The sequence below is a fragment of the Petromyzon marinus genome, chromosome 27 (genome assembly GCF_048934315.1).
Source record: "Petromyzon marinus isolate PM22_M1 ecotype Great Lakes invasive population chromosome 27, UKy_Petmar_22M1.pri1.0, whole genome shotgun sequence".
Classification (NCBI taxonomy): Eukaryota; Metazoa; Chordata; class Hyperoartia; order Petromyzontiformes; family Petromyzontidae; genus Petromyzon; species Petromyzon marinus.
The window spans coordinates 13,394,637-13,466,536 of NC_133693.1; the positions used below are offsets into that span (position 1 = coordinate 13,394,637).

General features: G+C 50.5%; 3 protein-coding genes across 14 annotated transcripts in view; 1 reads left to right on the forward strand and 2 right to left on the reverse strand.

The window, feature by feature from the left end:
* Window positions 1-1,851: 1,851 nt before the first annotated feature.
* Window positions 1,852-35,154, reverse strand: ARHGAP39 (Rho GTPase activating protein 39). Of its 4 annotated transcripts, XM_076070136.1 has the most exons (12): window positions 34,799-35,154; window positions 32,278-32,397; window positions 27,040-27,669; window positions 26,186-26,843; window positions 23,850-25,529; window positions 17,897-18,449; window positions 17,152-17,244; window positions 14,985-15,058; window positions 14,278-14,477; window positions 13,595-13,686; window positions 12,606-12,775; window positions 1,852-10,259 (listed from the first exon to the last, which is right to left on the reverse strand). In XM_076070136.1, the coding sequence occupies exons 3-12, from the start codon at window positions 27,624-27,626 to the stop codon at window positions 10,065-10,067; spliced, it is 4,302 nt and encodes a 1,433-aa protein (XP_075926251.1). In that variant the 5' UTR covers window positions 27,627-27,669; window positions 32,278-32,397; window positions 34,799-35,154; the 3' UTR covers window positions 1,852-10,064. The 4 variants fall into 4 exon arrangements, with proteins under 4 accessions (XP_075926251.1, XP_032817815.1, XP_075926252.1 ...); XM_032961924.2 differs by lacking the exon at window positions 32,278-32,397; XM_076070137.1 differs by lacking the exons at window positions 32,278-32,397; window positions 34,799-35,154 and adding an exon at window positions 31,521-31,925.
* A 2,795-nt stretch (window positions 35,155-37,949) lies between these two features.
* Window positions 37,950-67,016, reverse strand: ENO4 (enolase 4). 9 transcript variants are annotated; one of them, XM_032961494.2, is made up of 14 exons: window positions 66,140-66,776; window positions 63,783-63,952; window positions 62,619-62,747; window positions 52,265-52,455; window positions 49,578-49,711; window positions 48,360-48,529; window positions 47,110-47,238; window positions 44,125-44,193; window positions 43,484-43,645; window positions 42,630-42,755; window positions 41,857-42,052; window positions 41,094-41,161; window positions 40,137-40,254; window positions 37,950-39,518 (listed from the first exon to the last, which is right to left on the reverse strand). In XM_032961494.2, the coding sequence occupies exons 1-14, from the start codon at window positions 66,243-66,245 to the stop codon at window positions 39,460-39,462; spliced, it is 1,827 nt and encodes a 608-aa protein (XP_032817385.1). In that variant the 5' UTR covers window positions 66,246-66,776; the 3' UTR covers window positions 37,950-39,459. The 9 variants fall into 9 exon arrangements, with proteins under 9 accessions (XP_032817385.1, XP_032817386.1, XP_075926258.1 ...); XM_032961495.2 differs by lacking the exon at window positions 41,094-41,161; XM_076070143.1 differs by lacking the exons at window positions 37,950-39,518; window positions 40,137-40,254; window positions 66,140-66,776 and adding exons at window positions 65,017-65,140; window positions 66,880-66,986 and having other exon boundaries at window positions 40,277-41,161.
* Window positions 67,017-67,040: 24 nt separating this feature from the next.
* Window positions 67,041-71,900, forward strand: part of TTI2 (TELO2 interacting protein 2) — a 16,710-nt gene continuing 11,850 nt past the window's right edge. The window contains exons 1-2 of the mRNA XM_032961923.2: window positions 67,041-67,342; window positions 69,383-69,575. Of these exons, the coding sequence (XP_032817814.1) occupies window positions 67,041-67,342; window positions 69,383-69,575 (495 nt within the window). The remainder of the gene's footprint in view (window positions 67,343-69,382; window positions 69,576-71,900) is intronic.

Genomic DNA, 71,900 nt, shown 5'->3' on the forward strand with positions numbered 1-71,900 from the left:
CACACACATGCACGGGCACACACACACACACACTCAGGCAGACACGTGCACACACACACTCATGCAGACACGTGCACGGGCACACACACACTCATACAGACACATGCACGGGCACAGACACACATACAGACACATGCACGGGCACACACACACAACACTCATGCAGACACATGCACGGGCACACACACTCATGCAGACACATGTACGGGCACACACACACTCATGCAGACACATGCACGAGCACACACACACTCATGCAGACACATGCACGGGCACACACACACACACTCATGCAGACACATGCACGGGCACACACACTCATGCAGACATGCACGGGCACAGACACACTCATGCAGACACATGCACGGGCGCACACACACTCACTCATGCAGACACTTGCACGGGCACACACACACACATGCAGACACATGCACGGGCACACACACACTCAGGCAGACACGTGCACACACACACACACTCATGCAGACACGTGCACGGCACACACACACTCATGCAGACACATGCACGGGCACACACACACTCATGCAGACACATGCACGGGCGCACACACACTCACTCATGCAGACACTTGCACGGGCACACACACACACATGCAGACACATGCACGGACACACACACACATGCACGGGCACACACACACTCAGGCAGACACGTGCACACACACACACTCATGCAGACACGTGCACGGGCACACACACACTCATGCAGACACATGCACGGGCACACACACACACTCATGCAGACACATGCACGGGCGCACACACACTCACTCATGCAGACACTTGCACGGGCACACACACAGACACATGCAGACACATGCACGGACATACACACATGCACGGGCACACACACACACTCAGGCAGACACGTGCACACACACACACTCATGCAGACACGTGCACGGGCACACACACACTCATGCAGACACATGCACGGGCGCACACACACTCACTCATGCAGACACTTGCACGGGCACACACACACACATGCAGACACATGCACGGACACACACACACACATGCAGACACATGCACGGACACACACACATGCACGGGCACACACACACACTCAGGCAGACACGTGCACACACACACTCATGCAGACACGTGCACGGGCACACACACACTCATGCAGACACATGCACGGACACACACACTCTCATGCAGACACATGCACGGGCACACACACACACACTCATGCAGACACATGCACGGGCGCACACACACTCACTCATGCAGACACATGCACGGGCGCACACACACTCACTCATGCAGACACTTGCACGGGCACACACACACACATGCAGACACATGCACGGACACACACACATGCACGGACACACACACATGCACGGGCACACACACTCAGGCAGACACGTGCACGGGCACACACACACTCATACAGACACATGCACGGACACACACACACTCATGCAGACACGTGCACGGGCACACACACACTCATACAGACACATGCACGGACACACACACTCTCATGCAGACACGTGCACGGGCACACACACACACTCATGCAGACACGTGCACGGACACACATACACACTCATACAGACACATGCACGGACACACACACACACTCATGCAGACACGTGCACGGGTACACACACACACACACTCATGCAGACACATGCACGGGCACACACACACACTCATGCAGACACATGCACAGGCACACACACACTCATGCAGACAAATGCACGGGCACACACACACTCATGCAGACACGTGCACGGGCACACACACACGCGCGCGCTACGATGTGAATATTAAGTTGCATTACTCTCCCAGAAAAAGAGGGGGGGAGAATAACAGGTTTCACAAGCTCACATTTAATTAGTAGTCAGTAACAGTGCTTCCTTCCTCAATTAAATACTGTATGTATAAACACACCGACACAATATACACGTACCGCAATATACATTGGTGTGTAGGCGTGTGACCTCGGGTCAAAACCTGCGCGGCGTCCACTGTTGCGTTCAACCGTGGCGAGTGCGAGCGAGTGATGCGGGTTGACGACTTGCCCAGTGCCGTGTTCACGAGACCATCCTCCTTCAGTTCCTTCACTCCAAATAATCAAGTTGCAAGCTCAAGCCAAGCAGGGATAAAAACAATCGTAACGCTACGTCACTATTATTATTTTGCTTAAGCAAATCACTAACCCTACACAATACTATATTTTTTACACAGTTATAAAATGTACAGCGCCCTGTGTATTTGCGCGACTTCACTTATCTTAGTTACATAATTTTAGTTTTTACAAAGGTTAAAAGATACCGGTGAACATTTATCTGGTGACATATAGAGCTTCATATTCTTGGTTCTTTCGGTAAAGTCACGTTGAAGGGAAACAATAAATACTAAAATGTATATAAAAAACAATAAAATTATCACGACGTTTCGACTGCAACACAAGCAATCATCATCAGGTGTGAAAACCACAACAAGAACATTTGAAGTGGCGGTTTTTTAACGTTAGCACCACGGATAGCGATTTGACAGTTTGTTCAGATGGACGAGTCCATCTATGTTCGGAAAAGAGGGGGGAGACGAAATGTCGTGAGAATTTTATTGTTTTATATTTTTTTATTGTTTCCCTTCTACGCGACTTTACCGAAAGAACCAAGAATATTTAGAGAACTCTTAACGCGGTAAGATCCAGAGGGGGGTGTGGGGGGTTGCGTAAAAACCACGACGCCACGCGGCTCGCATTCATCGTCACCCACCACCTCGATTCTGAAGCGTCGAGGTCTCCTTCCCAGCTACCGAAATTAATAACCCTGCTTTTTCTTTTAGATTCACTCCTCGTTATTCTCGGGAAAGTTCACCGAAGCAGCCTCCTTGTAATACCGTACACACACGCGCGCACAATTCATACTTGGGGAAAAACCCAGATGAGCGAGAGATTGCACTCACAATGTGACGTGACCACGACGAGTCGTCTCGGTTTCCGTCCCTTACGGCAGCCACAACAGCGGCAGCAGTAGTAGCTGCTGCAGCACCCGTAGCAACAGCAGCCGCCACAGCAGCTGCTGCAGTAGCAGCTGCTGCAGCACCCGTAACAGCAGCTACCACAGCGGCTGCAGCAACAGCACCCGTAGCAACAGCAGCCGCTATAGCGGCTGCTGCAGCACCTGTAACAACAGCAGCCACCACAGCGGCTGCAGCAACAGAAGCCGTAGCAACAGCAGCCGCCACATCAGCTGCTGCAGTAGCAGTTGCTGTGGCACCCGTAGCAACAGCAGCCGCAACAGCAGCTGCAGCAACTGCTGCAGCTGCTATCGCGTCTCCCCCTGCAGGGTGCCGCCACTGCTCTGCCGGGTGAACTGTGACAAAAAAGAGCTTTATAGCTCAACGGATTCCTTCAGCATAAATACGCTGGGCATCGGGGGGTGTCCAAGACACCCTGGCGACGTGGCCACGACGTGGGGGTCGTTGTTTTTTTGTACAACACTCAAGATTCGTTTTCTTTTTTTCGAGTCCGCGTTCTTCTCCGCTCAACTGCCGACGGGAAGCTTCGCGGAGCGGCGCCCAGCGAAGGTCGCTTGCTCCGAGCCCAGGGGCCGGCGACCCTGCGGCTTCGGAGCCACGTGCGGCTCTTTCAACGACTGCTTTGTGACGTTGTTTATGACGGGCCACCGATTGCGGCTCTTGTTGTTATTCTTTTGGCTCTCCAAGCCCTCAGCAAGTGTGGGATGGAAGGAGGTAGGGAACTTTGTGGACTTCACCTATGATCGAACCGACAGGACAACCCCACAACATCCAGTGTGGCTTCTCTCCCCCATCTCTCTCCACCCCAAGCCTCTCGCACTCCATCCCTCTCGCACTCCATCCCTCTCGCACTGCAAGTCTCTCGCACTCCAAGTCTCTCGCACTCCAAGTCTCTCGCACTCCATCCCTCTCGCACTCCATCCCTCTCGCACTCCATCCCTCTCGCACTCCATCCCTCTCGCACTCCATCCCTCTCGCACTCCATCCCTCTCGCACTCCAAGTCTCTCACACTCCAAGTCTCTCACACTCCATCCCTCTCGCACTCCACGTCTCTCGCACTCCAAGTCTCTCGCACTCCAAGTCTCTCGCACTCCAAGTCTCTCGCACTCCAAGTCTCTCGCACTCCATCCCTCTCGCACTCCAAGTCTTTCGCACTCCATCCCTCTCGCACTCCAATTCTCTCGCACTCCATCCCTCTCGCACTCCATCCCTCTCGCACTCCATCCCTCTCACACTCCAAGTCTCTCGCACTCCAAGTCTCTCGCACTCCAAGTCTCTCGCACTCCAAGTTTCTCGCACTTCATCCCTCTCACACTCCAAGTCTCTCGCACTCCAAGTCTCTCGCACTCCAAGTCTCTCGCACTCCAAGTTTCTCACACTCCATCCCTCTCACACTCCAAGTCTCTCGCACTCCAAGTCTCTCGCACTCCAAGTCTCTCGCACTCCAAGTTTCTCACACTCCATCCCTCTCGCACTCCAAGTCTCTCGCACTCCAAGTCTCTCACACTCCAAGTCTCTCACACTCCATCCCTCTCACACTCCAAGTCTCTCGCACTCCAAGTCTCTCGCACTCCAAGTCTCTCGCACTCCAAGTTTCTCGCACTCCATCCCTCTCGCACTCCAAGTCTCTCGCACTCCAAGTCTCTCGCACTCCAATTCTCTCGCACTCCAAGTCTCTCGCACTCCAAGACTCTCACACTCCAAGTCACTCGCACTCCATCCCTCTCGCACTCCAAGCCTCTCGCACTCCAAGCCTCACACTCAAAGCCTCTCGCACTCCATCCCTCTCGCACTCCATCCCTCTCGCACTCCAAGCCTCTTGCACTCCATCCCTCTCGCACTCCATCCCTCTCGCACTCCATCCCTCTCGCACTCCATCCCTCTCGCACTCCATCCCTCTCGCACTCCATCCCTCTCGCACTCCATCCCTCTCGCACTCCATCCCTCTCGCACTCCAAGCCTCTCGCACTCCAAGCCTCTCGCACTCCATCCCTCTCGCACTCCATCCCTCTCGCACTCCATCCCTCTCGCACTCCATCCCTCTCGCACTCCATCCCTCTCGCACTCCATCCCTCTTGCACTCCAAGTCTCTCGCATTCCAGTCTCTTGCACTCCAGTTGATCACAAAAGACGGCATTGAACCGCAGTGGCATTGCAGCATCGAAGTATTCGGGCACTACCGATCTCAGCCCTCACCGCCGAGGCTGGCCACCACACATGATGGTCTCTCTCTCTAGACACACCCCTTGTGTTCCATCCTCACAATGGCCCCTCGTCAACAAGCACAACGGCCCCGCATGTCTCTGGCGCAGTCCCCAACGGCCAGGTGCACATATTTGAAATACAATTGTGGTACAATAACAACGATGACGACCACGACGACCATGACTGCTACATGGCCCCATGCAAGAGCTGCACCTTTGAATTAAGAAAGTGAGGCTCGGCGCGGGTTAATAACATAAATAACTCGATCATCATCATCATGGATACATCGGTTGGTGAGTTTGCATAAATCACCTTAAGTGCCTTTTCATGTTAGAAACCTTAATTATACTTAAGTTTAAGGGTGTGAGCAGAAACTGAATAGGAAACCTGTAAGGAAAGTTAATGGATGTTCCGTTGTTTGTTTTTACCCAAACGAATTGCACTGCAAGGTGCATCATGAAGCCAATTTAACAGAAACACAGCGGGAATATGAAGTGGGAATACTTTAGGAATCAAGTAAAGAGATCCCATTAAATCTGCTTCATGCCACTGAGGTATGAGGACACACAGAGACACCGGGTGTGTGCAGTACACGTGGTGGTAATGGCTTTCCAGACAGAACATTTAGAAACATCACAAAAGCATGAAAATATTGTACAGTTACAATAATTATAACAAAAAATGTCAAACTACTTCTGGGAAATACTGTTTACATGTGAAACAGTAAGAGACATTCTCATTATTGTCAATGGAGGATTCTTCCTGCCAGGGTAAGCAGGCAATGAGCCGTTCCTCTCTCCGTGTCTCCACAGGACACCACTGAGGATATGTCACGCCACCACTTTAGGTTTGCTGCATTTGTCCACATTAACTCAACACAGATTACCGGACATTTGTGGGTTATTGAATTGTTCATCGTGGTTACCCTACGGGTGTGTGGGTGTATTAAATGCGATATCGTGGATTGGTTCATGTTAACAAGTCTAACGCGTGGGCTTTCGTGACCAATAATATAAATAATAAACGCTTTTGGGGTTAGATCACGTAGATATAAATGTGTCATAAACACATCACCATCCGACACAGCCAATTAGTAAAGGTTTTGTGTTTAGTTGTCCTTCCCCTGCACCTCCGATTAGCACAGTTGGCTACATACGGTTCTAAAGAAGTTCATCATACATACATAACATGCCAATTGGTTACTACTTCAGCACACCGGTGTGTTGGAGAGTAAACGCACATTTACAATTTGGAGTACGACGCTTCACTGGTGATCACAACTAGCTTCACCAGGCGATTTGCCTCAATTCTAGCAAATCGCCTGATTTGAGGAATAACAGTTGATGGCACCTCTGTGTTGCCATAGGAACCAGGTCCTGGCTTTCCCTTCCAGGAGTGCAGGGGACACACTTAAGCTGTTTTATGCAAATAGACAGTCCCATGCAAGCAGAAACTTGGATATTAAACTCCGTTTACAATTCGAAAGATGAGCTATTTCATGTAAACCCCCGCTCAGGAGAATGTATTGGCAAAATAACGTGGCAGGTGACTGGATAATGAACGCTAGAGCCCAGGTTTGAGAGAGTAATGACTGTGCTGAAGTGGGCCGTTTTGAATCTTGGACAGCAGCCACACAAAACAAAACTGGGTTTTTGTCAGCCACAAACGAATTAACGCAAACCCACAAAGGTCGGTCGAGCAAGCGTCGTTACCGAGCGTGCTATTGGGGCTGGCATGGTTAGAGGTGGCTCACGGTGTTGCTGTAAACTGGGCTTGTCCACTGTCTCCCAGTGACGACGCTTTAATCGCTCTCGCAGACACCCGAGACGAGCGGCGGGAATGCGATCGGAGGTGCTCCCCGCAACTCCGATGAGCGCGGTTGGCACCATGCGGAGCTAACAGAAGTTCAACAAACACCCGTAGAAACATTGCCACACATGCGCAAGTACAACGTGCAAAGAGGCCTGCGGCGTGAAAGCGATCCGTCCGTTCGTTCTGCAGCCCCCACTGCCCGCTGCCGTTTCCGCTGTGCGGGAGTAGTGGTACCAGAGGAATAGGAAGCGTCGTGGACTGCGCCGCAGCGTTACGCAGTCGCACCGCCGCCCACGAGGATGGGCTCAGTCGCCGCCCACCACCCGTGTTCACTGTGCATGTGCGCACGATCGGAAATCACATCCGCCGGGACTGCAGCGCTCTGCACTGACCACGTCGCCGCCGCTCCACACACACACATGCACCATTTTGATCTCACGCTCAATTCTCCTTTGCCCCAAAGTCCTAAGACGTAACGCGGCGGCAAAGTACGGATCCGGCAACATACATTCTAATGGCTGAAGCAAGGCGAGAGCTTCGGCGGACGTGGAGAAGCCTTGGGCATCGTTCAGGATGCGATCCCGAAGCTAAAACGATTCACCAGGTCCCTGTGTTGACAACACATTCACGTGCATGGTGAAAGGAATAGCACAGAGACTGATCAGTTCGACTGTTTGAGAATAAATGGATGCGTGCTGCGTTGTAATTGAAGGTTCTGCCACAAGCCATGATATAATTACATTCCTATCCAGCTTGCGACTTGGAGCTTACTGCACACGTTTCCTTAGGAACACTTCAATCAGTAACAACATTAAGGTAACACATTCTCAGTTGTGGTACACGATTGGGTCGATGTTAAAACACATTAAAGGGCACGTGATGACGCCGTTATTAGAACACATTGCATCACTGGAAGAATACGTAACATTTTTCGAGCTCCATCTATCCTGCTGTGCAACAGCAGTGAAATACACCCAGCACTCAGATACAGCCACTACGCAAGAAGACGTGGCCAGACCCCGCCGTGGACGTGGCCGCTGTGGGGATGGCATGATTCGGTGCAGCCTGTGGTGCGCTACGCACCTCCGATTATCACGGTTGGCTACGTGCGGCGCGAAAGAAGATCAACGTACATACAGACAGTTCACCACGGCGCACAGCGACACCCCTAGTACCTTCTTGGGAGCTCACAGACTCTTAAAAACTATTTTGGATTATTGCCATCCAGGTAATGGTGTTAATTTGATTGGGTTGTTGAATGGCAACTCGGTTTCACCGTGGACACCTGCACATCTCACGCAAAATACCCTGTTTCCCTTAACAAATAGCAGCGCCTTCACCTTTCAGATTTCCAGCTCCTTCAAGTGCACGTGCAAATGAGACTCTCACCCTTCTCTCATGAGTTGCTCACCTGGTGGCGTGAAAGTCAACTTGAATCTCCTTCACTCGGTAGAGTTGGACCTATTTGACTTTCAGATTTTACAAAGACAATGCTGTCCGGTAACCTCAGAGTGGGCCAGCCAAGTGAAGTCCATTAACTAAACGATTTTTATTTTACCAGGTAAGGCCCACTGAGCTATAGAGCTCTTTTTCAGAAGCGACCTGGTCACAAATGATAGCTCAACGAAGTGATCTATCATGTGGAAATTTATAGCAGCCAAATACTCTAAACGCATGTTGCTTCTAAATGTGGAGGGAAAAACTGGAGGATCTGGAGAAAAATCCACGTGACCACGAGGAGAACATTGAAACTCCAAATATACAGGTGTCAGAGTCGAGATTGAGCCCAAAACGTCCTGTACACCAGGCGAGGTAGTAAACATCTCACCACCGAGGCATGTCAAACCAATGAGAAGTACAGCGATGCCCTGAGCCAGTGGTGGAATTTCAATATTTCTCTGGCGGGGGTGAATTTATCCATATGACAACCAATACTGATTTCTCCACAAAATGGTACCTATTTTATCAACCCCCAGAGGGATGATGGGCTGAGACAACCCCCGATCGAGATTGCGAGCAGCTTGCTCTACCGCTGAGCCACCAGCTACGTCCACTATCGATATAATTCATGTAAATTATTGTTGTCATCTAAATTAGAATGAGGAATTTCATTTACTTCACACTTGAATGTCAAACTGAGCTGTGATGCGTATCAGACGAGGAATTAAAACTGTCACGTACAGCAATGTAAGACACATATTCTTGGTTCTTTTGGTAAAGTCACGTTGAAGGGAAACAATAAAATAATAATATATAAAACAATATATTATTATATAAAACAATATATTATTATTTTATTGTTTCCCTTCAACGTGACTTTACCGAAAGAACCAAGAATATGAATCACTGCAGTCACGAAAGCTTTAAATCAAAATGTAAGACACGTTCATGAAACACACAAAGCAGGTAAAAACCCATTACCTTAAGGACTATTTTGATATTTAAATAAACGAACGCTTTAACTTCCAAACACTGAATCTGGCGGATAACATTCGTACCTGCCGAGCACACCTGCGCCGGGACGGTGCCTCTCACATTCACCAGCAGAGCTTTGAGAGGAGGGCAGGGCGCAGTCAAGATGAAGACAGATTAAGGCTTTTGCAAGAGTTTGGATGTCCCACAGAACATCTCTTATAGAGTATTTGGGACGTTGGACCTGAAATAACGTGCGCCACTATAAACATAAGTTGATTTAAAAATAAAGTGCTCCGTTCCATTAAAATGCCATTTGGTCACGTGCGATCCATCACACACAAACTCGGGGCCGCTCCTCGCCCGAACGACCGCCCCCGAACATTCGACCCATTCCTTCTCTCGACGCGTTGATCCATTCGCGCGATCACGTGGGACGCTATCATGCGGGACGTGACCACGCGATCACGCGGGACGCGACCACACCGCAAAACGCGATCACGCAGGATGCAATCACGCCGCGAGACGTGAGCACCCAAGTCACGATCACGCGAGATGCGACCACGCGAGCGAACGATCCTGCCAGGGCAGCGCAGAGCCCTCTGCCGCTACTGCAAACCCTCAATGAAGCTGGTGTCCAGGTGCAGGATGAGTGTGCGGAGGAAGGACATCTCCTTGCGGGTGTTTTCAAAGATGACACGGGGTTCTTCCGACTCGCAGCGGAGGCAGTTGGGCGCCATCACCATCGCCAGGTTGCTCACGTCCATCTTGGTGAGAGCGACGTTGGCCGGGGAAGCAAACACCTGGCGACAAACACCAATACCGTCGACTCATGGGGAGAGCCCCTCCAACGGGGGATTTGGCTTACTCTTAGGAGGAGCACTCGCATTTGAGGGATCGAGGGAACAAGGGGTGAGGGAGGGGGTGAGGGGCGAGGGGGCGAGTTAGCAAGGGGGCGAGAGGGCGAGGAAGCAAGGGAGGAAGGAGGTGAAGGGGCGAGGGAGCGAGGGGGCGAGAAAGGTAGGGAGCGAGGGGAGGAGGGGGCGAGAAAGGTAGGGAGCGAGGGGAGGAGGGGGCAATGGAGGAGGGGGCGATGGAGGGGGCGATGGAGGAGGGGGCGATGGAGGAGGGGGCGATGGAGGAGGGGGCGATGGAGGAAGGGGCGATGGAGGAAGGGGCGAGGGAGGGGGCGAGGGAATGAGGGGCAGAAGAGACGAGGCGGCGAGGGAGGTAGGGAGCGAGGGGGCGAGGGAGCAAGGGGGGGGATGGTGGGGGCGAGGCGGCGAGGGGGCGAGGCGGAGTGGGAGGGGGAGAGGGCGAGGGAATCAAGGAGGTGAAGTGCCGAGGGGTCGGAGGGGTGAGGGCGGGGGAGGGGGGGGGCGAGAAAGGTGGCGAGGGCGTGAGGGAGGGGCCGAGGGATTGGGCGAGGGGGTGAGGGCACGAGGGAGAGGGTGAGGGCAAGGGAATCAGGGAGGCGAAGTGCCGAGGGGCCGAGGGGGAGATGGAGGAAGGAGGTGAAGGGGCAAGGGGGCGTGGGGGCGAGGGAGAGAGGGTGCGAGGTAAGGAGCGAGGGGGGGAGGGGTCGAGGCGGCGAGGGGGCGAGAGAGGTGAAGTGCCGAGGGGCCGAGGGGGCGAGGGGGCGAGGGAGGGGGAGAGGAAGGGGGCGAGGAAGGCGGCGAGGGCGCCAGGAATCGAGGGAGCGCGGGAGGTAAGGACGGAGCGAGAGGGGGAGTGAGGAAGCGAGGGGGTGAGGGAGGAAGGAGGTGAAGGGGCGAGGGGCCAAAGGGGCGAGGGAGGGGGTGAGGGAGGAGGCAAGGGAGATGGAGGAGGCATGGGAGAGGGAGAAGGAGGGGATGAGGGAGCGAGGGAGGGGGCGAGGGGGCAGGGGAGTGAGCGTGCGAGGGGGCGAGGGGCTGTGGGAGGAAGGGAGAAAGAGAGCGAGGGGGTGAGGAAGCGGAGGGGTGAGGGAGGAAGGAGGTGAAGGGGTGAGGCAGCGAGGGGGCGAGGGAGGGGCCGAGGGAGGAGCAGAGGAGACTAGGGGGCGAGGCGGCAAGGGAGGGGTCGAGGGAAGGAGTGGGCGAGGGAGGGGGCGAGGGGGCAGGGGAGTGAGTGGGCGAGGGGGCGAGGGGCTGTGGAGGGAAAAGAGAGAGGCAGCGAGGGGCGTGGGAGGGAGTGGGCGAGGGAGGGGGCGAGGGAGGTGAGCGAGCAAGGGGCCGTGGGAAGAAGGGAGGTGGCGAGGGGGTGAGGTGGCAAGGGGGCGAGAGAGGGAGTGGGTGAGTGGGTGAGTGGGCGAGTGGGCGAGGGAGGGGGCGAGGGCGCCAGAAATCGAGGGAGGGAGGGAGCGTGGGAGGTAAGGATGGAGCGAGAGGGGGAGTGAGGGAGCCAGGGGGTGAGGGAGCCAGGGGGCGAGGGAGGTGAGTGGGTGAGGGGGAAAGGGGGCAAGGGGGTGAGGGAGGAAGGAGGTGAAGGGGCAAGGTGCCGAAGGGGCGAGAAAGGAGGCAAGGGAGGGGAAGAGGGCGGGGCTGAGGGAGGGGCAGAGGGGACGAGGGAGCGAGGGAGGGGGCGAGGGAGGGGGCGAGGGAGGGGGCGAGGGAGGGGGCGAGGGAGGGGGCGAGGGAGGGGGCGAGGGAGGTGAGCGGGCAAGGGGCCGTGGGAAGAAGGGAGGCGGTGAGGGGGCGAGGTGGCGAGGTGGCGAGGGGGCGAGGTGGCGAGGGGGCAAGTGGGCGGGCGAGTGGGTGAGGGAGGGGGCGAGGGAGGGGTCGAGGGAGGGGGGCGAGGGAGGTGAGTGGGCAAAAGGCCGTGGGCGGAAGGGAGTGAGGCGGCGAGGCGGCGAAGAAGGGAGGGAGTGAGGGAAATAGGAATGGAGCGAGGGAGTAAGTGGGCGAGGGAGTCAATTAGGGAGAGAGAGAGGTAGGGAAGGAGGAAGAGAGAACAGGAGGAAGCGCAGGAGGTAAGGATGGAGCGAGAGGGGGAGTGAGGGGGCGAGGAAGAAAGGCAGCGAGGGGGCGAGGGAGGTGAGCGGGTAAGGGGGAAAGGGGGCAAGGGGGCGAGAGGGAGGGGGCGAGGAAGGGAGCGACGGGGGAAGGAGGTGAAGGGGTGAGGCGGCGAGGGGGCGAGGGAGGTGGAGAGGGGGCAAGGGAGTGAGGTACCTGCAGGAAGTGGATGAGATAGCAGAGCACCAGGCGGTTGATGTCAGGCAGCGCATGCACCACGCCGACGGCGGCCGCGGCGTTGTCGTAGCTCACGATGCACCGCTCGTAGAACTGGCGCGGGATGAGCGGCTCCTCCAGCTCGCGGTACCACAGCTTCAACAGCGATGCTGCCAACGGCAACCGCGTGTCACCGAGCAGAACGTGCGCATCACCCCCTCGTACGTTCCAAAATGGGATCGTTGGCAACAGACTCCTCCCGGCGCGACAACGCTCGTCACCAGGAGTGGAAATGGCCCCGGAACGTGGCCTTGCGACGCCGTGCCGACAACACCCATGATGCAAACGGTGCGCGCCACCGGCCCTTCCCGGAATAGTTCCCATTCCTACACCGTGATGCCTTGACGGCTTCAATATCGGCAGCTCCTCACTCAGTGGCCAGACGGTGGCCCCACGTGACGCAAACACATCGGCGAGCGATAGCGATTCGTCACGGACGCCGCATCCCACCAGGCCACCCCTCCTCCCCCTAATTGCCCTGTGTCATCTCCGAGCTTACTGTACGCACCATACAGGAACACTAAATAAATAATCAAACACCCGGCAGGTCGAAATGGCCCGGAGCACGGCTGCGGGTGGCGTGCACTCGGAAAGTCACGAGTTCAAATCCTGACTCAGGGCTGACTCGGCTCATCATCTCTCCGGGGTTGATAAAACACGTATCATTCTGTGAGGAAGTCAACAAGTGGTCGTCCTCTGGATAGGCTCGCCTCGTACGTAAAAATGTGGAATTGCCACCACTTGCGCCAGGGCTGTAAATTGGATTTCAGCACCTATGCCTCCACAATGCCCATTTGAGCAGGAGATAACTATGAACGCTGAGCGGGGCAACAAACAGGTCACACAAGTCTCCGGTGTCGTCCCGGTGGGGTTGCCGTGTGAGGGTGGTGAGGGGGGAAGGGGGGGGGTGAGCGAGCAGGTGGCCCCACCTGGGACGTGTGGATCGGTGAGGTCCGACGGGATGGTCCACTGGTCGACCTTCAGCTTTAGCGCGTTCACTTCGTCGATGTCGCCCGGCACCCTGCAAGGACACACGGGGCCTCTTTACGGAGTGCGTGCCTTTTAAACGTGCCTTCCATCGATCATTTCACTTGAACGTGCAATTAATTTTTAAAAACATACCAGGGCTTTGACAAATTTGCCCACTATTGAGTCATAACATAACCAACACGGTGGCGTGTAGCCTAGTATCGACAAGGCAAGAGATTACTGCAACTTACAAATCTACGGAACGTCTAAAAAAACATTAGCCGGCTGCAGCGTCTACAAAACTATTTGGCACGTGTCATTCCAGGTACTGCAAGATCCGACCATGTCTGTCCGGTGCTCGCCGAGCTGCATTGGTTTCTAGTCGTCGAACTAATACTTTATAAGGTCGCACTCATTCCACACAAAGCGCTTCCCACAAATGAACCACAATACCTTGCTGATCTCAAGGTGCATAAACCATCACGTAAACTGGAGTCATCCTTGCAGCAGTGACTTTTGGCTAACGATCAAAGAAAGACAGTCACCTCCGATGAGCACGGTTGGCTACGTACGGTACAAAATAAGTTCAACATAATTGCAAGATAAATGACAAAAATGAAAGAAAACAATGTTTGCTTCTCACCTGAAGATACCCTCTGTCTGAGTGCCCTGCAATTCTAGGACTTTCAGAGAGAGGCCACTCTGAACCCAAGGCAGCCTCTGCTCCGGAAAACGCTGACGTTGCAAGGCCATGATTTCCTCCAGGGAACTGCCGAATAGCGACGGAGTGAAGATGGCGTTCCGGGCTTGCTGCACTTCCTCCAGATTCGGCTTTTTCAGTCCCTGCACACAACACCGAATCTCACGGTTTCACTTCACACGCGCAACGCACGACACTGCGGATCTGAAACAAGAAAATGGGTCAAATGATGAAAAAAGCGCACATAGAAACGTGGAGAGGATGCACTTATTAAAATGACACTGAGAGACAGCAAGAGGAACCCGTGGATCAGGGAACATCATTCGGACTTCCAAAACGAGAGAAAGTGGGCCTGGTCTCGAGAAAGGACGATGACCATTGGTCGAGTTCTAAAGCACCAAAGGCAAGGGAGTGAGCAAAGCTGAGGAATTCTCCACCAAGGAGATGGAGCAAGGAATTCAGCTCGTGTGCAGGTACCGGGTGGATTATTGCATTTGCCTTTGGCTTGCCCTGTAACTCGGCTCTACCCTCGAGAGAAAGGTGGAGATTCTGCGCAATGGCAGACAACGTGACGGGTACATAGCCACTATGCTACTCAGCCGTGTGTGGTCAGGGTGGGGCCCCCTTGGTATGTGTGATAAGGCACTCACCTTCTTTCCCCCAGTCACAGCCACCTTCTGCAACTTGCGATAACAGTACTGGGCATAGGTGCTGATGGGAATGCCTGCATAAACACAACAGAAGACACCCATCGCAATTCCACAGGTACACATTCCTTCATCGCAGGCTCTATGGCGTCTGTGTGCGTGCGCACTAATATCAATTGCATAGACTGAGTAATACAAATCTGACTGTTGAATTTGGGATAATGGTTGTTAATTGAGCAGCAAACAATGTAAATATTTACAAAGTGCGTCACATTAGAACGATGTTGAACTCGTCTAACATAAAGTGCAGCACCTCTCCTGGTATCCCTCTGTCATCTCACTCCTTAATAAGGTCTTCATCCTCCAACGAAATCATTGTCATGAGGTGTTCCCTAAAATTCTATCCTTGGTCTGTTACTCTCTTCCGCCTCTCTACTCACTCTTGATAAAATCATTCCAGCGTTAGTGGATCACCATTCTATGCTGCCAACGGCCAGTATTACAAATCTCTTCAGTAATTCAACTGCAACTCATTGTTCAGTCGGTATTGATTCTTCATCAATCTGGGTCGGTATAGAGAAGTTATTCGAACTGGAAACATTCTGATTGGCCAAGCCGCTTTATAACCTTGGCGTCATATTCGACCCAACTTTCACCCCAGACAACTCATCTAACTCCTGACACGTTGAGACTCCCTCTGCAGCAAACAGCCCGTGTGCGTGCCTGCGTCACATCTCGTGTCGACTACTGCAGCTCTCTTTCTCTGTAATCTTCAGCAACCATGATCAATCCGCTGCTGGACGAGGCTTCCCCAAGCCACCACTTCAGACGTTTTCCACAAAACCTGATTGTCAAGCTTTAGACGACCAAATACTACAGCCCGACTTCTCACTCGCAGATGCAAGCCAGAGCACGTTGCTGGCTCCTTCATGTCCCTACAGTGGCTCCCTACGCAGTCTCAAAGCCAAAGAGATTTCCTGCTCACATGAGCATAGAGGTGGTGCTCATCTCTTGTTTACAGTCCTGAGCCAGTAGTACCAATTCCACATTCCTATGGCAGGGGACGAGTATATCCGTAGGACAACCACTGTTGACTTCCCCACAGAGCGGCGTTCATATGTCCGAGCCTGGAGGGATGGTGGGATAAGTCAACCCCCAACCAAGGATTTCGCAACCTTCGGATATCACAGAGCTACCTCGGAGATTCCCTTCAGTGACCCTTATGCCACACAGAATGGGGACAAGCACTATGCCAGCCACTGTTTGCTGCATCATAATCTAACCAATATTAGTAATTCTCAGAGGTAAAATTTAGCCAAATTAACTGTTCTTTTAAACTACATTTTTACTTTACCAAGTGTGGCCCACTGAGCTATATAGTTATTTTTCAGAAGCGACCTGGCCACAAATGATAGCCCAACCAAGTGGCTTATCACGTGGGAATTTATAACAGCCAAATACTCAAATTAAATGCAAAACCAAATGTAAATGTATACACGAGAGTGCGAATGCTGCAGTAGGACTGTGACAACTGTGGTGTACGTGACGTAATGCTACAAAAGGGTGAGAACCACAGACTGCATTTCTATTGTCACACGAATAGCAGAAATCACAAGAAAAAAATAATTACACTGGAGAGCACAGAAACAGTCGGACAACACCGATGGTGCGAATGTGACTGCGGCACAGACCGTACACAACATCTGAAACACAGAGTGCGAGCGAACGTTCCGGTTAAAGCAGGGAGCCTGCGGAGTACAGAGAGACGGACAACTGTGTGAAAGCAGCCTGGCAGAAAGCAACAGACATCCATGCAAAAATGAAGAGCCGCGTATTTGTGAGGGGGGTGACGCGAATGTTAGTAAGCAACATGGGTCGGCTTCCTTGGCCATTAGGGACTGGAAACAAACCGTCAGCAACTCGAGTGTTCTTTTAATATAATTTAGTGAGTGATGCCAAGGTGTCGTTGCATCAGTCCGCTCGCACGCTTTTACTGAGAGGCCAAACGTAAGAAGGCGTGTCCACTCGCAATGTATTAGAACGATATTCCTCTGGCATGCCGTTGTTGCGTTTGTAGTGGATACTTGCAAACAGCAGAGCACAGCAGGCGGAGGGCATGGTTAGACTGCGAGAGGGTGGCACTGCGCTAGGGCTGTCCACTGGACGTTACCGACAAAATCTTCTATTTCACGCTTTCTTTTCTTTCGATATTTAGACTTCTTCTTAGTTTCCATTTCCCATGTTTCTTTAATCTTCTTTACAACTGGAGAATGAGATGAAATGAGTGAAACAAAACACAAAAAATGGCCATGCTAATGCCCCACACTTACCTCCTCCATCTTGTGTACAACGGAAATGCACATGAGCAACGTTAGTCGGCTGAACGCTAGTTCAACGTCGTGTATAATCACAGAGCATCGTCACGTTATACACGAATGTATTGACATTTTTACATCAAGATAAACTTGCAATAGCATGCGTTTCAATGTGTTGCTTGTCACAGAACGCTATGTAACCGCCGTCTGGGTTGACTGTGGACGGCGATAATAAAAGCCAAGGGACAGTTTTACGGCCACACGAGAGTTGAAGCCATCTGCCAATAGGCCATCCGCTTAAGCAGGAAAACTCTGGCCCGGTTGTCTACTTTATGAGTATAATCGTGAGGTTCTAGCCAGCATTTGTAAAAACCGGCACAACCTGGACTGTTACAACTTTTCGAGTCTCACGACTAAACAACACCCTTTTTTCCGAAGGCCTGGAGGGCGATGGTCCAGCAGGTTACTGAATGTCTAGGCGGTGAAACGGATCCCCCCAGTTTGCTTTGGTTACCCCGCCATCGACAAAGGACGTGACCCCGCTTTCGTAATTCGCACACTCGTAAAATAACTGACGTGACCGCGCGGGTGGGGGAGCACCTTTCTGGTCGTGCGCGGGGTCAAGGTGACGGTAGATGTAACCCTCCAGGTAGGTGTGGAATTTGGGCGACGGCGGGAAGAAGGCCAAGCAGATGGCCAGCAGCTCCCAGCCACGGGTCAAGCTCTCCGGGCGCAGGTTCTCCGTCGTCTGCTTGCACAGCTGCACGAAAAGCTCGTCGCGCAGGCCCTGCAGGCTCCACCCGCGCCGTGCCACCTCCAGCGCGACAGCCGCGCGCTCCAGCCGGCAGCGCCGGTCGCCCATGTACATCTGCACGAGGCGGAACACTTCGCAGGCCTCCTTCATGATGGTACGGTCCGCCGTGACGATGAGCGGCTTGCGGATGGCCTCACCGCTCCACGACAGCAGGTTCACGATGGAGAGCTTGCGGCGGAAGATCCCCTGCGTGTGCGTGTTGAGGTGCTTGGAGGCCCAGCCCTCAATGTCGCTCTCGGAGGACGGCTTGCGGAGTCGGAAGGAGCCCATCGCCTGCAGCATCCCGGGCGTCGTGGCGCCGTGCCACTCCCCCGCGCCGCAAAGAGCCAGGTCCGCCGACTGCTCACAAAAACGTCCACGCCCCCCATATCATATTACTCCCAACAAAAACTCTGCTCTTCAGTCACAAAATCATAACAATTAGTCTATCCCCTAGAGTGAAAATCCAAGCAGGCACACTCTCGCCGAGACACACCACACGACAATCTCACAGACACACTGGAATGTGTCACCAGTCTCAGCTGAAAAAAATCCAAAGCAAAACACTAGCACAGATTTTGATTTAAAGCTTTTGTGACTGCAGTAATTCATATTCTTAGTTTTTTCGGTAAAGTCACGTTGAAGGGAAACAACAAAATAATAAAATATATAAAACAATAAATATATTTTATTATTTTGTTGTTTCCCTTCAACGTGACTTTACCGAAAAAACTAAGAATATAATACTAGCACAGATGTGCAACTGTTCTGCAGTCAGAGTGCATTGCATATGATCCGGCGAAATATACTATTTCACCTTTGATATATCGCTAAGTGTTTTGACTGTGTGTGATATTAACTATATAAATGAATGTTCTATAAGTAACAGATTCAGTCTTGGTTCTTTTGGAAAAGTCACGTTGAAGGGAAACAATAAAATACTAAAATATATATAAAAAACAATAAAATTCTCACGACGTTTCGACTGAAACACAAACAGTCATCATCAGGTGTGAAAACCAACGGCAAGAACATTTGAAAGAAGTGGCGGTTTGTATTTATTTATTTTAAAATGTTAGCACCACGGATAGTGATATGACAGTTTGTTTAGATGGACGAGTCCATCTATGTTTGGAAAAGAGGAGGGAGGAGACGAAAAATTAATGTATGCTGTCTGAAAGCCACCGTAAGCGTGAACAATCAATTAAGACTCTATGGTGCAGAGTCTTGATGAGAGAATTCTTCTGTGATGGATGGTGGTCGGAATCCGGTTTCAAATAAGCATCCATATGGGTAGCTTTCCTGTAGACAGAGTGGCTCATTGAAGCATCAGGTTTTTTTTTTATTAGGACATCCAAAAAAGGCAGCTTGCCATCTTTCGCGACTGATGGCTGGGTGAATGGAATTGATGTGATCGAAGAATTTGTCGAGAGCAGGCCGGCCATGTGGCCAGATGACAAAAGTGTCATCCACGTACCTCTTCTTCACAGAAGAATTATCTAATCAAGACTCTGCACCATAGAGCCCAATGCATATCCGACCAGAAACACATAGACAGTGAACTCAAGCACGTACACCAAGCTCTGAAGGCTAATCGTTACTCCGACTATACAATCCGCAAAGCTATCCCTCAAACCATGAAGGACCCTCTTGAGGAGCCTTTAAAAACCATCACTTTACCCTACATTACGGGGATCGCAAAAAAGATCTCCAAAATCTTGAATAAACACAAGATCCAGGTCCGTTTCAACACATTACATAAAATCCGTGATCTGGTTCCATCAGTAAAAGATGTGATTCCGGACATACAGTACCCTGGTGTCTACCAATTAAGTTGCCTCTGTGGTAGTAGTTGCATTGGAGAAACCAAACGACATGTCTCGGACCGCATTCGTGAACACAAAGCAGACCTTAAACACGGTAGGACCAACACCTCGGCCGTGGCAGATCACTGTTATAATTCAGTAGGCTCACATGACATTGACGTCTCCAAGACAGAGGTTCTTTGCAAGCCATCTGGCTACCCATGAGGGATTCGTTCATGAGGCTATGCACATATACAAACAGAGACAATTTCAACCAAGAAGATGGATTCTCGCTTACCAATCATTGGAAGGATTTGATAAACCATTTCGGGTCTTAATTGATTGTTCACGCTTACGGTGGCTTTCAGACAGCATACATTAATTTTTCGTCTCCCCCCTCCTCTTTTCCGAACATAGATGGACTCGTCCATCTAAACAAACTGTCAAATCGCTATCCGTGGAGCTAACGTTTTAAAATAAATAAATAAAGACCACCACTTCTTTCAAATGTTCTTGCCGTTGGTTTTCACACCTGATGATGACTGTTTGTGTTGCAGTCGAAACGTCGTGAGAATTTTATTTTTTATATATTTTATTATTTTATTGTTTCTCTTCTACGTGACTTTACCGAAAGAACCAAGAATATGAATCACTGCAGTCACGAAAGCTTTAAATACAAATTTAACCGCCTCTACGGGGAGGGTTTCCACATAACTTTAAGATCCTTCAACAAACTCCGGGATAAGAAGGCTCAGCTGATCGAGTCTCTCACCTTTCTGAAGAGATGCCGCGACTCTGGGGAAATACCAATCGCATTTACACTGACCTCTGCTGCTGTTACTTATTCTAATGCGAAATGAATTCTTTCCAGAACTAGCTTAGCTCTTATCTCAGAGAAAATCAGACTTATACGCACCGAACTAGATCAGTTAGACAAGACACTCTATAAATCACACTTATCATTGACGGCAACAATGTCCACATCGGATTGGGAACATGTAAACAATATGACTGCCTCTTCAGCTGCTACTATGTCGACCAAATGTAAGGACAACCTGAGTTCCAAATTTAACCTCCTCTCCAACAAAAGACCGGACCCACACACCAAAGAGCTAGACGTTAACAAAGTCGTAATTAATCGCAGCAACAGTTCTATTTCCGATGGTCTGAAATCCGTTTTAGCTAAAGGTCTAAACTTTGCAGTCACACCTAAACACATACCAGTTAATGATATCATTGCCCAAGTAGACGTGGCTCTCAAGGGCCTCGGTCACATCGCTGCAGACGTAGCAAGATCTGAAATCGCTGCAACCCTCAAAAACGCCAAGATGCCAGCTAGCAACCTCAGCAAAGATGAGCGTTTTCAATTATATAAATAAAAAAAGAGGGATGACATTTTAATCCTCTCAGCCGACAAGGGCAATGCTACTGTCATCATGGATAAAATAGAATATGACAACAAAATTAAAGAATTACTCGACGATGGCAGCTATACAAAAATAAAAAGAGATCCCACCAACAGCCTCGTCACACAAACCAACAAAATAATTTCTGATTCAACCGCATTAATTGATCAAACTAAACAGTTTTCGTTGAAACCTTCTGCTGCCAGGCCACCAAGATTATACGGCTTACCAAAAATACATAAAGTAGATACACCCCTTCGTCCCATCGTCTCTACTATCAACTCCCCCACCTACAAACTGGCTCGTTTCCTGTCTGAAATCCTGCGGCCTTTCACTGGAAAAATCACCTCGGCGGTACAAAATTCTACTCACCTGGTATCGACAATCAAGGGTATTTCCCTGTCCCCAGACGACTTGCTTGTCGGTTTTGATGTAGTTTCCTTATTCACCAAAGTTACTGTACCTGACACCATCACAATCATTGAAGACTTGGTTCATCAAGGACTAAACACTGAGGTACCCCTCCTGGTGAGACACTGCTTAACCAATACATACTTCACTTGGAATGGAACTTTCTACAAACAAACTGAGGGCACCCCAATGGGCTCCCCCCTATCTCCGGTTATAGCCAACATTTTCATGGAGAAATTTGAGACTGACGCCATCCAGACTGCCACTCTGCGCCCAACCTTATGGAAGAGGTACATGGATGGCACTTTTGTCATCTGGCCACATGGCCGGCCTGCTCTAAACCAATTCTTCGACCACATCAGTTCCATACACCCAGCCATCTGATTTACCATGGAAGTCGAAAAAGATGGCAAGCTACCTTTTTTGGATGTCCTAATAAAAAAGAGACCTGATGGTTCAATGAGCCACTCTGTCTACAGGAAAGCTACCCATACGGATGCTTATCTGAAACCGGATTCCCACCACCATCCATCCAAGAAGAATTCTCTCATCAACACTCTGCACCATAAAGCCCAATGCATATCCGACCAGGAACACATAGGCAGTGAACTCAAGCACGTACACCACGCTCTTAAGGCTAATGGTTACTCCGACTATACAATCCGCAAAGCTATCACTCAAACCATGAAGAAGGACCCTCTTGAGGAGCCTTTCAAAACCATCAACACATTACATAAAATCCGTGATCTGGTTCCATCTGTAAAAGATGTGATTACGGACATACAGTACCCTGGTGCCTACAAACTAAGTTGGCTCTGTGGTAGTAGTTACATTGGAGAAACCAAACGACATGTCTCGGACCGCATTCGTGAACACAAAGCAGACCTTAAACACGGTAGGACCAACACCTCGGCCGTGGCAGATCACTGTTATAATTCAGTAGGCTCACATGACATTGACTTCTCCAAGACAGAGGTTCTTTGCAAGCCATCTGGCTACCATGAGAGATTCGTTCATGAGGCTATCCACATATACAAACAGAGACAATTTCAACCGAGAAGATGGATTCTGGCTTAGCAATCATTGGAAGGATTTGATAAACTATTTCGGGTCTTAATTGATTGTTCACGCTTACGGTGGCTTTAAGACAGCATACATTAATTTTTCGTCTCCCCCCTCCTCTTTTCCAAACATAGATGGACTCGTCCATCTAAACAAACTGTCAAATCGCTATCCGTGGCGCTAACGTTTTAAAATAAATAAATACAATCCGCCACTTCTTTCAAATGTTCTTGCCGTTGGTTTTCACACCTGATGATGACTGTTTGTGTTGCAGTGGAAACGTCGTGATAATTTTATTGTTTTATATATATTTTATTATTTTATTGTTTCCCTTCAACGTGACTTTACCGAAAGAACCAAGAATATGAATCACTGCAGTCACAAAAGCTTTAAATCAAAAGTAACAGATTGTACATGTTTGTATGTTGTTTGTATGCTTATTTATGCATATACGTCAATCGGCACCCTGGGCCATGTATCATTTCCACGTTGCTGACACGAGTATGCCTACGTTCTACGTGAACCGTCCCCCACTTGAGGCGGCCTACCAGGCCCTGCCTGACCCTGACAGGCCCTGTCTGGCCCTGCCTGTCACTGCCAGTCCTTGCCAGGCCCTGCATGTCACTGCCAGTCCTTGGCAGGCCCTGCCAGTTCTTGCCAGGCCCTACCAGACCCTGCTAGACCCTGCCAGGCCCTGCCAGACCATGCGAGGCCCTGCGAGGCCCTGCCAGACCATGCGAGGCCCTGGTAGGCCCTGCTAGGGCATGCCTGTCCCTGCCAGGCCCCGACAGGTCCTGCCAGACCCTGCCAGGCCCTGCCAGACCCTTCCAGGCCCTGCCAGATGCTGCAAGGCCCTGCCAGATGCTGCAAGGCCCTGCCAGGCCCAACCAGGCCATGACTGTCCCTGCCAGGCCATGACTGTCCCTGCCAGGCCATGACTGTCCCTGCCAGGCCCTGCCAGGCCCTGCCAGGCCCTGCCAGGCCCTACCAGGCTTGCCAGGCCTGCCAGGCCTGCCTGGCCATGACTGTGCCTGCCAGGCCCTTTCCGTCCATGCCAGGCCCTTGCCTGGATTTACCTGCGAGGGCTGCATCAGCGGCTCGGGGGGGGAAGAAAGGTTGGCCTGCAGCGACATGGTTTTCTCGAGCTGGGCAGAGCAGCCTGGCTTATCGGCGGCAGTGCGGCGCCCCCTCCGCACGGAGCAGTCGGCCTGGGTGAGAGCCTCGTCCTCGCTCAGGGCCCTCACCACGGGCCCCGCCAGCGGGGACGGGAGGGCCCCGTCGCTCTCGTAGCCCAGATGCTCGCGCAGCCCCCACCCCAAGTCCCCGCCACCCTCCTCTGCCTGGAGAAACTTGCGCGTGCAGGGCAGCGAGGCCTCGCTGCTGCCGCGCGACAGCTCCGAGTCGGAGTGCTTGTAGCCCAGCTGGTGCTGGCGGATGAGAGCGGAGAGGCGCGCCGCGGGAAGCGAGGGGTTGCTGAGGCTCGACACAAGTTCCTGCGGCCCACGCCCGCCCGGCGGGGGGAAGCACAGGCCCAGGCCCGGGCTGAGCGGGGGAGGCGGGCACACAATCGGCACGGCCACCGGCTTGCTCTTCTTGCGGCGGCGGCCGGGCGAATGGCTCAGAGAGGACACCGAGTCTTCGGTGCTGTGGCTCGAGAAGGATTCATCCATTGACATCTCGCTGCTTTGCCGGCTGTGGCAGTCCTGGCTGCTCTGGCGGCTACTCGTTTCCTGGCTGCTCTGTCTGGTGCTGCTGCACTGGCTGCCCTGTGAACCGTGCGCGTCTTGAGCGTTTCCCCTGCCGTAGCCAGCCTCCTTTGCGCCGGGTCTGCCGTCGCCGTCCTGACTGCTGCATCGAACGTGCACCGCCTCCTGGCTCGCACCCTGGCTCGCGAGCTTTCCGTGTCCATTCTGCACCAAGCCCTGCCAGCCCAGCATGAGGTGACCGCAGTGTCCCTTCTCCCTCGCCAAGCTGGAGTCTCCAAAGTGCTTCGCTTGCGGGCCGTGGCCAGTGGCGCCCACCTGCCCCGCACAAGGTGTGCCGTCCTGAGCGGCCTGGCGGTGAAGGGGGCGGCCCTCTGCTGTGCCCCCCAACTGGCTCTTGAGACACTGCTCCAGGGAGCTGACGATCTGTCGGTTTAAAACGCTGTTGGGAAAGGGGCTCGCGTACCGTTGCTGAGCTCCGTCTGATGGGAGAGAGATGTGCTGCTGTTGCTGCTGCTCCGCGGGCAGAGAAGCCAGCCCTTGAGTAGCGCTATCCTGGGACATCTGGATGGCTTGCCTCAGGTACTGTATGGAGGGCGAGGGCAGGGAACCCTGGGAGGAGAAGGTGTGCAGCGCGGGGCGCGGGCGCTCATTGGGGCCGGGCTGCGGCTCGGAGCACAGGCACGCGTGGCTGCCGTGCGGCGTCCCCCCGTGGCTGCCGTGCGGCGTCCCCCCGTGGCTGCCGTGCGGCGTCCCCCCGTGGCTGCCGTGCGGCGTCCCCCCGTGGCTGCCGTGCGGCGTCCCCCCGTGGCTGCCGTGCGGCGTCCCCCCGTGGCTGCCGTGCGGCGTCCCCCCGTGGCTGCCGTGCGGCGTCCCCCCGTGGCTGCCGTGCTGCGTCCCCCCGTGGCTGCCGTGCGGCGTCCCCGCGTGGTGCCCACGGCTCTGCTGCGCGGTGTCGCCGTGCGCGGTGTCGGCGTGCGGCTCGTCGTAGACGCTAAGCTGCGGCTCGGCAGGGGGCTCGTCGTAGATCGGGAAGTCTCGCGTCTCCGTGCCCTGCGGGAAGGAACGCGAAACAATGGACGTTGTTTTGCCACCGGTGCCAAAGTAGGTGGAATACAAACAATACGACCGAATTGCCGAGTGATGTTGCTCCACATGCTCCGTGCTCCCCTCGCCTCCGTTCTCTGGGTCGTGTTTTGTTTCACTCACCTGTGGCGTTCCTGTTCACTCTTTTTTTTGTTTGTAACAAAACGCGACGAGCCCGAAACAGCACGCCACGCGGCTCGCATAACCTGAAGTCATATTTCACGCAACTGGACCATGTAAAGGAGAGGAGGTAAAAGGTAGGGAGAGGGGCCCCCACTGCTGTCCCCCCCAAACAGTCGAAACGTCGTGAGAATTTTATTTTTTATATTTTATTATTTTTATTAATAAAAATAATAAAAATACGTGACTTTACCGAAAGAACCAATAATATTAATCCCTGCAGTCACGAAAGCTTTAAATCTAAATTGTATTCTCATTTATACTGCACTGTAGATCGCCGATTATATTATTTATTGATCAATTGCAGTGTATTTATTTATTATTAATTGAATATATACGCATATCTGTACAACGATGGATTTTGCTGCACAACCCCCCGACCGCTCGCGCACAGCCGAGCGGCAGTGGAACGCGCGCCGTCACCGCACCGCCGCCACCGTCACCGTGTAATCTCTGCCGGGCTGGGCGCCGCTCGAGTGCCTGCGGGGACGGCCCAGCGACGAGAAGCTGGAGAGCGGCCGGTGCTGGTGCGCCGAGCCGGCGTAACGTCGTGACACCGTCTGGCCCTTGGCGGCGCCACCGGGAGCCTTCGCCGCCCGACATGCGTCCTGCGGGTGGGCCCGCGCGCCACCCCGCGCCTCCTGCGGGTACTGCCAGGCATGGGACGACGACGGCGGCGGTGCCGTCGGGGACGCGGGTGGCGGGTCGGAGATGTGCGGCGGCCGCTCCGATGGGCCACCGCAGGGTCGCGCCCGGAGGAGCTCCGTGGCGCGCGAGAGATCGGCGCGGTCGGCCGAGCCCTGGCTGTGGTGCCGCGGCTTGACGGGCGGTGGCTCGCAATCCGGCAGCGTCCCGGCGATGATGGCCTCATGCACGGCGTGCTGCTCGCCCGAGCCCTGGCTGTGGTGCCGCGGCTTGGCATGGGGGGGGGCACCGCCACCGCCCACCGTGCCGGGCTGGTGTGGTGGCACCGAGCCGGTCCCCTCGTAGGGGTGTAGAGATCCAGGAGGCCTCACCGACATCTGGCATTGGCTGCCGGGGATCAGAGGGGACGGCTTGCCTCTCGGGATGGACGGTGCCGGGAACGCCTTCGGAGATGGTCTGGAAAGAGAAAATGATAAGGAATATTCAACAGGCTCCAACTCGAATGGTAATGATGTAAAATAACTGAAGCCAATCATGCAAATCGTCAGCCACATTCTAACAGCACTCCGCACTTTCAAGAAAAACGATGGCCTGCTGAGGACGTGTCGCCGTGCAGGGACCGGATTGGGACCCGAGTGGGACCTGCGCTCACCGGGAGTACGGCTTGGAGGCCACGGGCGGCTGAGTGCGACTCAGCGCGTCAGCGAGCGCACGCTGCCCGGGCGTCCCCGCGTCGTGGCACGGAGCGGACGGCTTCCTCTCGCCCTCAGCGGTGTCCCCAGCGTTCGCCTCCATGCTGGACCTTAGCGCGCTCAGCATGTCCGCCCGCAGCCAGCACTTTCTCTCCTCACCATCCGGCCTCTGCATCTGCTGTTTGCCGTGGTCTTGACCCGGCGCGCCCACGAGGTACGGCTGTCCCTCTGCATCGAGATTGCCGGGCGGCGGTTGCTGCTTCTGCTGCGGCTCCTGCAGTCCAGCCGCTTTGGGCAGCAGGGGCCCGGCAACATGCAGCCCCTGCGCCTCCGTGCTCTGCTTGAGAGTCTGCAACTTGGCAAGGGGGATGATGTCGCAGTGCTGCGGGCGATGCCATACCGTGCGCTGGCTCGACGCGTTGTAGTAGTAGAAACGCGCCGTGTTCGGGTCGAACAGCTCCCACCACTGGTTGTCGTGCGTGCGCTTGATCTTGGCGTCGGCTGGCGGGTCCCACACGCACTCGCCCGTCACCAGGTTGGCGTACATGTGTTCCCGCGTCCGGGGTTCAATGATTTCCACCCACTCAAATCTGCAAAACAGGCTATCAGTTATTCATCCAGAATAGCCACACCGAGTCATAGGACTCTTTTTTTTCAGTGGGGTCCTGTATTGAGTCTTTAAAATATTTTCAGCCAATTAATGATTGCTTATACGTATATACTCTAGGAGGGAACCGGAGCACCTGGAGAAAACCCACGTGTGATCCACCAACCCTCACGTCCAATGCTGGATTACAGGCCACGTGCATAGCCACCACTGCCAAGATGCTAAACATCAACATCGTGGTCAGCCATGATCAATCCACTGCTGGACGAGGACTCCCAAGCCATCACCATTTCTCAGTCATCTGATGTAACATTTCACCGACCAGTCACATGCGCCAATTTCATCGCTCCATCTCAACTCCGTTCTCATTCTCGACCGCCATCCATCGACCCTTCCTGAATTACTTTCCTGAAAGTCAGAGAGAAGTCTTCAACCTTACTATGTCCTGCAATCTGCGTGCGCCCCTTCCTGTCTCTCAAAGTAACTCCTCTCTATGCTCCTTTGTATGTGTGTATGATGAACTTCTTTCACACCGTATGATAGCCAACTGTGCTAATCGGAGGTGCGGGGGAAGGACAAGAAACTAAACACAAACGGCAGTTTGTGCACTGTTCACTCGATCTCGCATTTTCTTCGTCAAAGTCCACATTACTGATCTACGTGTGGTATCGGCCAGTAGGCACTGAGTAATATTCTCTTCATTAAAAGGCGAATTTGGTACATTGCTTTGCATTGCCAAGTTCAGCTTTCCACAATGCACACGTTCCACAATTTTTTGCGCGCAGTTTCAATTTACTTTGCTCACGCGGTGTTAGCTGCCGAGGGTGCGACGGGATTTATCTTTTTCATTCCCGTTTCTCTGTGCCCCCCCCCGCTATCGTTCTCATTCTGCTGTAACGTGCACCAACTCCCACTTTATTGAGGGTGACATTGGCGTGTAGAATAAAGCCTCATTGATCGATTAACTACAATTAAGACGCGGTGTCAACACCGCACAATGCAAGTAGCTGGCCGCAAGCGGAGAACTGGAAGCAACGGCGCTGGAAGCAACAGCGCCGGAAGCTGTGAAATGCGCAGCAGCAGAGAGCGAGGAGACGCTGTACGAGCCGTGCTCTAAACTAAACAATAAAATATTTTTTATTTTAGCAGGTGTAAGGCCCCACTGAGCTGTGTAGCTCTTTTTTAAGAAGCGACCCTGGCCATCATAAATGACAGCCCAATGAAGTGGTGGCTTATCACGTGCAAATTTAGAGCAGCCAAATAACATGAAAAGCATGATGTTGATACAAAACGTGGGAGGGAAAAACTGGAAGACCCGGAGACAAATCCATTCGACCACGGGGAGAGAGGCACGCAAACTCCAAACACACAGGCGTCACGGTCGGGATCGAACCCACAACCTCCTGTATACCAGGTGAGTGATATAACATCTCGCAACCATAGCGGCCGCTTTGTCAAGGCCCTGTTTGGATCACGTGCAAATACTTTGCTCCAAATACAAACTTTGGAATGCGCAGTCAGAATCATAGCCGAGCGAAAAAGGGCGAGGATGCGCAGCGTTCTGAGTGCGATGTCTACACACCGTGGGGCTGCGTGCGAACCTCAAAAATCTATTTACTAAATGCAATAATCTTACCGTACAGCTGATAAATGCCAAAAGGGGCGCCGTGGTGGGGAAATGTTATCTTATTCGCCTTGTATGCAGGATGTCGTGGGCTTGATCTAGACCCTCATGCCTGTATATTTGGAGTTTGCGTGTTCCTGTGGTCGTGTGGATGTTTCTTCGAGTCCTCCGGTTTTTCCCTCCATATTTAGAATCAACGTCACGCGTTTTAGAGTATTTGGCCGCTATAAATTTCCACGCGATGAACCACTTCGTTGAGCTATCAATTGTGACCAGGTCGCTTCTGAAAAAGAGCTATACACAGGCAGTCCCCGGGTTACGGAAGACCCGACTTACGGAAATCTGACTTGACGAAAATGCTCCCATAAATAATGTAAAAAATCAAAATGCAGAAATGTTTGCGTTAGTTACGTAAGCGCAAATAGTGCAGCAGGGTGAGGTCGCGTATGAATACCGCAGAGCGAAGCGCAAGGCGAGTCGCCTTACGCCTCGCTCCACCAAAACGCCACCTTCACAGAGCACGAGCTTCACTCGGATTAAGGCAAATGAATCTTTTTGTCGCGTAACGTAATTCTTTTCCATTTGTAGCATTGGGTAATTTTTTTTTCTATGCTAGAACTATATTTTATTCCCATGTGTCTTTTGCTAGTTTTCTTCATTTTAAGATTATTTCATGAGTTATTTACTGTACGTACGGTGTGGGTATGTGTATGTATGAAGTCTAGGCCTAGCTTAATGCACGGTAAACAAACATTTGGAAGTGATGGCGTTCTGTTAAATAACTGGATACAGTTATATGTTCCATTAGTTTAATTATGGGTAGTGTTAGGGTAGATATTAGATGAAGTGAAAGAATTATAATAAGTGCAGAGTATGTACGGCGATACGATACAGGTCGAGATAGAAAGCGGATGGCAGCGCGATGCAGTACCGAGAGAAAACGGTAGGGGAGGCACAACCATTTCCGGCTATGGGATTTTATCGTTGATTTTGGGGAGAAAATTGTTCAGTTTCCGACATACGGAAAATTCGGGTTATGGATCACTCCCGGGAACCTCACCCTTCCGTAACCCGGGCACTGATCGTATAGTTAAGTGGTTAAATACAAAACAAATTGTTTAAGTGTCTACTTTAAAAGCCGATTGTACTTTGGGTGCAATTGGTATTTTACGCTTTAAATACGTGAATAAGATTGACAATGTTTTTTGTATGCTGTATGTGCACAAAGCCAACGGTGATAAGGAATACTGCTGCAGTGGGCACAAAGTATCAATTGTTGCACGTGATCGCCGGCTGTGTGGGTAAGGAGGCCCTGCGTGCAGGGTAGCGGAGGTGATGTGAGCTTGTCAACCCAATGTGGCTGGACCGTGTTTGTGCACAAACAGTTGGTGGAGAATAATGCAGTCCAAGGGAGCAGACTGCATAATTTCATACAACAGATAAGCGTGGCTCGAATGCATACATTCGGAATTGATAGTGCACTCAAACATGCACACCATCTGCTCCCGCGTGAACAATCTTCCAGTTGGAGTTCTTTCGTCGATTTTTTTACAAACATATTTCAGGAAGACTCGCAGGAGTAAGATTCAATTCCAGTTTACTTGACTATGGCTCTGAGAGGTTAGACTGACATCATATTCCACCCCCCCCCATCAAATTCCACTCCCTCCATCACACTCCCTTCATCACATCCCACTCCCTCCATCACACCCCACTCCCTCCATCACACCCCACTCCCTCCATCACACCCCACTCCCTCCATCACACCCCACTCCCTACATCACATCCCACTCCCTCCACATCACACTCCCTCCATCACATCACACTCCCTCCATCACACCCCACTCCCTCCATCACACCCCACTCCCTCCATCACACCCCACTCCCTCCATCACATCACACTCCCTCCATCACACCCCACTCCCTCCATCACACCCCACTCCCTCCATCACACCCCACTCCATCACATCACACTCCCTCCACATCACACTCCCTCCATCACATGACACTCACTCCATCACATCACACTCCCTCCATCACATCCCACTCCCTCCATCACACCCCATTCCCTCCATCACATCCCACTGCCTCCATCACATCCCACTCTCAGCATCACATGCCATCACACCCCACTCGCTCCATCACATTCCAAAGAAATAAAAATAATCCCCTTATAACAGACTGTAGGGGCAAGTGCTGTTAGCGAACACCTATGAAGGCCGGCACGGCACACGAGAGGGTGGGTAGCCAGCGCCACGCCTGGCCGCCTTTGTCTCCCTCTTTGCGATATTTACACACCACACCAAGTACTCAATTCAGGTTGAATCGACCTAAGGGAGGCACAGGACCGGTTCAAATCATTATCACTGGTGTGCGAGATTAGAACTCGGATCGCCGGGTTCGTAGCGCAGCACGCCAACCATTGCACTCCCTATCACAATCCATTGCCTCCATCACAAACACATCCATCATAGCCTACTCCCACCCATCATAACCCACACCCATCACAACCACCATCACATCCTACTGCCTCCCATCACAACACAACCACCATCACATCTCACTCTCCCCATTACATCACACTCCCTCCATCACACCCCACTTCCTCCATAAGATCCCACTTCCTCCATAAGATCCCACTCCCTCCATCACACCCCACTCCCTCCATCACATCCCACTCCCTTCATCTCATCACACTGCCTCCCATCACAACCACCATCACAACACACTCCCTCCCATCGCAACACAACCACCATCACATCCCACTCCCTCCATCACATCCCACTCCCTCCATCACATCCCACTCCCTCCATCACACCCCACTCCCTCCATCACACCCAACTCCCTCCATCACATCCCACTCTCAGCATCACACGCCATCACACCCCACTCGCTCAATCACATTCCAAAGAAATAAAAATAATCCCCTTATAACAGACTGTAGGGGCAAGTGCTGTTAGCGAGCACCTATGAAGGCCGGCACGGCACACGAGAGGGTGGGTAGCCAGCTCCACGCCCGGCCGCCTTTGTCTCCCTCTTTGCGATGTTTACACACCGCACCAGGTACTCAATTCAGGTTGAGTCGACCTAAGGGAGGCACAGGACCGGTTCAGATCATCGTCACTGGTGAGCGAGATTAGAACTCGGATCGCCGGGTTCGTAGCGCAGCACGCCAACCATTGCACTCCCTATCACAATCCATTGCCTCCATCACAACACAACCACCATCACATCCCACTCCCTCCCATCACAACACAACCACCATCACAAACATCCATCATAGCCTACTACCACCCATCACAACCACCATCACATCCTACTGCCTCCCATCACAACACAACCACCATCACAACACACTCCCTCCCATCACACTCCCATCACAACACACTCCCTCCCATCAAAACCATCATCACAACACACTCCCTCCCATCACAACCACCATCACACCCCACTCCCTCCATCACACCCCACTCCCTTCACCTCATCATACTCCATCCATCACATCCCACTCCCTCCATCACATCACACTGCCTCCCATCACAACCACCATCACAACACACTCCCTCCCATCGCAACACAACCACCATCACATCCCACTCCCTCCATCACACCTAACTCCCTCCATCACATCCCACTCTCAGCATCACACGCCATCACACCCCACTCCCTTCATCACATCATACTCCCTCCATCACACCATATTCCCTCCATCCATGACATCCCAGTCTCACAATCACATCGCTCCATCACATTCCAAAGAAATATAAAAATCCCCTTATAGCAGACTGTAGGGGCAAGTGCTGTTAGCGAGCACCTATAAAGGCTGGCACGGCACACGAGAGGGTGGGTAGGCAGCGCCACGCCCGGCCGCCTTTGTCTCCCTCTTTGCCATGTTTACACACCACACCGGGTACTCAAATTAGGTTGAGTCGACCTAAGGGAGGCACAGGACCGGTTCAGATCAGTCACTGGTGAGTGAGATTAGAACTCGGATCGCCGGGTTCGTAGCGCAGCGCGATAACCATTGCACTCCCTATCACAATCCATTGCCTCCATCACAACACAACCACCATCACAAACACATCCATCATAGCCTACTCCCACCCATCATAACCCACACCCATCACAACCACCATCACATCCTACTGCCTCCCATCACAACACAACCACCATCACATCCCACTCCCTCCCATCACAACACAACCACCATCACAAACACATCCATCATAGCCTACTCCCACCCATCACAATCCACACCCATCACAACCACCATCACATCCTACTGCCTCCCATCACAACACAACCACCATCACAAACACATCCATCATAGTCCACTCCCACCCATCACAACCTACACCCATCACAACCACCATCACAACACACTCCCTCCCATCACAACCACCATCACAACACACTCCCTCCCATCACAACACAACCACCATCACAACACACTCCCTCCCATCACAACACAACCACTATCACAACACACTCCCTCCCATCACAACACAACCACCATCACAACACACTCCCTCCCATCACAATCACCATCACAACACACTCCCTCCCATCACAACACAACCACCATCACAACACACTCCCATCACAACCACCATCATAACACTCCCTCCCATCACAACCACCATGACAACACACTCCCTCCCATCACAACACAACCACCATCACAACACACTCCCTCCCATCACAATCTCCATCACAACACACTCCCTCCCATCACAACACAACCACCATGACAACACACTCCCTCCCATCACAACCACCATCACAACACACTCCCTCCCATCACAACCACCATCACAACACACTCCCTCCCATCACAACCACCATCACAACACACTCCCATCACAATCACCATCACAACACACTCCCTCCCATCACAACACAACTACCATCACAACACACTCCCATCACAACCACCATGACAACACACTCCCTCCCATCACAACCACCATGACAACACACTCCCTCCCATCACAACCACCATGACAACACACTCCCTCCCATCACAACCACCATGACAACACACTCCCTCCCATCACAACACAACCACCATCACAACACACTCCCATCACAACCACCATGACAACACACTCCCTCCCATCACAACCACCATGACAACACACTCCCTCCCATCACAACACAACCACCATCACAACACACTCCCTCCCATCACAACCACCATGACAACACACTCCCATCACATTCACCATCACAACACACTCCCTCCCATCACAACAATCACACCACAATCCACTCCCTCCATCAAAACCCACACCCATCACAACCACCATCACAGGCCCACTCCCTCCCATGACAACACACTCCATCGCAGTCCACTCCCTCCATCGCAACGCAACCACCATCACAATTCCCCACCGCACGCCATCTCCGCACTCCCCCGCCCCTCGGCCCGCGCCGCTGCCCCCGATGGTGCCGCGCCGGGAGAAAGAACGCGGAGTCCCTGTCGCACCTCTCGGTCATGTTTCGGGTGTCGCCGTCGCGGCGTCGCGCGTCCCCCGCTCCTCCATGCACCCGCGCCGCTCCCAGCCCCCGCACGGCTCCCAGCCCCGGCTCGGGCTCCCAGCCCCCGCACGGCCGGCGACTCGACGCGGCGAAAACGAGCGGGGGGCGAACGAGGGCCGCCTCCTTCCCTCCCCTCCCCCTCTTGGTCACTGGACGAGCGCGCGTGCGCGTCGCCGGCGTCTCTCGCCTCCCCGTCGTGGGGCCCGTGTGGCCGCCTCCTCCTCGTGTGGCCACCGCCTCTCCTCTCCTCTTCGCCGCCGTCGCTGTTGTCAGTCCGGGCACGCGCGGCTTTTACGCGCGTCACCAGCCCCCAGCTCCACGCCCGCGTTTCCCCCCCCACCCACAGCGACCCCCGCCCGCTGCCCCCCCGCCCGCTGCCCCCCCCCTCCCGCCCAGTCCCCTGCCCCCCCCGCCCAGTCCCCTGTCCACTCCCCCCGCCCATTCATCGGTTGAATAACGACCTCGCCTCGAGACACTGGCGGTGTTCGCCAGCCGTCGACTGCATCGCGATATTACCAGCAGGCCGACACACTTAATTTATTTCATAAATGCAACATTAGAGACAGGCCGCAGTCGTCGCCACTGTAGCTATGCGACCCAAAATTATAAACTAAATAGTAAACCCACTGTAGTCTGCGCCCCTTCAACGGGGGATGAACAGCAACACGACACGAACCTCCCTCCTGAAGCCCTCTCATCGTGGCTTAGACATTGGCAATCAGCTCATTAACATATTTCCATAATATGCAAGAATAAGTGCTCAATTTCAGCAGCATTGGTTCAACACAAGAAAACTCTGGAGCTGTGCTTTTTGACACTCGGTGCCTCGTACGCAGTGAGACTTGCTTCAGCCAAGGATTATTTCGTTTTATGAATCTGAAGGGATTTTCCCCTTTGTGTGGAATGCAAATCAGTGTGAGAACTAAGGGGACTTAAGTGATTTATTTTACACAACCGGCCACAGGCTACCTCTGCCTGACCCAACTCCGGCTGGCTATGCAATTAATGATCCCGTTTCTTTCTGTGCCGCGTATATTAACAGTCTCTGAGCAAAGGCCCAATGCGTGAAGCGGCCAGGCACAAGCAGCACTCTCTGCTCGCAACACGCGTCTTTGGCTTTGTTGCGACCTCGAGTGTGGTCGTTGTTGAAATCGGTGTGGATGAGCCAAAAAAAACGTCAGTATCTGGTTCGACGGTGATATATCCAGTCTGCTCCCTCCTGAACATAGGCGAAGGAATCCAATGGGTGAAGTTCAGGGAACCATGAGATGCCGTCGCATTTAGGTGCCCTGTCAATCCACGCGCGATTGTATGTTTTATTGCTATGCACGACTGAAAAAAGTGCGATCACAAGACTGATTTGGGTCTCCAAGTGATCGCGAGACGTCCAGGACTCCACGCGAGATTGAATGACTATAAATGATGATAAAGTAGGCATGTCATGCCCAAATAAAGTTACTCTGGGCGTGTGCTTGCTATCAGATGTGGAAACAGGAATCGCCAGAATAGCAATTTTGAACTGTGCTCAATCCCATGCTATACATTTCCAAGTGATAAGCCACTTTGTTGAGCTCGCATTTGTGGCCAGGTCGCTTCTGAAACATAATACCTTAGTGGGCTTTATCTGGTGATGTAAAAATAGTTTTGTTTGATTTGTATATTTTAAGAAAATGTTTTTACCGTTCCTATACTTTACACTGATATCGTGTTTTTGCATTGTTTGTTGTAACGTACTTACCTACCCCGACTGGTCATGTGGGGAAAAAACGCTTTATAGCTCATCGGATTCCGCCAGTATATTATGATTCTAATGCTCCAACCCATAACAGCTTGACCTCACATACTCATTCTGCCACACCACAGCGCAAATAAAATATGGCCACCATTGCAGATTCATAGGACTCCTCAACCAGAGTCAGAGCTGTTACGTGGAGCACTGTATATTTACTTGAACCATTTAAAGTTTAAATATTGCAACGTTCTCCCAATTACTGGAGACATTGTCGGCGTTTCTCCATCTTATCGTGGGCCTTCAATAAAAGTTGAGCATTCATCTGCAATGCGCATAAACCAGTGATGATTTTATTTCCTTATCCAAACACCCCACATTAATCCACGCGTCCTATTTTATCAATGATTCTTCCTATCATCTCTGCGGGAATAAAGTAGCGAAAAGCAGCAGACGAGAAGAGTTGAGCAGCAAACTGATCCTAAAAGCCGCACGTGGGGGAGGGTGGCGTGCTGCACAATCGTCATCAGAAGCACGCGGTGTTTGTCCGCAATTAATGCGGTTAAGAGGGGTCCGGTGCGTGGGAAAGCGTGGAAATGGAGTTTGCCAACTGCACCCACTGCATCAGCGAGAATAAGCGTTGCACTGCTGACCCGCCCCTGCTGGACATCCATGAATAAAAGAGCTTCATAGCTCAACGGATTCCTCCAGGAAAAAACAAAGATTCCGATTCTGCATTTCCACGTCACCCACGCAACTCGGGGTTCGTCGTGGCAAAGTGAGGGTGTTCAACATGGCCGGTTTCTCCTTGCGTGTGACGACAGAAGTGGTATGATCTTGACTTAAAGCTTTCGTGACTGCAGGAATTCATATTCGCTGGGTCTTTTGGTAAAGTCACGTAGATAGGTTCAAAGAAAATAACAAAAAATTACGACGTTTCGAACGCTTGTGTTGCGATCGAGACGTCGTAGTTTTTTGTTATTTTCTTTGAAGCTATCTACATGACTTTACCGAAAGACCCAGAGAATAAGAGGTGGTACGCTTTGAAGAGACAACTGGCTCCACAAAAGTGGTTCACAATAATTTGTCGCCTTTGTTTTTTAACCGGGTGAACGACCAATGAAGGAAATCGCTTTTTCAAAGGATACTTGCGATACAAGCTCAAATGCAAGAGTAACAATTGTACAATAAGTGTAAAATAATGATTAATCGCGAAATGATTAATAGATATAAACTTCAAATTTAAATTATAAGCTAATAATTTGAGACAAATACATGTTATAAAAAAGTATGTTAAAAATAAACATTTGCTCTCTGAATTTTAATTAATATAATCCAGTTTATCAGAGAAGACTGAGGGAACAGATGCTAATTGTAAGGGACACATTTTAAGTTTATTTTGTTATACCAGGTAGAAATTCAAGAGAGCAGGACAGCCTAATTTGCAAGGGTGACTTGAGTCACCAAAATGAAAAAAAGCAAGGACAAATACTGTGCAATGCAGCACAGCAATGCAATAAAAATCAGAACAAAATCAAAGACACACTGTCATGGCACGTTGTTCTGAGTTCAAGATGCATTATAATGAAGTCCAAAAATCCGCTGTTAATTCTCAGCACGGGACGAAGGAACGTTATGGTCGTCTCATGTTGTGAGGGTTTGGGATTTGAGCAAACTAAGACTAAAGTACAGATGAAGCTGAGCACAGGGGCAAGCCAATTCAGGCATTAGAGTTGTGTGTGTGTATGTCCAGGCAGAATGCGTATGTGCAGGTGGGAAGTGGTCGTGTAGCGGTGGCGCGCTGCGCTACGAACCCGGCCACCCGAGTTTGATTCCTGCTCATGGCCATCACCAGTGATGATTATCTGAACCGGTACTGAGCCTCCCCTAGGTCGACTCAGCCTCAAATGAGTACATGGCACGGTGTCTAAGAACATCGCCACTGGGGAGACAAAGGCGATTGGGCGTGGTGCTAGCTATCCACCCCCTCGTGTACCGTGCCGGTCTTCACAGGTGCTACTCGCTAACAGCACTTGCCTCAACAGTCTGTTAAAGCTATACGGGGGGGTCTTTGTCTTTGCAGCACGAGTCCCGCATCGTGTTGGCGCCGTTGTTGCCCCTTCCTACGCTTTTGCTGCAGCTCCTCAAAGCAGCAGCAGCAGCAGCCTCAGCCCAGGCCAAGGAAGGGCACCACCCATGCCTGGTCGTCTCAACAACAGCAATGGGTGGGAGACACCGGGGCCATGCACTGGACAAGGTGTAAAACCCGATTGTTTTGGCTCGTCGCTCTGAGAACTATTCTGCCGTCCCTCTCTCGCCTCTACAATGACTAATGAACAAAAAGCATTGGGCTAAATTTGTCTTGAAAGTCTTTATAAAAACATGACCACCGAGCCTATCAAATTGTATAACTCTGAAAGTCTTGAAAGTGAGCCCTTGTACCTTGAGATAAAAATGTTTATGCCAATCCTTTAAATAAATAAAATACACTTTTGGTCTCAAGGCTTTTATCTGGTCTTCAACAAAGGTCTTGTAGTGAACAAACAAGACTGTTTTCCTCGTACATAAACTATACTGCATACGCAATAGCTATTTAATAGTTCTCAATTACTTTTTTAAGAAAAGTGTATTGTTAAACATCACATCCACAACGACACACACATCCTACGCATTTTTGTAGCATTTGTTACATTGGTAAGAACTCTGAGCTTATTTTTACATCTGAATGTTACCATGTTTTAAATTGTATTTTTATCAGAACAAATTATAATTTTACTTGTATCTAAAATATTAGTAGTACTTCATAGTTGAGAGCAATAATCCCAGAATAAGCCATACCTATCAGCACATGAACATTCCTTACAACTCCTTCTCTCTCACTAAGCATCAGGATTCCTTTCATCGGCGATTACTGGAAAGGTGTACGGTTGACTCATTTCTGAAAAGAGAATATCATACATTTTTGGTAAAGCATTTTCAGTCTGAACATTAAAACGTAACACAAATCTACTCTGTTTAATTGCATAAATTTTACCAGATTGGAAATCGTTGGTAGATTTTAAAAGAGATCAATATGTTTAATATCATGAATGGCTCATCAAGAGACGTGAAGTAATTCTGGAGTAGAGTTCAAACTTTAAAACTTGGCTCAAATGTCAAAGTAGGTATCTCCCATATAGAACATGTTGGAGATACTGAACATCTAGAAAACATATTTGACATATTGTTTAGTTAATGTATCTCTGCTTGTTATTATGCATCTAAAGACTGTATCAAGCAACACTGTCGCGGAACATTTTTTCCAGTTAAAATTCAGCTTGAGTGGAGGCCAAGGCCAATTTCAGATAACAAATGCCAGTGTTTTATAAGTCAACAATTGGGAATCAAAATGCAGTGCACAAACCACTGTCACACCATTGAGACTCATTCTCCTGCCCACCCACAATGTATCACGCTGCCCCCCCCGCACCTCCATTAGCACGGATGGCTACGTATGGTGCAAAAGAAGTTCAACATACACAAATACATACACATACATTCACTCATAAATACATACCAAGCATGTCTCCTTTCAGCAGCTCCCACTCAATCTTCACCAGGTGATTGTAGCGCGCCACCCTCTCGCCACGGAGAACACCTCCAAGGATCAAGAAAGAGGCCCCCATGCCAAGGGCCTTCGTACAACAAACGCCGATACGCATCAAACGTCACTCGGTACCTCTAACTCAGGTAATCATTCTCCAGCTCCCACTTGACCCACTCTCTCTTAGGCTCAGCTAAGAGAGAGTGGGTCAAGCAGCTTCTGGCTGGCCATCAAAGAAAGACGGTCACCGCGTTGCGCACGTTCAGATGCGCTTCTGCGGCCGTCTGGAACACTCTTCCTTCCGATATGAGGAAGCCACTGGAGCTATGCACTTTTAAAGCTAGATTGAAAAGTAAATTCTTGAGAACTGCTTTTTGTGTTTAGTTTGTAATCTTTGCCCCGCACCTCCAGTTAGCACGGGTGGCTACATATGGTGTGAAAGAAGTTCAATATACATACATACTTTACTGCTGATCCCACTGTGCCTGATTTAAAAAAAACACGTAATAAGCAATACATACGATTGCTATCAGGAAAGGGTCATGGAGGATTCAGGCCAAGTGGAAAAGTATGACAACAAAGCATTGAAGATGTGATTCATTGCAAGATCAGCTGGCAGAAGTGGGAAATGCCAACAAATGCACACAGCGAGGGAATATTCTCTGCATCCAAGTAATTTTCAAAGGGAAAACAATGTTGAGTGCTACAGAAAGAGTAATCCTGATGTTGGAAAAAAATCGTTGCATTACATAAGTGGGATAGACAACAGCATTGACAAGAGTTAATTTTTTTAAGAAATGCACCTCTCATAACGCAGGGAGTAGTGATAAAACCCTCTGTAGTAAGAACCCGATGTAAAACACACAAACACTGAACCAATTTTAAGTCCTTGGAATCCTTATTTCTGTTAACATTCCTCCACAATCTTACCATGTCCACCAAACTACCATCTGGTGTATCTCCAGAACACGCACCAAAAGCAACACACAACCCTTTGCCTAATACACACAGACAGAGAACAAAATGACATCGTTACGTGGGATACATGAGTAAACGTTGGCAGTGGACACCTATGAAGGCCAAAAGGGCCCAGAACACGGTGCTCAAGTACCATGCTCAGATAATAATAATTGACACTTATTAAGTGCCTTTCACAAAGTCTCCAGGTGCTGTGCATGAAAAGGACAAAGGTAATAAAGAGAGAACCCTGCGGCAAAATAAGAGTCAGAAAGGACCAAAGCTGATGCGATGAAAGTTGTTTTAAAATTAAGTTTTTAGTTGAAACTTAGTAGTATTTACACTGTCGGAGATCCTCATCTCCACTATTAGGGAGACCCACAACTGGGGGGCCACCAGGAGGGAGTTCCAAAACTGGGGGGCCACCACAGTAAGTGCCCGATCACTCCAAGAGCACAGCAGAGATGGAGGTATACGTAGAAGGGCACCACAAGTAGATCTTAAAGATCTTGAAGGGGCACAAGACTGAATTAGCTGCTGAATATAAAGTGGAGACAGTCCTTGTAAGGCCTCGCATGGTTCTGTTATCCTTGCGTGGGTTTCGATGTCAAAACCCTTTCGGGGCCTTTGACGCCTGCCATGCGGATGCGAGGTGCTATATTAGTTACAATTGATGATGAGTTTAACATGAATCACCAGTGATAAAGAAAGTGAGCAAAAAACGATGCCTTCTTACCTTGCAAGTATCTCGAAGCCTGCAGCAAGTCAGAAACGGTCACTTGGTTGGTGTGTTTGATAATCACACCAGTGGCCTTCAGTGTTCCTGTTATGTGTTCCAAATTTTCCAGTTCAGCCAGGCGACAGAAATTTTCATTGAAAATGAAACACTTTTCACCAACAGCTGAGCTGAGCCTACGCCACTGCTCATGGTCCTGGGAAAAGATTCCCACAGGCAAATTGGTAAAAAGGTTTACATTTAGAATGGGAAAAAAATTACTTTAAAAAAATTTACATTAGTAAATGTGTGACTTTTACTTGAGACAAACCATGAACGTTTCCACAGAGCTACCACCACACCTACCATTACTCAAGCACATTCACCGAGAAAGCGATTTAACAGCTGACTGCATCATCATCAACAGCCTCCATGTCCAGGTACTGCCTCGTTGGTTAGTAACATCTCTCCATGCCTTCATATCGTCCCATATTCTGTCTTACTGAGGATCTCTGCATCTATACCAATACACCTTTCAGGATGACATTTTCGTGCCAGCATGCTGTAGTGTTGCTCCCTCCTCTCACTTGCATCTTTACCCTTGCATAATTTTGAACTGATAATAAAAAGCCACATACCAACATGTGCAAACGAGACAGTATTCGCAAGAGTATGGGGGATGGCGACAAGGTGGGTTGGCCTTCATCATCGCCCAGTGGATAGGTCACGGCTGAGGACGACAAACGTATGAGAACAGCGTTGAGTTCACACCGCTTACTGCTCACAAACGGTACCTCAGGGCACAGGGGGTCGATGAGCGCTACGACAGCTGGGTGCTGGCCCAGCAGCTGTACGTACAGCTCCACCATGTCGGTTGTGGCTTTGAATGACCCACTGGCAACCTCATAGCGGCCCTTCTCCTGTGTAGCAGGACAAACACACGCAGCCATGTGCAAACAAGATCAAGACATCATCACGGCCAAAGCTGTCGATGCCACCGCACTACACCAGGGCTTTCAAACCTCCGCTAGAGCCTGCAAATGCTGCACAGTAGGCATGCAGCAGACCTCCAAGATCTGCCCTGACAATCTCCCACCATCTGGCCTTAGGTCTACTCTTCTCCTTGGTCACTGGACTCATGGAGACTGCTCCAATGCTTGTTTTCAGTAACCAGCCTTACCCCCTCCTGCACATGTACTCCTTAGCAGAACCTATTTTTTCTGAATCTATCTGATTCATATCTACCAACATCTTGGCCACATGGAGAGAGGAGCCATTTCATCTTTGCCAGAAAAAGGCAGATGTGTGAGCTGTGGGAGAAATATTTGTCTATTTGCAATAATGTAGACCAAGAAAGTTAAATTATTAAAGTGAAAACTATTTTTTAAGGTTTGTATCCAGAACACATCGGGGGCTGATTCAAACCATGTAGTCAGGGCCTAATTCAACTGGGTCGACCTGGATCTACTCACCACATCCAGTATACCTCCTGCTGTGGTTGTGGCTACTCGTCACATGCCTACTCAAGTCTACAGTGACCTGGAAAATAGTCAGTGAAACATGAATCCTTGCCTGCAGAAATCAGCGGGTGAAGATCCAGACAAGCTACGCTTTGAGATCACTGCGCTGTGCACTGTGTGGCACTCACATAGTCCATGACTTCGTGAGCGGCACAGTTGAGGGCCAAGTGGAAGTCGACGCCTGCCGTGAGACCCAGGCTCCTTGCCACCTCCTCAATGATCTCCAGAGGCCGCTCCAGTTTGTCGCATCCAATCAGCGGGGCCCCCACAGCACCGACCACGTGCATCGTCTCATAGGGAACAAAATCCCCCACACCTCCGATTAGCACGGTTGGCTACGTACGGTGCGAAAGAAGTTCAAAAGCCATACATACAAACCAAGTTCATCCACCACCATTTCTTACGAGTGATGTGCAGACCGACCATGAGTGAGGATGTCTTAACATTAGTTGTATACAATACTTGTTGCATCGTACTATACAGATGAGCAAATAGAAATACAACGCAAAGTTTTGTGAAGTTACTACGGCAGAACAGGGAACAGGATATGTTTGGAACATTAATTTTGAGTGTTTTTTCTTCGGCTTTTGATTATAGCTCTAGTTTGGAGTTCCCTCGAGTTAGAATGTTTTAGGCTTATTTCCCAAATATTACCTCTCATCTATGCAAGACTAAGGTCTTGAAAGTAACTAATTAGTACACAGCTGCATTGCGCAATAGGCTGGTTTTTGTTCATTATTGAGAACTGAATTTATAGTATTCAACTTACCCCTGTTTTGGGAACCACTTCTGCGTGTTTCATGATCTGATGCTGGATTTCAGAAATAATGTTGAGACCCTGACAAGGCAAACATCAACTTAGTTATGGATGGGCACTGTGCATCAAGAAACAAACCCAAGTCAATATTTTAGCTTGATGACGTCTTAAGAAAGGCCAATATATACAGAATATTGGCAGTATTCTCTTTATACCAACATCTTACCTCCGATTAGAATGCTTGGCCACGTACGGTGCGTAAGAAGTTCAACATACATAAATACAAACAAGAGGGCACACAATTTTATAATGCAAGGCAGCATATAAATATCCCTAAAGAGAAACAAATCCATGTTATATGCATATCAAGCTATGACTAATGAATCGTAAACAATGGCAATGACAAACGGTGCAGAGAATGGAGAGGTGCAAACTCGGAATTACACTGCGAGACAGAAAGAGTAAACACGTGATTTAGAGAGCACACACAGGTTAGAGACATCGGTTTGACTGTTAATTAAAAAATTGGGATGATGGCCGATGGTTTAGATTAATGACGGAGAGGCCGCCAAGAGAGGGGAAAGCTCTCGGGAAGATGTTCACAGTGGAGATGGACATATGCAATGAACTCAATGGATTGTTTACATGGCGAGACGATAATAGACAGGGAGGACTTGGGGAGGCCTTCATCCAATAGTGTGTAGTGTATTCTTAGTTCTTTCGGTAAAGTCACGTTGAAGGGAAACAATAAAATAATATATATAAAACAACACATTACATAAAATCCGTGATCTGGTTCCGTCTGTAAAAGATGTGATTCCGGACATACAATACCCTGGTGTCTACAAACTAAGTTGCCTCTGTGGTAGTAGTTACATTGGAGAAACCAAACGCCATGTCTCGGACCGCATTCGTGAACACAAAGCAGACCTTAAACACGGTAGGACCAACACCTCGGCCATGGCAGATCATTGTTATAATTCAGTAGGCTCACATGACATTGACTTTTCCAAGACAGAGGTTCTTTGTAAGCCATCTGGCTACCATGAGAGATTCGTTCATGAGGCTATCCACATATACAAGCACAGAGACAATTTCAACCGAGAAGATGGATTCTGGCTTAGCAATCATTGGAAAGATTTGATAAACCATTTCAGGTCTTAATTGATTGTTCACGCTTACAGTGGCTTTCAGACAGCATACATTACATTTTTCGTCTCCCCCCTCCTCTTTTCAGAACATAGATGGACTAGTCCTTCTAAATAAACTGCCAAATCACTGCGCGTGGCGCTAACGTTTTTTTTTATAAATAAATAAATACACCGTTTAAAAATAAATAAATTTATGCCAACCGACACACCTGATGACGACCGTTTGTGTTATGGTCGAAACGTCGTGAGAATTTTTATTGTTTTAGATATATTTTATTATTTTATTGTTTCCCTTCAACGTGACTTTACCGAAAGAACTAAGAATATGAATTACTGCAGTCACGAAAGCTTTAAATCAAAATTTAGTGTGTAGTGTCTTGTAAAATCACTCAGTCGGACACGTTATTACAGGTCACCTGCTTACACTTTATTACTCTATTCTTGCACCAGTTGTAGGCACTCCTGTCTCTGTCTATATGGTCACTTTTGTTAACTAACTTCCCCTAACTACTTTACACCTCGCTGACCTGCCTGCGGTAGCTCTTCCTCTCAGCAGCTCCGTACTCACAGCTCCGCACACAGAGCTTGCACCCAGCAGCGCTCACACAGAGGCTTGCACACAGCAGCACTCACACAGAGGCTTGCACACAGCGGCGCTCACACAGAGGCTCGCACACAGCAGCGCTCACACAGAGGCTTGAACACAGCTTCGCTCACACAGAGGCTCACACACAGCAGCGCTCACACAGAGGCTTGCACACAGCAGCGCTCACACAGAGGCTCGCACACAGCTTCGGTCACACAGAGGCTTGCACACAGCAGCACTCACAGAGGCTCGCACACAGCAGTGCTCACACAGAGGCTTGCACACAGCTTTGCTCACACAGAGGCTCGCACACAGCAGCGCTCACACAGAGGCTCGCACACAGCAGCGCTCACACAGAGGCTTGCACACAGCAGCGCTCACACAGAGGCTCGCACACAGGAGCGCTCACAGAGGCTTGCACACAGCTTCGCTCACACAGAGGGTTGCACACAGCTTCGCCCCCACAGAGGCTTGCACACAGCAGCGCTCCCACAGAGGCTTGCCCACAGCAGCGCTCACACAGAGGCTTGCACAGAGCTTCGCACACACAGAGGCTTGCACACAGCTTCGCTCACACAGAGGCTTGCACACAGCTTCGCTCACACAGAGGCTTGCACACAGCAGCACTCACACAGAGGTTTGCACCCAGCAGTGCTCACACAGAGGCTTGCACCCAGCAGCGCTCACACAGAGCTTGCACCCAGCAGCGCTCACACAGAGGCTTGCACACAGCTTCGCTCACTCTGCGCCGCTGCCCTCGCCTACGTTCCCTCAGACCCACTCACTCGTCCGATCCGGGCGGGGGGATCAACCATCACCCGCCCGTCGACTCATGAGGGTTGAGGTCCATCCCTGGCTTGAGCGGCAGCGGCGAGATGTCTTCACCTTGGTCCCAGCAACCCAAACTCCCGCTCCGCTCTCACGCGCCTCCTTATATCCTCCTCCCAATTATCCAGCTCCTCCCTTGTGTCTCTTTAGGGTCAGACAGGCTGGCGCCTGTCAAGCCATCAATCACCCCTTATCGCACGTCTCCCTGTCAACACCTCCGGTGTCAGCGTGCAACCCCGGACCGACCCCGTCTGCACCCGATTCTCCCCTTAATGAGGTGGAGGTTTGCTCGTGCAACCTCATGTTGCACACGTGCACCTGCCTGCCCTCGGTTGCCCTCGGCCAACAGTGTGCACCGCGTATTTTACCACACTACAAGTGGATAGAGCAGGGCTCATGAAGATGATATCCGTTTCACAAATGTGTTAGTACCTGTGAAGCTGTGAGTCCTGGTCTTGGCAGAACCATCACTTCTTTCAGAAGATTTAGCTTTCCTGGTGATGCTTTTCCACAGCACAGCACCGTTACCATAGTGACTGGAATTTTCAATTTTTGTTGTACCTATTAAACAAGACGCAACATGTGCCTATGTCATCACTGCAGTTGTGTCCACCAGGTTTGAGTCACCAAAAGCCACATGCTATGTGCAGTAGCAGCAGGAGCAGCAGCCACGTTGAGAAGGTGTTGTGCTCGCGCACAGTGACTCTCCTGCACCTGCTGTTGCACCAACCCTGCCAGAAACCACAGCTGGTGAAACGAGAGCTGCCGAAAACCGGGGGACGCGGGCTACGTGCAACACCCGTGAACATATTTTGTGACCCTAAATCACATTGTTCGCCAATGTGAGTTTGAATAAATAAATACCCACCTGACAAAATAACTAAACCACAAGCATGCACTGTGATACCACGATTACAATTTATGAGTGTTCATAACAATAACACATACTATGCCAGTTAACGCTCCACTAATACTGCATGTGCAGTATGCGACACCAACAATTACTACCATCACCATGTATAATACAATATCATATTTAAATGTAACTTATATTGTATGTTAATATATAATTATATTGTTATCATTATTTAATTAACTTACACGACGATATTATTAGACTTATGTATGAGAGATTATCCAAATATTCCCTTCATTTGGCTGCAATGGCACCCAAAGAGACATGTTTAATGATAATCACACGGCATCCTCACTCACACACAGCTACAAGAGCAAGGAACTCCTACTCCCATAATAACTCTTATTGCAATTTTTGTTACAGCAATAGCACAATTACAGTTTACTTCTGATTGCAACCATAAAATATTGAAGGAATGCAATTATATACAGATGCTGTGTTAATTGATTGCTAATATTGTGCATGCTTACTTTTCAGTTATTTAAATCCGTTCTTTTCAGTCGTTGCTTATGTGTTAGTCCTGAGAATAATGACATCTGTATTCATCTGGATGTTTAATTGCCAATTTGCAGGGTTCAACGATTGGGAATATTTGCTTGTCGGTGGGATGGACACAAATATATTTAGCAAGAAAAAGGTCAACTTTGGATTGCTTAAATTTAACCTTCAGTTTGCATGAATTGCACCATAAATGAGTAAAAATGTCTTGGTTAAGTACGAAAACTTATACAATGTAATTATACACATTAAAGGTGTCTTCACTTACCTCTGTGTGGGAGAGGGAAGCAATGTGCTTGTAAAGTGGGCAGCTTTTAAGTCGGGCTGCGGCCTTGGCGATGGCCATAGATGTCGCACTGATGGCCACACTTCCGGGAAGTAGTGGGGCTCGCATCTCTTTGTGAAAGAGTGGCTTTTCCAGAGCAGCGCTCTTCTTGCCTGCGGATGGCGAGTGGACATGAAAGAGAGGCTTTTGGCAGGAGAAAAGCAAGCGGCAATCGGCAACAAGGCACCAAGTACTCATCGTTAACGTGTAGATATTGCAGGAGGAAATATTTGTGATGTTATCTTAATTCTTACATCGAAATATGCCTCATATCCAGCATATCAGATTCGATCAAAACATTGAGATTATTTTTTAAAACGTCTTTTCCTAAATTGTATTCCAGATTTCGATTTAAAGCTTTCGTGACTGCAAGGATTCATCTTCTTTGGTTCTTTCGGTAAAGTCACTGAAGCTCTGTCGTCCCGACAGATTTGTTCCTTTCACCTGAAGAAGGCCACTTGTGTTGTGGCCGAAATGTCGTGAGAATTTTATCGTGTTATTTTATTTTATTATTTTATTCTCATTCTACGTGACTTTACCGAAAGAACCATAGAAGATTTATTCCAGATGTGCTACTGGTGTCATGTCATACTCAATGTGTCAACGCGTACCTGGTGTGCCTACGTGTACCCGGTGTGTCTATGCGTACCCGGTGTGCCTACGCGTACCCAGGGTGCCTACGCGTACCCGGTGTGTCTACGCGAACCCGGTGTGTCTACGTGTACCCGGTGTGTCTACGCGTACTCGGTGTGTCTACGCCTACCCGGAGTGTCTACGCTTACCCGGTGTGTCTACGCGTACCCGGTGTGTCTACGCGTACCCTGTGTGTCTACGCGTATCCGGTGTGTCTACGTGTACCCTGTGTGTCTACGCGTACCCGGTGTGTCTACGCATACCCGGTGTGTCTACGCGTACCCTGTGTGTCTACGCATACCCGGTGTGTCTACGCGTACCCGGTGTGTCTACGCGTACCCGGTGTGTCTACGCGTACCCTGTGTGTCTACGCGTACCCGGTGTGTCTACGCGTACCCGGTGTGTCTACGCGTACCCGGTGTGTCTACGCGTACCCGGCGTGTCTACGCGTACCCGGTGTGTCTACGCGTACCCGGTGTGTCTACGCATACCCGGTGTGTTTACGTGACCCGGTGTGTCTACGCGTACCCTTGATGGGTTTTTTGTCACTGTTCACTGTCACAGCAAGTGGTTGCACCACGGGCTCCGAGAACTCTGTTCTTGTCACTTCCTCCTGCTCCTGTTGTTGATGCACTTCAGACAGTTTCTCCTTTAGGAACTCCCTGCACCATGTAGGATATATGAGTCCATCAGCCCGCGGTTCTTCTAGAAAAACTTTTCATTTCAAATTGTGTTACTTATATAAAATTAATACGTAGGTTTTCACAGCCAATATCACAATTCATAGTTGTTTTATTGGGTTAGGCCACGTGATGTTCTTACCTCTGTCACGCGACAGCCAAACAAGTGAATTGTCCTTTGCACACGTGTAAGTTGAATATCAATTCTCACAACCAAATTTAGCCATTAGATACGACGTCTCGTTTGAAACTGCATCAAGCATCGTTGGCACAATGGTTGCCTTATTATATCCAAAAATCAACTTTTCCATCGTCAAAGTTGATGATGACAAGGTCAATTATTTCTATTGATAAGATGCTTTGTATAATTTTATTCATCTGTAATTTAAGACTGCCAATGGAAAGATAACATTTGAGTACAGTACAGGTATCCCTCGATTTACAAACAGGTTGCGTTCTTCAAAAAACTTGCATAAAAGAAAAGTTTGTAAATTGGAACGGCTCTTCGCATTATTTTAATACATTCCAACTGTACTCCTAACCTAAAAACATACACCTACAGTGAGGGGAAAAAAGTATTTGATCCCCTGCTGATTTTGTACGTTTGCCCACTGACAAAGAAATGATCAGTCTATAATTTTAATGGTAGGTTTATTTGAACAGTGAGAGACAGAATAACAACAACAAAATCCAGAAAAACGCATGTCAAAAATGTTTGCATTTTAATGAGGGAAATAAGTATTTGACCCCCTCTCAATCAGAAAGATTTCTGGCTCCCAGGTGTCTTTTATACAGGTAACGAGCTGATATTAGGAGCACACTCTTAAAGGGAGTGCTCCTAATCTCAGCTTGTTACCTGTATAAAAGACACCTGTCCACAGAAGTAATCAATCAATCAGATTCCAAACTCTCCACCATGGCCAAGACCAAACAGCTCTCCAAGGATGTCAGGGACAAGATTGTAGACCTACACAAGGCTGGAATGGGCTACAAGCAAGCAGCTTGGTGAGAAGGTGACAACAGTTGGTGCGATTATTCACAAATGAAAGAAACACAAAAGAACTGTCAATCTCCCTCGGCCTGGGGCTCCATGCAAGATCTCACCTCGTGGAGTTGTAATGATCATGAGAACGGTGAGGAATCAGCCCAGAACTACACGGGAGGATCTTGTCAATGATCTCAAGGCAGCTGGGACCATAGTCACCAAGAAAACAATTGGTAACACACTACGCCGTGAAGGACTGAAATCCTGCAGCACCCGCAAGGTCCCGCTGCTCAAGAAAGCACATACATGCCCATCTGAAGTTTGCCAATGAGCATCTGAATGATTCAGAGGACAATTGGGTGAAAGTGTTGTGGGCAGATGAGATCAAAATGGAGTTCTTTGGCATCAACTCAACTCGCCGTGTTTGGAGGAGGAATGCTGCCTATGACCCCAAGAACACCATCCCCACCGTCAAACATGGAGGTGGAAACATTATGCTTTGGGGGTGTTTTTCTGCTAAGGGGACAGGACAACTTCACCGCATCAAAGGGACGATGGACGGGGCCATGTACCGTCAAATTTTGGGTGAGAACCTCCTTTCCTCAGCCAGGGCATTGAAAATGGGTCATGGATGGGTATTCCAGCATGACAATGACCCAAAACACACGGCCAAGGCAACAAAGGAGTGGCTCAAGAAGAAGCACATTAAGGTCCTGGAATGGCCTAGCCAGTCTCCAGACCTTAATCCCATAGAAAATCTGTGGAGGGAGCTGAAGGTTCGAGTTGCCAAACGTCAGCCTCGAAACCTTAATGACTTGGAGAAGATCTGCAGAGAGGAGTACGACAAAATCCCTCCTGAGACGTGTGCAAACCTGGTGGCCAACTACAAGAAACGTCTGACCTCTGTGATTGCCAACAAGGGTTTTGCCACCAAGTACTAAGTCATGTTTTGCAGAGGGGTTAAATACTTATTTCCCTCATTAAAATGCAAATCAATTTATAACATTTTTGACATGCGTTTTTCTGGATTTTGTTGTTGTTATTCTGTCTCTCAATGTTCAAATAAACCTACCATTAAAATTATAGACTGATCATTTATTTGTCAGTGGGCAAACGTACAAAATCAGCAGGGGATCAAATACTTTTTCCCTCACTGTATATCAATTTTAACAATGAAAAAATTATAACATAAATATTAAAACGATTGAATAAGAAATACTTTAAAACAAAAACAATTAACCTTTTCAGGGAACTCCCCAAAAGATCTACTGCATGTTTGAATGAGTGTTTAGGTGATGCGGAGCCATTACTGGTGCACTGCAGGGACACCATGACGCTGTCGCGGATGACGACGCAGCCTATCGGGTGCTTCTTGCTTGATCTCATGGCGTGTGAAATTTTGTTAACTCGGATATAAAATTTAATTAATCGAAGTGTCCATAATTTGTCAATTGCCTTCAAGCAACATATCGTAAATCGAATGTTCGTAAATTGAGGGATACCTATATAATGGATATCGTGGTGAGACATTATTTTATTATTCTATGTACCTCAGCAAGCAGTCAAGCTCTGACTGGTTGTATGGCTGCTGACCCATAAGCAAACCAGACAGAGAGTGGTTGATCCACTGAACGGCCAACTGGGAAGATTCTTGTTTCTTGCTGTACTCCTGATCCTTCAGCCCCAGTGCCATGGTGTCTGGTGGTTCACCTTCACTGGCCATCACCAGCGAGCACACGCGCTGCAAAACATTACCAGGAGAACTAATTTCCAGTTTAACATTTTATTTGTTTAACCATGTGAGAACTCAGGAGACCAGGAGAGTCTCAATAACAAGAGTGACCTGGGTCAAACAAATAATTAAATTACGAACAATGAATAAAACAGACATAAAAACAAAAAAACTGTGTTGCTGGAAAAATATTAAATATATTGCTCAAACATAACTCAATGGTAATAAACTCTCTGTAGCCTAAGTTGGCTCAGGTAGAATGTTTTAGACTAATCATACTAAAATTACAAATTAAGTTATATAAAGATAAAACAGTTCTCGGGTGCCTATTGTACAGACAAGCATATACTACTGTACCTAAAATATAACAGCCCGAGTGTAGCTGACTCCATGCCTGACATCCGCAGCAGTGCGTGATGACATAAACCACTCACTGCAGTGTAGGGGAGGAGTGTTTTTACTTGTGTAATAATTAGTCAACTCTTAAATCTTGACTTAAAGCTTTCGTGACTGCAGGAATTTATATTCTTTCGGTCTTTCAGTAAAGTCACGTAGATAGGTACAAATTAATACAAATAATAAATATAAAATAAACAAAAAACGACGTTTCGATCAAAACACAAGCAATCGTCATCAGGAGGAAAGAGGGGGAAGCTTGATTATCCATGGGTCAGTCTCCTTTATTTAACCAGGAGATGAAATACACCCTGATTGAGCAACATGAAACGACATCGCCTCTTTTGCAAGGGCGGCCTGGGCCACACCAAATCTTTTTAAGTGCACTAAACATTTTAAACACATTTAAAATGTAACAAATCTAGACTACATTTAACATTAATTTAAAATGTTAAAAAGACTTGAATAAGGCGAAGTCAAGAAGGTGAATTACACTTTAATATTTTAAATATACAATATTTTTTCATGAAAAGGAAGTTGACTATTAGGCAAATAGTGGAAATGAAGAAAATTTCAGACTGTGATCAAATGTGAACACAATGGCCTAAAGTAGCCGGAAAACCGTAACACAAATATGGTCTAATCATGTTTACAAAGGTTACGTCAAGGATAGTCATTTTTTTCTTTAAATTTGGCTGTGATTGGAATACCATTTTTATGCAGTGGGTAGATAAGATTATTCATTGTTTTTTTCGGTAAAGTCACGTATGTAGAAATACAATAAAATTATATAAAAAATAATCACGACGTTTCGATCACAACGCAAGCGATCTTCATCAGGTGTCAAGAACAAATCACAGAGGTAAATACAGCAAAAATATGAGACGAGAATTCAACAAACCTGAAAAAACATTATGTGAAGCACATCCAGTCAGGCCAACAACACAGACACTTCCTGGCGGACCACGAATTTCAGAAGTGTTAAATTTCGTGTTCAACCTTTGGATTGCACATACCAGCATAGATAGAATGAAAAATACGAGGTACACGGTCAGTAGAAATACATATACAAGTCCACCAAGAGGTAAGGAGGGAGGAAAGACGGACAGGGAGACAGAGAGAGAGAGAGGGGGAGGGAAGTGTCTAACTGTGTTGTTGGCCTGACTGGATGTGCTTCACATAATGTTTTTTCAGGTTTGTTGAATTCTCGTCTCTCATCTTTTTGTTGTATTTACCTCCGTGAATTGTTCTTGACACCTGATGAAGATCGCTTGCGTTGTGATCGAAACGTCGTGATTGTTTTTTGTTTTAATATAATTTTATTGTATTTCTACATACGTGACTTTACCGAAAAAAACAATGAGTAATTTTATGCAGTCACGAAAGCTTTAATACTTTATTAGATAAGATTGTCTAGGCTGCAGATTGACAATGCCTGTGAAATACAAATAAATATTATTGCAGGCACACTGGGTTAATTATAGCTTCTCACTCGAGGTCCAGTGACTCACTACTCAAGCGACTGCAAACATGGGGCAAGTACTGTACTGTAAACTGACTTTAGGAAGCACCTCCGATTATCACGGTTGACTAGGTAAGGTGCAAAAGAAGTTCAAGATATAAGCAATAGAAACAAAGGACACATTCTACGTCATCACCCCCAAATTACTCAATTGGGCCTATGAATAGCAATCATCACCGCCTAGTGCCATATTAATGTAAAGACAGTACGGAGCTATAGAGGGACAGTATGGTTCCCCGGGACCATGGTTACTAATGGACGTGCTAATGATGATTGATGGGACAAGCGTTGACAGGGTCACGTGAGGGGGAGCACGGGATCTAATGGCAGGAAAGTGTAATAAGGGCGAAGATTGACAGAGCCAGGTGCGGTGAGGAGAATTCGAGAATGGAGCATGGCCGGCATGAACCAGATCTGGGGGGCTGTTGGTGTGGGGAATCGTCGTCGTCGTCGCCTTGGAATGGGTCGTCTCCATCGTCTTCAAGATGTCTTGAGACTAGAAGCTATGTTGTCTCAGAATAGAGTCGTTTAACTACCCAAGTGTATATAGTCACTCGTGGTTACTCGTTGAGTTGTCAGTGGACTTTATTCAGAATAAATATACAGAAGACAAGATGGTGTCTCTGAGAGCTACATTACAGTGTTGTCAGAAGTGGCCATTGTAAAATGCCGAAAAAAGGAAATAGTAAGACCCCACCTGGAGCATCTTCAGAGACGGAGAAGAGAGACGGAGAAGGGAGACAACCAAGGAGTTCCCTCAGCAGACCCGGGAGCCGGGAGCCCAGTGACGAAGCCCGAGGGTGCAGAGATTGCGGCACCTGCAACGGAGGAGTGACAATCCCTGGTGGCGGAGGCAGATCGGCTCCGTTCGACTGTCATTGACTTGATGGCGACGAGGAAAGTGGCGACTTCAAGAGCTGACGCAGCCGGGGACGAGCCACGAAGTCATGCAGGGATGGTTAGACGGCCGCCTGCAGTCGGGGTTCCCGCACGGGAGACCACGCGGTCGGGGGCCGCCATTTCGCGGGAGGCAGCGGAGGCGGTGTCATCTCGAGCGGTGGGGCGAGGAGCCGCCGAGCAACCACGAAGCTTGCCATTGATCAGAGAAATTACGGCGGCGGTAGGGGACTGGAGTGCCTTCACCCGCCGGTTTGGGGCAGCGTTCCGGTCCGTCGGCTGGACGGAGGAGGCGTTGAGAGCTTTACCTACGGCTCTTGATGATGACGGTCTCGTGGTGTTCTGGGCCATCCCTGAGGAGAAGAGGGCTATGCTTCAGAATGCCTACAAGGAGATGTCTGCAGTATACGACCCACCGTCGGAGCCGAGGGGTGCCTGCAAGCATGGGAGACCTTGCGAGGACGGACTTGGGAGGCTGCATGGATCGGAAAATCTCGGCTTGGAGATGAATCGGCTGGCTGACCATCCAAGAGTGTCATGGAGCCGTCGCAGGAAGAAACGGAGTCTATGGGGGAAGTGATGGCAGCAGTTCGTGAAGGGGACCGGCGGCGAGGTGGGACACCGGGGTGGCGAGGTGGGACACCGGGACGGCTCCGGGAGTGGCGATCCCAGTCCGATTCGGCGCCTTCGCTGCGGGCGCCCAGGCTCGCCTGCTCCGCTGCGGCCAGCGTCGACACTTCGTGCGGGGATGCCAGGCGTCGTGGGGACATCGTGAAACCCTTGCGTCCACCGCCTCATCGACAGCTAAGGCCCAGCCTAGGTGAGTCACGATGCACCAGACACTCGACCGCTAAAAATCACCTCACGCATCGAGGTCATCGGTGATTCGTAGAGGTCGAACTCAGGCATGCAAGTAGCGGAAGCTGGCGGGCCGAGTAGTGGTAGGGGCGGCTGGTTCATCAGGAATAGTAGATGGTGTGTATGGTGTGAATTTATGTGTTAAGGGATGAGTGCATTGGACGTGATTCTGGAGTCGTTTTGCCATGAAGCCCTTTAAATTAAGGGATTGTTGTGGTTCGCTGTGGTGATCGCATGTGTCAGAAGTGAACATGGAGACACGTCGGAAGACACGTACCCGCAGCCCGGACAGCGACGGTGGCGATCGTGCGGGCGCAGGGGCGGCGACTCCGCCCGAAGACGGCATCGCGCCGCCGGCTGAGCAGCCGCTCGCTTCGCCGCCCGCCGCTTCCCTGCCGCCACGGAGCCCGCTGCGGGACGCGGAGATGTGCCTCGTCGAGCTGCTCCAAGCCGCGGCTGCCATCCTGGGCAACATTCAACAGGCGGAGGCTGCTGTGGCATTGGGGGAGATGGTACAGCATCCATCGGATGCCGCAACCGCGGTTACCGCCAAAAAAATTTAATTCCCGCCACGGCGGGAGGAACTTCCGCCGGGCGCGCGGTGGCCGCTGGGGGCCAGTCACTTCCGGGGCCAACGGCGTCCAACCAAGTGGCGCCGCGTCATCAGCGCTGCGACCGCTTCCTGCGGGCGACATCTTGGTTGACACGGAGGCTCCTGGACCAGCGGCAGCCACCTCTTCATCGCCGGTCGAAGGACGCGCCGCCAACGTACAGCAACACCTGCCGGCGTTGAAGGCGTTTTCCGCACCGGGAGGCAATTGGGCAGCCTTCCAGCGCCGGTTCGTCTCCCATATGGAGATGTCCGGCTGGTCGGAGATTGAGGCGCTCCGCGCCCTCCCGGCTACGCTAGACGACGATGCCCTCGCCGATCGGTCCACGCTGCAAGATGCCCTTCGTCAGATGCAGGCGATTTATGGGCCACCTTCCGACTCCCGCCACTGCTTCGATACCAGGAAAAGAGCGGAGGCCGAGTCTGCGCTAGCATTCCGCAGCGCTCTGCTGACCCTGGCAAGAGCCGCCTACCCCTGCATGGACCAGGAGGCCATCGAATCACTGGTGCTCCAGAAGCTCCTGAGCCTGGCTCGGGAGCTCAGGATCGTCAGGCCGCCGACGACGATTTCAACTCCCTGTGGGCTGCAAGGTGCGTCCAGGCGCACCTGTGACTGCGGGGGGGGGGGGGGGGGGGGGGGCGACCATCGCCACCTGCGTTGCTTCAACGGAGGGCCAGGATCACAAGGACGATGCGGTCCATGACCAGGCCTTCTCTGCATCAGCGGGGGGGAGCCGGAAAACGGCCGATCGTCGGCCCCTGCGATTGACCGGCCCTGTGCCAGGACGGCGGGGCCATCACATGCTACAACTGCGGCCTACGGGGGCACGTGGCATCTGGCTGCCGGGCCCCCCGACGCCGCACCCCCGGGCCTCCTCCTCCGGCGCCTCGCTCACCTTTGACTCCACGCCGGATTCAGGCAAGTCGCGGCACCTCACGCTCTCGGTCCCCACTCTCGTCACGCACTCACCTTCACACCACACAGGGTGGCCATGCGTCAGAGAGGGGGGATCCGAAGGGTTTGGTAAGCAACAAGGCGCTCAGACCGGGTCAGTGGTCCGAGTTGGCTCATAGGGTCGTCGCTGCGGCCGTGGGATCATCCACCATTGTAGGTTCCATTGAGGGGGTTGACGTCCGGATGTTGGTCGACACGGGAGCGTCGGCGACCATCATCTTGGACCTCATTTACAACATCTTACCCAACAAGTGTTGTCCACTGCGGACTGTTGATGTGCCGTGATTTGCCGCTAATTGGGGTTCATTGGGGATAAATGGCAGGATCGACGGCCAGATCCGCATTGGCGATGTTAAATTGGAAAGGCCTGTTTTGGTTTTGTCAACCCTCGCCATTCCATGCCTCTTGGGCACGGACTTTTTGGCAAGAATGCCCATCAAAATTCTCATCAACCAAGGGTGTATCGAGCTCCCCTCCGGCCAATGCATGGATTTCTTGCCCTCACCCACTCGCTTGCGCACGGCATTCGCCACAGTTCAAGCGTTGGCGTCTCGTACGGTTCGCGTTCTGGCTGGCTGTTAAATGCTCGTTCCTCTCCGGTTGCGAAAACCTCTTGCGTTTAATGCACTTGCTGGAGGCGTGCTGCTAGGTCCTTCTAACACGGCGGTGTGGGGGTTGGATCTTGTGGGTGCGCAGACGCTCATATCGGGTGACAGTGAACCGTTCATTCAGGTCCTGAATACGGGGTCAAGGATTACTGTTGTTCCCCAAGGTACAGTGCTTGCACATGCATCACCGGCCCTTGTGGGGGACTCGTTGGTGGGTCACGTAGGAGATGTGGCCCGTCCCGTCCCGCATTCACGCCCTGATTCTGAATGGATTGACGCGCTTTGTTCGTGGTGTACGAACTTCTTGCCATCACAGCATCTTAAATTGCATGCGCTCTTGCGGGACTTCGCTCATGTATTTAGCAACGGTAAATTTGACATTGGCTGCACCAAGCTACTCAGTCACCACATTGACACGGGTGACGCTGCGCCTATCCGACAGAATCCATTCCGCTTAAGCCCGGCTGAGAAAGAGCACGTACGGATTGCCGTCAATGACATGCTGGTGGCCGATATTATCTCGCCGTCCACCAGTCCGTGGAGAGCGCCCATTGTTTTGGTTAAAAAGCTTGATGGCACCCTTCGCTTGTGTAGATTTACGGAAGCTCAATAAAGTCTCGGTAGCAGATGCTTATCCACTCCCCCGCATGGATGAGTCGCTCGACGCCCTGGCGGGCGCGTGCTACTTTTCGATTTAAGACCTGCTATTCGGCTTTTGGCAATTACCACTCGATGACGCTTCTAAACCAAAGACAGCCTTCTCCACTCCGCAAGGCCTCTTTGAGTTTAATCGGCTCCCCATGGGATTGCATTCGGCTCCAGCGACGTTCCAGCGCCTGATGGAACTGTTCCTCGCTGGGCTCCAGTGGGATTCCTGCCTGATTTACCTCGACGATGTCATTGTTTTCAGTCGCACTTTCGATGAGCATCTCGAATGGTTGTGAGCAGTCTTGTTCAAAATGCGAGCAGCAAATTTGAAAATGAAACCTCAAAAATGCCACCTCATGCGCGATTCCGTTCATTATCTTGGCCAGATCGTCAGTCACTTCGGCATTGCTACAGACCCCGAAAAAACCGACTGCGTCCGCTCTTGATCCATCCCCACCTCTGTTGGGGATGTGCGCAATTTTGTGGGCTTTGCCTCATATTATCGGCGGTTTGTCGCGGGGTGCGCGTCCATGGCTAAGCCCCTCCATGCGTTGACGGCAAAAGGGACAAAATTCTACTTGGGGGAGGCACAACAGGCCTTGTTTAATGCCAACCGTAAGGCCCTGATGGCGGTATCCCGACTTCTCCGTGCCATTCATTTTGGACACGGACGCCAGTAATACGAGCATGGGGGGGTGTTGTCACAGGTGGTCGATGGTGTGGAGCGAGTCATGGCCTATGGCAGCCGTGTACTATCCCCCACGGAGCAGCGCTATTGTGTAACCCGTCGCGAACTACTCGCCATTGTCTTCTTCGTCCAGCATTACCGGCCGTACCTGTACGGTAGACACTTTACTGTACGTTCGGACCACGCAGCGCTCCAGTATGCCTTAAGGTCGATCAGCCATCGGGTCAATTGTCGCGCTGGCTGGAGGTCCTCCAAGACTGTTCATTTACGGTTGTCTACCAGAAGGGTATTCGGCACGGTAATGCTGACGGGTTGTCACGGTTACCCCTCGTTGGGAAATGTGCTTGCTTCTTGGGTTAAGGGCGGTGTAAGCCTCCTGCCCAGGGTACGCCTCTGTCCCTCGCTGCCACAGCGGGTCCTGTCATTGACTGCCAGAAGGCGTCCAGCGCGCCCGTTGCACAAGACGCACTGTTGGGCCTAAGTTAAGACAAATGGAAGACATCTCCCTCTTCGGATTACGCCGCCGCGCTAGGGAGTCCCTCGAGGATGGTGGCCGGGGTGGCCCCGTTTCATTCGTCATACGGGATGGCCTCCTCATGCAGTGGAATGGCGGCTCGCGAGCGTTTAAACTTGTGGTGCCCACGTCTCTGCGGAGTAAAATTGTTTGGGCCACCCACCAGCGGCTTCTTCATTTGGACATCCACAAAACGCTCCCTACTCTCCAACTGGAGTTTTCTGGCCGGGTATGGCTAGAGATGTGGCTGACCTCCTTCGAGGCTGCACTGAATGTGCTTGCCGTAAGCCACCCGCGAGGCCGTCTTGCCCACCTTTACAATCCATTCGCATCTCCCGGGTGAACGAAATTGTCGCGTTAAATATTTTGGGCCCATTTCCAGCTACTCCGCGAGGTAATAAGTACCTGTTGGTTGGGGTCACAGATTGATTGGGACCTCCACATCTTCGGCGTGCTGCCTGCATATAGGATGGCGCCCCATGCGGCGACGGGGTTTTCGCCATTCTACCTCATGTATGGCAGGGAAGTCTGCCCCCCGGTAGATGTGCAGCTGCGCATGAAACAGCCTTCGGCCAAGTCCAAGATGGCCGATATGTCCGTGCTAATGCTCGCCGCTTGATGGAGGCCCGGGAAGCCGCGAAATCTAACTCAGAGGCACGCCAGCTGGCTAACGAACGCCTGTGGGGCCTTGTACGTCTCACCATGCATGGGTTGAAGGGGACCGGGCTTGGCTTCATTGCCCTCAGGTACCCCTATCAACATCTCCTAAGCTGCTTAAACCCTGGAAGGGCCCCGTCGAGGTTGTCCGCGTGGTCCGACCCCAGTGCGTTAAAATACCGTTCGGGAAACGTTCTAGGTATGTCCACCCCTCGTGCCTCAAACCTTTCATCCCTCCTCACACCTCTACTACACCACACATGGACCAAGAGCGTGTTGTGTCCAACGAGCCAGATCAGGTGCCAGTGGAGTCTAACCCTCAGCCCAGTCATGTCGTTCCGTCCTCAGGAGCCGCGGGAGTAACATCGTCCCTGCCGCCCACGACGGCGGGTTCAGGGGTCGGCGGGTCACCGGCCGTCCCGTGCGTCTCGCCTCCACAGTCCCCTTCTGCTCTGGATGGGCCGGCCTTTAGGACTCACTCAAAGTCCCGGAGGTTTTCTTGAGCCGCCACGAACTTGGTTCCCCCCCACACCACACACTCACCTTGCGTCCATTGACCGCGGTTGCCGGTTGTTCCTCGCCGTGTTGACGACCGTCGGTCGCTTTGTTATTGTTCGGTTTGTCGCAGGGATGCAGGTGGGGCGGGGAGAACTCCATGTACATATGTTGTTGTCTTTCCTTGTACAGGTGGGCTGGGGTATTTATAGGCGTTCACGCGGTTTGTTATTGCATTCCATTGTTCATTGAGGCACACGTACACAAGCGTTTTGTTGTTATCATCCAAGTTTATTGTTCTTGGTTACAGCCGGGTCGGCTCGGTGCTATGAAGGGGGGGGGGGGGGGGGGTTAGGTGATGTAGCGATGTCGATGGGCTGTCTACACTTACCTGCAGGGGCAGTCAGGGTCCAACAGGGGCAGTCGTTATATCCCTAGCCCAAAAGCAGGTGGGGGCTGCGGGGTGTTCCAGGATCCCCCGGGATCCCTCCCAATAGGAGGGGGCTGCGGCGTGTCATGGGATTCCCCGGAGCCCCCTCTGGAACTCTCTAGAAGGTAGGCGGAGCCAGGGCTGATGCACGGGTGCTGGGTATAAAAGCCGGACCCCGGGAAGGGTCCGGGGCCAGTCCAAGACAGAAGCCAGAAGACCAGCTAGATAGGACCCTGGGACCCCTAGCCCCACTGCACTTGTAAGGGCCGGGACCCTGTGTGGCTCAGTGGTGAGACCCTGGGAACCCCCGGCCCGACGTCCTTGTAAGGGCCGGGTCCGAGTGGGCCAGTGGTCGGAACCCGCACCCTGGCTAGGTCGGGTTAGAGTAGCCTCCCCTAGGCACCCTTAGCCAGAGGACCCAGAGTCATGGTACCATGTTAGCACATCTTAGCCCGGAGGCAGTACCTCCCCTGGCAGTGGTTATAGAAGGGCCGTTACCCTGAGTGAGTCTGGGCTGTACTGCCAAATATTTGTATCAAATAAAGTGTTGCCTCCAAGATCCGTCTCCGACATCGCTAGAACTCACTACATATTGATAAAATTCTGACCAATAAAGCTCCTCACTGGTTAACACTTTTCACGACTGAATTCAACATGTACACATTTATATATTTGAAAACTGTACGCAAATTAAAGTATCTAATGCATGCACATGTTCATAACGTAGCCCCAGAGCTGCTTTGTTCGCATGGTGGTCTGCCCATAAATGCACTTTCCAGGCCCAATATAGGCCCATTCACGCATAGCTTGTGAAACCTTAAGCCCGTCGCATTGCCGGTGATTTGGTCAGAGACGACTCTGAGTGTGCATAATTGTGAAAACGGAAGCTCTAACCTGCTCCATGTTCCTCGTGGTGCAGATGAGCTGCACTGCAACGGCGGGACAGCCCACAGTGTCCAGTGCCTGCCAGGCCTCTATCCGCTTCACTACCGCAGGCTTGCACAGCACAGAGAAGTGGTTCACCTGCAGTGCAAACATCCAGACACCGCTTCCTTTACAATTCCAATGTATGCAAGGCTTATTACAATATGCACAACCATACAAACCATTGTAGAACGTAGTTTTCAACCAATGTCTCCCGATTGTGCTCATGGCATCATGTCACAAGGCAGAGAATCCACTGGCATCTCTTGCAAAACAGCTCAACCCTTCTTGGTAGAGAACATAATTGAAAGATCGAGATCTGTAAATATAAATGTGTCGTTTAACCCACCACCTATTAGTAAGATTTGTCACGTAAACAAAACATGCAAATTAGTTACTAGTTCGGCACACTGGTGTGTTGGAGAGTAAACCCACAACATTTACAATTCGAGTATGATGTTTCGCCAGTAATTACAACCAGCCTCAACGGGCGACACTCAGATTTGTGGAGAAATCCTCCTTCTGTTTTGGTCTTGGGTAAATGCGTGCAAAGACCATATTACTATAGATAATATTGGTCGTGAAAGCCTACATGTTAAACAGATAGAGAACTACTTCTGAAATCCCTTCAAGTGACCTCTGGTCGACACAGCATGGGGCAGTCAAGTACTGTCTCTTCCCTATTCCCAAAGCTGGAGGTGCAGAATCAATAATGGCTTACAACTGTGAGAGGAATGAATGGGTCAAAATATGCTCATACAAGTTAGATTTTCAGTCAAATCGCACTGTACAGTGTTAATACGTGGCAGTATTTCACAGCATATTAGAATAATATAAACCAATATAAGTGGGAGCACACCACGAAACACGCAAATACATTTCATCTAAATACCCTTAAAATTAAGCCCGAGTCTAAAATGTAGTCCCTGGTTGAATCAGTCCAGAGTTTGCTTTGTTGAACCAATTCTGCTAAACTCATACACTCCCTGAAGGCCACGTGGCTGGGTGGGATGTGTAACAAACATAAGCGTGTTTATGTAGAAGGGCAGGTATGTCGAGACGTATTACAGCTTATGGCCTTTGAAACAAGCAATGAGTGAGGGCTGTTGCATGCGTGCTATGGCAAGTGGGTACCAGCTGCCCATAGACGTCTTCAGGCTGCTGGTGAAAGAGGCTATTGAGGGCCTCTTCCAAGTTCTGTGGGACCCCGTGGGCACGGTAGAACTCCACTGCCGCTTGCTTCAGCTTGTACATTTGCCGGACGTCATCGGATAGCGAGCGCTCCATCACAGTTATAGCCAAACCTGCCAAGGTGGATCATAACAATTGTTCAACTACGCCTTCTTTTTCTTAACATTTCTCTCGGTCAGGGGTCGGCAACCAAAACAACAAAAAGAGCAATATTTTTCGAATTCGGTAAAAAAACTATTTCAAGAGCCATCATACATGTAAATACGAAACGGTGGCCCTGAATAAAGAACGTCACGAAACAGTCCTTTAATGAGCTGGACTTCCATGGTGAACTGGATTTCCATGGTGAACTGGACTTCCATGGTGAACTGGATTTCCATAGTGAACTGGATTTCCATAGTGAACTGGACTTCCATGGTGAACTGGACTTCCATGGTCAGGGGTCGGCAACCAAAATAAGAGGCATTTTTTTCGAATTTCAAGAGCCGCACTGCAGTCCTTAAAGAGCTGCATGTTGCTCCGGAGCCGCAAGTTGCCGACCCGTGCTCTAGAGCGTGCTATATTATCGTGCATTGTATCATTAAAGTAACGATAACATATACGTACTGAATTCATGTAGAACTTCTCAAGCTAAGAAGGGTTGAGCCTGCATAGTGCATGTATGGGAGACAACTCTACAAAACAAGTTGCTATGGTTTGCGGGACTACGTGGTGACCAGCAGAGGGATGTGCAGATAATTATAGCACTGTACATTATTTCCACGTCTACACTTCCCGCCTTCACTAACCCGCACGGACCAGTGTAGACAAGTATAGCAAAATCACCGCCCGCGACTCGCACGGAGTGGGGAGGTGCGCATTCAGCAGCCGACCGCTAAAGAGGGCTGCAATGTCCACATAATGAATGCACGTTGTACAGTCTGTGGTTAGTAATAATATATCTCCATATATATAAAAGGCAAAGTTGTACTTCCCGACATGCAACAAACTTTCCAGACTGTACACCATACAAAAATTAGAAAAATACACTTACGTTTTTTTTTTTGGGGGGGGGAGCTCAATAATGCATATATTTTTTGCATGGCAAGTGAGCTGTGACGTCAAATCTGTCACGTGACCGCCGAATGTAGAAGCGTAACGCATTGTAGTGTAGTGGTTAGCGCGCTGCCCTACGAACCCGGCGATCCGAGTTCGATTCCCGCTCACGGCCACCACCGGTGACGATTATTTGAACCGGTCCTGGGCCTCCCCTAGGTCAACTCAGCCTCAAACGAGTAACTGCTGTGGTGTGAACATCGACACTGGGGAGACAAAGGCGGCCGGGCGTGGTGAATCCAAGTCCCGGGCGAAGCCGGGTCGTAAAGCTAGTACAGTATATATACAGCGCCGCATGTAATAAACAGCTTCTGTAATATAAACAGCTGCTAATGTAGATTTAAAGCTTTCGTGACTGCAAGGATCCACTTTACCGAATAGAACCAAAGAGTATAGCTGCTAATGTGATTTGCAGGTGCAATCCCGAGGTCGCCGGTTCGATTCCATCTCCCAGCGCGGCAAATGAATCGTATTCACTGTACAAAATAAAGAAGCAGTCTCCTTCACATAATCTCTATTTAGACTGGAGGAATCCGATGCCCTATACAGATATTTTTTCCACAGATGTCCAGTTAGGGAGGGGTCAGCAAATTACATCAGCAATACAGATACAACTACACTTTATATTTCACGAGGTAAAGCCCACCGAGCTGTATATTTTTCAGAAGCGACCTGGCCACAAATGATAGCTCAACGAAGTGGCTTATCATGTGGAAATGTATAGGAGCCAAACACTCTAAATGCATGTGTCTAAATGTAGAGGGAAACCCCAGAGGACCGAATAAAAGTCCACGCAACCGCGGGGAAAGAGAGACGGAAACTACAAATATACAGCAGCAGGCGTCAGGGTCGGGATCGAACCCATGTCCTCCTGGTATACCAGGCGATGGAGTTAACATCTCGCCACCGCGGCGCCCTACATATCCGTCAAACAACTCTGACACAACCCATGAGCCTGCCGGCCTTCTGGGAGCGCACAATCGCAACACCGATTGACACAACACAAGCACAAGACCGTGGACCAGTTGAAGACTTTCAGTGGCCCGGCAGCAGTCAGGGGCGACGCTCGAAATCAAATGCCCGCGAACTGCCGAGCTTACACAGGCGCGGAGTCTTGTCGGCAATATTATAACTCTAAACAATTATCTGCGTCGTTGTGGAGAATTAATGTAGTAAACAAAAGAAGCGTGAATGAAGAAGCAGACCGCGGTGTCGAGGGAGAAAGTGGCCGCCACTCGGCTTCCGGCGTCTCGCGGTTGCCTCGCAACGGCGCGCGCGCCCACGTGACACGCCCATGGCAACGGCCGCCATTCGCCACTGAAGCTTCCCGTGTGCGAGACGTGGAGATCCAGTTTTCAGTTTCAGTTTATTTATTTTGGTATAGCCCTGTTAGCCGTTCGGCTCTTTAATCGGGTGCAACCATAACAAACAAAAAAACTAAAACACGAACAAGAAAACATCTTAAAGTGACTATGTGACTGTGCAAACAGAAAATCCATGAAAAAACACAGCAAAATATTCCTGAAAATAGCACCGTACACCAACACTGTGTGCAAAAAATCCCAGTGGGATGCAAGTCAAACAACAACAACCACTAGAAAACTTAGATTAAGGCCATCAGTCTAACTCCGTACTACAACAAAACAAACATGTCCAAACCAAGAAACTTTTCGAAATCACCAAAAAATAAAGCCATAATTGCAACGTAACAGTGATCATAGGGACTGTGACCGAATTTTTATAATAAACTACATAAATAACATGTAACACCAAATCCTAGAGCCATAGCTGGCTGCATGAGTTATTCCACAATAGAAGCATCAGTCGGAGTATCACATTTTTCAATGCACCTTTAAGATCAGCACGCTACATCAAAATACAGATACAGATGCGTTGAAAACAACAACAAAAATGCGAATAAAATCGGACGGCCGATGAAAGTCACCGATCTGCGAATGCCTCTGCACGATGGGTGATTCGATCGCAGATCCGGGGAGGAGGACGAGGTTATTTTTGTATCGCATAATTATTATTTTTACAGCGACTCGCAAGTGTCGCCCTACGCGCACTGCGCATGCGCGCGCCGTCGTGGAGCGACGTCATGCGATGGCGGCTCCCAGTGGCGAGCAACGCGGAGCAGGGCCAGAGTGGGGGGCCGGGGACTTCGGGGATGTGGGGGGTGAGGGGAGCACGGGGGGCAAGGGTGGCGCGGGGGGTAAGGGAGGCACGGGGGACGCGGGGAGCACAGAGGATGCGGGGGGCAATGGGGGCGCAGGGGACCCGGGTGGCACGGGGGACGCGGGGGAGCCGGGCCTGAGGTCCCGACCTGCGGCGTTGGGAGTCTTGGGGCCGCAGGGTGAGGCGTCAACGGAGGGCAAGATCCGCCGCCTCAGAGACTCGCTTCGCAGGTAACGGGGGGGGGGGGGGGTGGCAGCGCGCCTCCAACACCTCAAGTGTTTTATTTTTATTATTTTATTTCCATTCTACGTGACTTTACCGAAAGAACCAATAAGGCGAACATGTACCTAGCCTGGCACAAGCAAGCGCTGTGTTGCAACGTCACCGAACAAGTGAGAGAGAGGCTACGGTGCTCGACCTTGCACCGTCTCTGCAGATTCACGGAGGCAGTGTTGACCCAACTGCGAAATTCCATACAATAGAGTGAAGTCTGCAATGTAGAATTTTGAGTGAACATTGCAGTGTTGACGAAGACAAATATCCCTCGTATAGGCGTTACAGGCTTTTGGGGCAAGTGCTGTTAGCGAGTAGCACCTATGAAGGCCGTCATAGTGGCACACGAGGGGGATGGGTGATCTGCACCACGCCCGGCCGCCTTTGTCTCCTTGGTCGCGATGTTTTACACACCGCACCAGGTACTCATTTGAGACTGAGTCGACCTAAGGGAGGCCCAGTTCAGATAATCATCACTAGTGTTGGCCGTGAGCGGGAACTCGGGTTGCCGGGTTTGTAGTGCAGTGCGCTAACCACTGCGCCACCGCTCTCTATTGCAATATTGACAACCTACGTACGTGCGCATTACCATAAACACAACATTCGAGACTAACACAGCGCATCTCCTTGGACAGTCATTTCCCCGCACCTTCGATTAGCACGGCTGGCTACTTACGGTCGAAAGAAGTTCAAGATATTGTAGATAATACACATCTGTGCCACATCAGTCCATCTCTTCTCTAGCCCGTACCATGTCCGTTTAGCCCCATCCGTCCGGCCGAACAGAAGTTAGTTGGGCATGCGGTGGCTGGGCATGCGGGGGCTGGGAATGCGGGCTACATGACCCAGCCAACGCAGCCTCATTTGCCGGAGCTCACTGATGGGACTGTGTCCAGATTCTTCAAGGACCTGTGAAATCACACAACCCAGTCTGGTTAAACCCAAGATGGATCGTAGGCAGCCTAGCCTGAATATTTCAACCTAGTGCAGATGTTCCTTAAGAGGGCTCCACGTTTTGCACGCATAGAGAAGGGAGGGCATTACTGTGGCTGAGAAGATAAAGCTTAGTCCAAATTATGGAACAAATTGTAAACAACTGTTGTCTGTGCTCATTCAAAGGAGGATGAACAGCAAAACTACACCAACTCTGCTAAAGCCCTCTCGTGGCTGCTATCAGACTTCGACATTGGAATTTAACTCCTGAACATATTGTCATCATATGGACAAATAACTTAATTGACCTACCGTGTCCCGGTCGAAGGTTTATTCTTTATTTCTGGTAGCGATTACGGCTCCTTCCAAATTCTGGCATACTCAAGTCCAGATCCTAGAGGTTTCAGTACTTGTTGAGTTTTATATTATAACACGATTTATAATGTGCACATATTTTGCGAGTCGGATGCAATGTTCATTCATGAACTCGGAGGCCCGGAGCCATGACTTTCAAGTCCCTCATACGTGAGAGCCTGAATAGGTTATAGCCTGAAGAGGTCAGAGCCTGAAGGAGTGAGAGCCTTGAAGGGATGAGAGCCTGAAGAGGTGAGAGCCTGAAGAGGTGAGAGCCTGAAGAGGTTAGAGCCTGAAGAGGTGAGAGCCTTGAAGGGGTGAGAGCCTGAAGAGGTGAGAGCCTTGAAGGGGTGAGAGCCTTGAAGGAGTGAGAGCCTTGAAGGGGTGAGAACCTTGAAGGGGTGAGAGCCTTGAAGGGGTGAGAGCCTTGAAGGGGTGAGAGCCTTGAAGGGGTGAGAGCCTTGAAGGGGTGAGAGCCTGAAGAGGTGAGAGCCTGAAGAGGTGAGAGCCTGAAGAGGTGAGAGCCTTGAAGGGGTGAGAGCCTTGAAGAGGTGAGAAGTGTGGAGAGGCATGGGTGGAGACCTTGATAGAGAGCTTGGTGGCACAGGGTCATGATTTTACACTGTCGTAAATTTGATGGGATATAATGTTTTGAGTTGGTGCGTTATTTACACGTGACCTTGTTTGTCATGCTTCACCCATCTTACCAGGGACAACTGGAAGGAGAATGAGAGCGCAAAGTGCGAGTTCGTCAGGCTCCTGCTGCAGGTGGTGAGGCCACACGTGGGCGCGACGCTCGTGAGGGAGGCGCTGCTGCCCCCCACGCTGCTCTTCTCCGACGACTTCGAGCTGGAGAACCAGCTGCTGGGCGTGCGCTGCCTGCACCACATCGTTCTGAATACGGTGAGCATCCCCAACCACGTGGAAACAAAACCGCCGACGAGGTGTGCTCATTGGCGCCGATGATGGCAGCCTCGGCCGGTTGGTGCACCTTGTTTTGTCCGGTTTTGTCTTGTTATGCTTGATCACCTGTGCTGGTGAGAGAGGCCTGCTGTTCAGCACACCCGTGCTGGTGAGAGCGGACTGCTGTTCAGCACACCGGTGGTAGTGAGAGAGGCCTGCTGTTCAGCACACCTGTGCTGGTGAGAGGGGCCTGCTTTTCAGCACACCCGTGCTGGTGAGAGAGGCCTGCTGTTCAGCACACCTGTGCTGGTGAGAGGGGCCTGCTGTTCAGCATATCTGTGCTGGTGAGAGAGGCCTGCTGTTCAGCACACCTGTGCTGGTGAGAGGGGCCTGCTGTTCAGCACACATGTGCTGGTGAGAGGGGCCTACTGTTCATCACACCAGTGCTGGTGAGAGAGGCCTGCTGTTCAACACACCTGTGCTGGTGAGAGGGGCCTGCTGTTCAGCACACTCGTGCTGGTGAGAGGGGACTGCTGTTCAGCACACCGGTGTTAGCGAGAGAGGCCTGCTGTTCAGCACACCCGTGCTGGTGAGAGGGGCCTACTGTTCATCACACCAGTGCTGGTGAGAGAAGCCTGCTCTTCAGCACACCCATGCTGGTGAGAGAGGCCTGCTGTTCAGCACACCCGTGCTGGTGAGAGAGGCCTGCTGTTCAGCACACCCGTGCTGGTGAGAAGATGGCGCCGATGATGGTAGCCTCAGCCGGTCGGTGCGCCCTGTTTTGTCTTGTTTTGTCTGTTATTTTCAGTGTTTTGCCAAGATTTTCGGAGTTCCCTAACAAGAGACAAACTTTTAAACATCAGGGAAACAACGCCTGTGGATTTATTTCCCACTTTTCTGCTTCCAGCGCAGAATTAGTGGGCATTCTAGTCAAAGCCGCGCTAGGCTTTGCTCAAGCAGTGAAACGCCACCCAAGGGGTAAACGGTCGGGTGCTCTCGTAAGACGCGGGATCCGAACAGTGCTTCCGAGCTTTTTCCTCTCCAACGTACGTTCACTGTGTAACAAAATGGACGAACTTCATCTACTGATGGTGAAAAACAGAGACTTTCTTTCATCTTCTGTTTTGTGTTTCACGGAGACATGGCTGTGTGATTTGATTCCGGACACTGCGCTACAACTGGCAGGATTCCATCTTGTAAGATCGGATCGTGATATAGCACTCTCCGGCAAGACGAGAGGCGGCGGTATTTGTTTTTACATTAACAGTGGCTGGTGTGTAGATGTCACAGTGATTCTGCAACATTGTTCACCGCTCCTTGAACCATTTTTTATAAACTGTAAACCTTTCTACTCGCCTCGCGAGTTCGTGTCGCTCATTTTGGTCGGAGTTTACTTGCCGCCGGGTCCTCGGGTTAATGAGGCCCAATGCATGCTCGCCAACCAGATTCTGAGTGTGGAGCGAGCAAATCCAGATTCGCTGGTTATCGTACTTGGCGACTTTAGCAAAGATAATCTCAGCCACGAACTCCCCAAATACATACAATTCATTAAATGCCCTACCAGAGAAGGGAACACTGGATCACTGCTACACTACAGTCAGTAGAGCCTACCACGCCATCCCCCGAGCAGCACTGGGACACTCTGACCATGCCATGGTCCACCTGATTCCTGCATACAGGCAGAAACTATAGCTCTGTAAACCTGCTGTGAGGACATCTAAACAGTGGACCAGCTAAATGCTCTCAAGACAGTTGAGATGGTTGTGGACTTCAGGAAGAATACAGCACCACTCACCCCCATCACCCTGTGCGACTCCCCAGTCAAAACTGTAGAGTCCTTCCGCTTCCTGGGCACTATTCTCTCCCGAGACCTCAAGTGGGAACTGAACATCAGCTCCCTCACCAAGAGAGCTCAACAGAGGATGTACTTCCTACGGCAGCTGAAGAAATTCAACCTGCCAAAGACAATGATGGTGCACTTCTATACAGCAATCATTGAATCTATCCTCACCTCACGCTGCTGCCACTGCCAAGGACAAGAGCAGACTGCAGCGTATCATCCACACTGCTGAGAAGGTGATTGCCTGCAATCTACCAACCCTCGAGGACCTGCACACCTCGAGGACCATGAGGCGAGCGAGGAAGATTGTGGCCGATTCCTCCCACCCTGCACACTCTCTGTTCCAGCTACTCCCCTCCGGCAGAAGGCTGCAGTCCATCAGGACCAAAACCTCACGCCACAAAAACAGTTTCTTCCCAGCCGCTGCTGGCCTCTTCAACAAGGCCAAGGGCTTACACTGACTTTAACATTTTATCTACAAAATT

What these genes read in the sequence shown, in the direction of transcription:
- ARHGAP39 (XM_032961924.2), bottom strand. An exon ending in AGCCCGGCAGAGATTACACG is followed by an intron (nt 25,530 to 26,185) that starts GTGACGGTGGCG and finishes TCCTTCCCGCAG; the next exon opens with GGCACGGAGACGCGAGACTT. An exon ending in CAGACAGAGGGTATCTTCAG is followed by an intron (nt 13,687 to 14,277) that starts GTGAGAAGCAAA and finishes GTGTCCTTGCAG; the next exon opens with GGTGCCGGGCGACATCGACG.
- ENO4 (XM_076070139.1), bottom strand. Translation starts at nt 66,245, where the DNA reads ATGGCGGCCGTTGCCATGGGCGTGTCACGTGGGCGCGCGCGCCGTTGC. An exon ending in CTTTCTCCCTCGACACCGCG is followed by an intron (nt 63,953 to 66,139) that starts GTCTGCTTCTTC and finishes CCACCTTGGCAG; the next exon opens with GTTTGGCTATAACTGTGATG. An exon ending in AAGACGTCTATGGGCAGCTG is followed by an intron (nt 62,748 to 63,782) that starts GTACCCACTTGC and finishes TTTGCACTGCAG; the next exon opens with GTGAACCACTTCTCTGTGCT.